At 42.0% G+C, this 72,089-nt stretch overlaps 4 protein-coding genes across 5 annotated transcripts; 3 read left to right on the forward strand and 1 right to left on the reverse strand.

Annotated features, from left to right (window-relative positions):
- Positions 1 to 16,345: 16,345 nt before the first annotated feature.
- On the reverse strand, positions 16,346 to 22,044 carry LOC109886117 (secretory phospholipase A2 receptor-like). Of its 2 annotated transcripts, XM_031831371.1 has the most exons (6): positions 21,994 to 22,044; positions 21,757 to 21,895; positions 21,205 to 21,573; positions 20,649 to 21,005; positions 17,616 to 17,719; positions 16,346 to 17,302 (listed from the first exon to the last, which is right to left on the reverse strand). In XM_031831371.1, the coding sequence occupies exons 2-6, from the start codon at positions 21,791 to 21,793 to the stop codon at positions 17,141 to 17,143; spliced, it is 1,029 nt and encodes a 342-aa protein (XP_031687231.1). In that variant the 5' UTR covers positions 21,794 to 21,895; positions 21,994 to 22,044; the 3' UTR covers positions 16,346 to 17,140. The 2 variants fall into 2 exon arrangements, with proteins under 2 accessions (XP_031687231.1, XP_031687232.1); XM_031831372.1 differs by lacking the exon at positions 17,616 to 17,719.
- On the forward strand, positions 21,816 to 28,266 carry LOC116375235 (putative C-type lectin domain family 20 member A). Its single transcript, XM_031831380.1, has 4 exons — positions 21,816 to 21,882; positions 27,151 to 27,437; positions 27,497 to 27,518; positions 27,718 to 28,266. The coding sequence occupies exons 1-4, from the start codon at positions 21,816 to 21,818 to the stop codon at positions 28,143 to 28,145; spliced, it is 804 nt and encodes a 267-aa protein (XP_031687240.1). The 3' UTR covers positions 28,146 to 28,266.
- An 8,918-nt stretch (positions 28,267 to 37,184) lies between these two features.
- Positions 37,185 to 39,376, forward strand: LOC116375229 (macrophage mannose receptor 1-like). Its single transcript, XM_031831373.1, has 2 exons — positions 37,185 to 37,555; positions 38,969 to 39,376. The coding sequence occupies exons 1-2, from the start codon at positions 37,303 to 37,305 to the stop codon at positions 39,277 to 39,279; spliced, it is 564 nt and encodes a 187-aa protein (XP_031687233.1). The 5' UTR covers positions 37,185 to 37,302; the 3' UTR covers positions 39,280 to 39,376.
- A 339-nt stretch (positions 39,377 to 39,715) lies between these two features.
- Positions 39,716 to 41,086, forward strand: LOC116375236 (histidine-rich glycoprotein-like). Its single transcript, XM_031831381.1, has 2 exons — positions 39,716 to 39,742; positions 39,920 to 41,086. Exons 1-2 carry the CDS (start codon positions 39,716 to 39,718, stop codon positions 41,084 to 41,086), a joined length of 1,194 nt encoding a protein of 397 aa, XP_031687241.1.
- Positions 41,087 to 72,089: the final 31,003 nt, after the last annotated feature.

A 72,089-nucleotide genomic window follows, 5' to 3' on the forward strand; every position in this document is an offset into this window, starting at 1 on the left:
ACAACTACACACCATGCTACTATACAACTACACACCATGCTACTATACTACACACCATGCTACTATACTACTACACACCATGCTACTATACTACTACACACCATGCTAATACTATACTACACACCATTCTACAATACTACTACACACCATGCTACTATACTACTACACACCATGCTACTATACTACTACACACCATGCTACAATACTACTACACACCATGCTACTATACTACTACACACCATGCTACTATACTACTACACACCATGCTACTATACTACTACACACCATGCTACTATACTACTACACACCATGCTACTATACTACTATACACCATGCTACTATACTACACACCGTGCTACAATACTACACACCATGCTACTATACTACTACACACCATGCTACTATACTACTACACACCATGCTAATATACTACTACACACCATGCTACAATACTACTACACACCATGCTACTATACTACTACACACCATGCTAATATACTACTACACACCATGCTACTATATCACTACACACCATGTTACTATACTACTACACACCATGCTAATATACTACTACACACCATATACTATATCACTACACACCATGCTACTATACTACTACACACCATGCTAATATACTACTACACACCATGCTACTATATCACTACACACCATGCTACTATACTACTACACACCATGCTACTATACTACTACACACCATTCTACAATACTACTACACACCATGCTACTATACTACTACAGACCGTGCTACTATACTACTACACATTGTGCTACTATACTACTACACACCATGCTAATATACTACTACACACCATGCTACTATACGACACACCGTGCTACTATACTACTACACACCGTGTTACAATACTACACACCATGCTACTATGCTACTACAGACCATGCTACTATACTACTACACACCATGCTAATATACTACTACACCATGCTACTATACTACTACACACCATGCTACTATACTACTACACACCATGCTACTATACTACTACACACCATGCTACTATACTACTACACACCATTCTACTATACTACTACACACCATTCTACAATACTACTACACACCATGCTACTATACTACTACAGACCATGCTACTATACTACTACACATCGTGCTACTATACTACTACACACCATGCTAATATACTACTACACACCATGCTACTATACTACTACACACCATTCTACAATACTACTACACACCATGCTACTATACTACTACAAACCATGCTACTATACTACTACACCCCCTGCTACTATACAACTACACACCGTGCTACTATACTACTACACACCGTGCTACTATACAACTACACACCATGCTACTATACTACACACCATGCTACTATACTACTACACACTATGCTACTATACTACTACACACCATGTTACTATACTACACGCCATGCTACAATACTACACACCATGCTACTATGCTACTACACACCATGCTACTATTACTACTACACACCATGCTACAATACTACTACACACCATGCTACTTATACTACTACACACCATGCTACTATACTACTACACACCATGCTAATATACTACTACACACCATGCTACTATATGACTACCACACCATGTTACTATCACTACTACGCCCCATGCTATTATACTACTACACACCATTCTACTATATCACTACACACCATGCTACTATACTACTACACACCATGCTACTATACTACTACAACACCATGCTACTATACTACTACACAACATTCTACTATACTACTACACACCATTCTACTATACTACTACAGACCATGCTACTATACTACTACAGACCATGCTACTATACTACTAACATCGTGCTACTATACTACCTTACACACCATGCTAATATACACCTACACACATGCTACTATACTACTACACACCATTCTACAATACTACTACACACCATGCTTACTATACTACTACAAACCATGCTACTATAGATACTACACACCATGCTACTATACAACTACACACAGTGCTACTATACAAATACACACCATGCTACTATATACTACTACACACCATGCTAATATACTACATACACACCATGCTAATATACTACTACACACCATGCAACTATACTACTACACACCATTCTACAATACTACTACACACCATGCTACTATACTACTGCAGACCATGCTACTATACTACTACACATCGTGCTACTATACTACTACACCACAATGCTACTATACAACTACACACCCATGCTACTATACAACTACACACCGTGCTACTATACAACTACACACCATGCTACTATACTACACACCATGCTACTATACTACTACACACCATGCTAATATACTACTACACACCATGCAACTATAATACTACACACCATTCTACAATACTACTACACACCATGCTACTATACTACTACAGACCATGCTACTATACTACTACACATCGTGCTACTATACTACTACACACCATGCTACTATACTACTATACACAATGTTGCTATACTACACGCCATGCTACAATACTACACACCATGCTACTATACTACTACACACCATTCTACTATACTACTACACACCATTCTACAATACTACTACACACCATGCTACTATACTACTACAGACCATGCTACTATACAACTACACACCATGCTACTATACTACTACACATTGTGCTACTATACTACTACACACCATGCTAATATACTACCACACACCATGCTACTATACTACTACACACCATTCTACAATACTACTACACACCATGCTACTATACTACTACAAACCATGCTACTATACTACTACACACCATGTTACTATACAACTACACACCATGCTACTATACAACTACACACCATGCTACTATACTACACACCATGCTACTATACTACTACACACCATTCTACTATACTACTACACACCATTCTACAATACTACTACACACCATGCTACTATACTACTACAAAACATGCTACTATACTACTACACACCGTGCTACTATACAACTACACACCATGCTACTATACAACTACACACCATGCTACTATACTACACACCATGCTACTATACTACTACACACCATTCTACTATACTACTACACACCATTCTACAATACTACTACACACCATGCTACTATACTACTACAGACCGTGCTACTATACTACTACACATCGTGCTACTATACTACTACACACCATGCTAATATACTACTACACACATGCTACTATACTACTACACACCATGCTACTATACTACTACACACCATTCTACAATACTACTACACACCATGCTACTATACTACTACAAACCATGCTACTATACTACTACACACCCTGCTACTATACAACTACACACCGTGCTACTATACAACTACACACCATGCTACTATACTACACACCATGCTACTATGCTACTACAGACCGTGCTAGTATACTACTACACACCATGCTAATATACTACTACACACCATGCTACTATACTACTACACACCATGTTACTATACTACTACACACCATGCTACTATACTACTACACACCATGCTACTATACTACTACACACCATTCTACTATACTACTACACACCATTCTACAATACTACTACACACCATGCTACTATACTACTACAGACCATGCTACTATACAACTACACACCATGCTACTATACTACTACACATTGTGCTACTATACTACTACACACCATGCTAATATACTACCACACACCATGCTACTATACTACTACACACCATTCTACAATACTACTACACACCATGCTACTATACTACTACAACCATGCGACTATACTACTACACACCGTGCTACTATACAACTACACACCATGCTACTATACAACTACACACCATGCTACTATACTACATACCATGCTACTATACTACTACACACCATTCTACTATACTACTACACACCATTCTACAATACTACTACACACCATGCTACTATACTACTACAAAACATGCTACTATACTACTACACACCGTGCTACTATACAAACTACACACCATGCTACTATACAACTACACACCATGCTACTATACTACACACCATGCTACTATACTACTACACACCATTCTACTATACTACTACACACCATTCTACAATACTACTACACACCATGCTACTATACTACTACAGACCGTGCTACTATACTACTACACATCGTGCTACTATACTACTACACACCATGCTAATATACTACTACACACCATGCTACTATACTACTACACACCATGCTACTATACTACTACCACACCATTCTACAATACTACTACACACCATGCTACTATACTACTACAAACCATGCTACTATACTACTACACACCCTGCTACTATACAACTACACACCGTGCTACTATACAACTACACACCATGCTACTATACTACACACCATGCTACTATACTACTACACACCATGCTAATATACTACTACACACCATGCAACTATACTACTACACACCATTCTACAATACTACTACACACCATGCTACTATACTACTACAGACCATGCTACTATACTACTACACATCGTGCTACAATACTACTACACACCATGCTACTATACAACTACACACCATGCTACTATACAACTACACACCATGCTACTATACAACTACACACCATGCTACTATACTACTACACACCATGCTACTATACTACTATACACCATGTTACTATACTACACGCCGTGCTACAATACTACACACCATGCTACTATGCTACTACACACCATGCTACTATACTACTACACACCGTGCTAATATACTACTACACACCATGCTACAATACTACTACACACCATGCTACTATACTACTACACACCATGCTAATATACAACTACACACCATGCTACTATATCACTACACACCATGTTACTATACTACTACACACCATGCTAATATACTACTACACACCATTATACTATATCACTACACACCATGTTACTATACTACTACACACCATGCTAATATACTACTACACACCATTCTACTATATCACTACACACCATGCTACTATACTACTACACACCATGCTACTATACTACTACACACCATTCTACAATACTACTACACACCATGCTACTATACTACTACAGACCGTGCTACTATACTACTACACATTGTGCTACTATACTACTACACACCATGCTAATATACTACCACACACCATGCTACTATACTACTACACACCATTCTACAATACTACTACACACCATGCTACTATACTACTACAAACCATGCTACTATACTACTACAAACCATGCTACTATACTACTACACACCGTGCTACTATACAACTACACACCATGCTACTATACAACTACACACCATGCAACTATACAACTACACACCATGCTACTATACTACACACCATGCTACTATACTACTACACACCATGCTACTATACTACTACACACCATGTTACTATACTACACACCATGCTACAATACTACACACCATGCTCAAATACTACACACCATGCTACTATACTACTACACACCGTGCTACAATAATACTACACACCATGCTACTATACTCCTACACACCATGCTAATATACTACTACAAACCATGCTACTTTACTACTACAAACCATGCTACTTTACTACTACAAACCATGCTACTTTACTACTACACACCGTTCTACTATACTACTACACACCATGCTAATATACTACTACACACCATGCTACTATATGACACACCGTGCTACTATACTACTACACACCATGTTACAATACTACACACCATGCTACTATGCTACTACAGACCGTGCTACTATACTACTACACACCATGCTAATATACTACTACACACCATGCTACTATACTACTACACACCATGTTACTATACTACTACACACCATGCTACTATACTACTACACACCATGCTACTATACTACTACACACCATTCTACTATACTACTACACACCATTCTACAATACTACTACACACCATGCTACTATACTACTACAGACCATGCTACTATACTACTACACATCATGCTACTATACTACTACACACCATGCTAATATACTACTACACACCATGCTACTATACTACTACACACCATTCTACAATACTACTACACACCATGCTACTATACTACTACAAACCATGCTACTATACTACTACACCCCCTGCTACTATACAACTACACATCGTGCTACTATACTACTACAAACCATGCTACTATACTACTACACCCCCTGCTACTATACAACTACACATCGTGCTACTATACTACTACACACCGTGCTACTATACAACTACACACCATGCTACTATACTACACACCATGCTACTATACTACTACACACTATGCTACTATACTACTACACACCATGTTACTATACTACACGCCATGCTACAATACTACACACCATGCTACTATGCTACTACACACCATGCTACTATACTACTACACACCATGCTACAATACTACTACACACCATGCTACTATACTACTACACACCATGCTAATATACTACTACACACCATGCTACTATATGACTACACACCATGTTACTATACTACTACGCACCATGCTATTATACTACTACACACCATTCTACTATATCACTACACACCATGCTACTATACTACTACACACCATGCTACTATACTACTACACACCATGCTACTATACTACTACACACCATTCTACTATACTACTACACACCATTCTACTATACTACTACAGACCATGCTACTATACTACTACAGACCATGCTACTATACTACTACACATCGTGCTACTATACTACTACACACCATGCTAATATACCACTACACACCATGCTACTATACTACTACACACCATTCTACAATACTACTACACACCATGCTACTATACTACTACAAACCATGCTACTATACTACTACACACCCTGCTACTATACAACTACACACAGTGCTACTATACAAATACACACTATGCTACTATACTACTACACACCATGCTAATATACTACTACACACCATGCTAATATACTACTACACACCATGCAACTATACTACTACACACCATTCTACAATACTACTACACACCATGCTACTATACTACTGCAGACCATGCTACTATACTACTACACATCGTGCTACTATACTACTACACACCATGCTACTATACAACTACACACCATGCTACTATACAACTATACACCGTGCTACTATACAACTACACACCATGCTACTATACTACACACCATGCTACTATACTACTACACACCATGCTAATATACTACTACACACCATGCAACTATACTACTACACACCATTCTACAATACTACTACACACCATGCTACTATACTACTACAGACCATGCTACTATACTACTACACATCGTGCTACTATACTACTACACACCATGCTACTATGCTACTACACACCATGCTACTATACTACTACACACCATGCTAATATACTACTACACACCATGCTACAATACTACTACACACCATGCTACTATACTACTACACACCATGCTAATATACTACTACACACCATGCTACTATATAACTACACACCATGTTACTATACTACTACACACCATGCTAATATACTACTACACACCATTATACTATATCACTACACACCATGTTACTATACTACTACACACCATGCTAATATACTACTACACACCATTCTACTATATCACTACACACCATGCTACTATACTACTACACACCATGCTACTATACTACTACACATTGTGCTACTATACTACCACACACCATGCTAATATACTACCACACACCATGCTACTATACTACTACACACCACTCTACAATACTACTACACACCATGCTACTATACTACTACAAACCATGCTACTATACTACTACACACCATGCTACTATACTACTACACACCATTCTACTATACTACTACACACCATTCTACAATACTACTACACACCATGCTACTATACTACTACAGACCATGCTACTATACTACTACACATCGTGCTACTATACTACTACAAACCATGCTACTATACTACTACACACCATGCTACTATACAACTACACACCGTGCTACTATACAACTACACACCATGCTACTATACTACACACCATGCTACTATACTACTACACACCATGCTAATATACTACTACACACCATGCAACTATACTACTACACACCATGCTACTATACTACTACACATCGTGCTACTATACTACTACACACCATGCTACTATACAACTACACACCATGCTACTATACTACACACCATGCTACTATACTACTACACACCATGCTACTATACTACTATACACCATGTTACTATACTACACGCCATGCTACAATACTACACACCATGCTACTATGCTACTACACACCATGCTACTATACTACTACACACCATGCTAATATACTACTACACACCATGCTACAATACTACTACACACCATGCTACTATACTACTACACACCATGCTAATATACTACTACACACCATGCTACTATATCACTACACACCATGTTACTATACTACTACACACCATGCTAATATACTACTACACACCATTATACTATATCACTACACACCATGTTACTATACTACTACACACCATGCTAATATACTACTACACACCATTCTACTATATCACTACACACCATGCTACTATACTACTACACACCATGCTACTATACTACTACACACCATGCTACTATACTACTACACACCATTCTACAATACTACTACACACCATGCTACTATACTACTACAGACCGTGCTACTATACTACTACACATTGTGCTACTATACTACTACACACCATGCTAATATACTACCACACACCATGCTACTATACTACTACACACCATTCTACAATACTACTACACACCATGCTACTATACTACTACAAACCATGCTACTATACTACTACAAACCATGCTACTATACTACTACAAACCATGCTACTATACTACTACACACCGTGCTACTATACAACTACACACCATGCTACTATACAACTACACACCATGCTACTATACAACTACACACCATGCTACTATACAACTACACACCATGCTACTATACTACACACCATGCTACTATACTACTACACACCATGTTACTATACTACACACCATGCTACTATACTACTACACACTATGCTACTATACTACTACACACCATGTTACTATACTACACGCCATGCTACAATACTACACACCATGCTACTATGCTACTACACACCATGCTACTATACTACTACACACCATGCTACAATACTACTACACATCATGCTACTATACTACTACACACCATGCTAATATACTACTACACACCATGCTACTATATGACTACACACCATGTTACTATACTACTGCACACCATGCTATTATACTACTACACACCATTCTACTATATCACTACACACCATGCCACTATACTACTACACACCATGCTACTATACTACTACACACCATGCTACTATACTACTACACACCATTCTACTATACTACCACACACCATTCTACAATACTACTACACACCATGCTACTATACTACTACAGACCATGCTACTATACTACTACAGACCATGCTACTATACTACTACACATCGTGCTACTATACTACTACACACCATGCTAATATACCACTACACACCATGCTACTATACTACTACACACCATTCTACAATACTACTACACACCATGCTACTATACTACTACAAACCATGCTACTATACTACTACACACCCTGCTACTATACAACTACACACAGTGCTACTATACAAATACACACCATGCTACTATACTACTACACACCATGCTAATATACTACTACACACCATGCAACTATACTACTACACACCATTCTACAATACTACTACACACCATGCTAATATACTACTGCAGACCATGCTACTATACTACTACACATTGTGCTACTATACTACTGCACACCATGCTACTATACAACTACACACCATGCTACTATACAACTACACACCATGCTACTATACAACTACACACCATGCTACTATACTACACACCATGCTACTATACTACTACACACCATGCTACTATACTACTACACACCATGTTACTATACTACACGCCATGCTACAATACTACACACCATGCTACTATGCTACTACACACCATGCTACTATGCTACTACACACCATGCTACTATACTACTACACACCATGCTAATATACTACTACACACCATGCTACAATACTACTACACACCATGCTAATATACTACTACACACCATGCTACTATATCACTACACACCATGTTACTATACTACTACACACCATGCTAATATACTACTACACACCATGCTACTATACTACTACACACCATTCTACTATACTACTACACACCATTCTACAATACTACTACACACCATGCGACTATACTACTACAGACCATGCTACTATACTACTACACATCGTGCTACTATGTTACTACACACCATGCTAATATACTACTACACACCATGCTACTATACTACTACACACCATTCTACAATACTACTACACACCATGCTACTATACTACTACAAACCATGCTACTATACTACTACACACCGTGCTACTATACAACTACACACCATGCTACTATACAACTACACACCATGCTACTATACTACACACCATGCTACTATACTACTACACACCATGCTACTATACTACTACACACCATGTTACTATACTACACACCATGCTACAATACTACACACCATGCTAATATACTACTACAAACCATGCTACTTTACTACTACACACCGTTCTACTATACTACTGCACACCATGCTAATATACTACTACACACCATGCTACTATACTACTACACACCATTCTACAATACTACTACACACCATGCTACTATACTACTACAAACCATGCTACTATACTACTACACACTGTGCTACTATACTACTACAAACCATGCTACTATAATACTACACACCCTGCTACTATACAACTACACACCATGCTACTATACAACTACACACCATACTACTATACTACACGCCATGCTACTATACTACTACACACTATGCTACTATACTACTACACACCATGTTACTATACTACACGCCATGTTACAATACTACACACCATGCTACTATGCTACTACACACCATGCTACTATACTACTACACACCATGCTAATATACTACTACACACCATGCTACAATACTACTACACACCATGCTACTATACTACTACACACCATGCTAATATACTACTACACACCATGCTACTATATCACTACACACCATGTTACTATACTACTACACACCGTGCTAATATACTACTACACACCATTCTACTATATCACTACACACCATGCTACTATACTACTACACACCATGTTACTATACTACTACACACCATGCTACTATACTACTACACACCATTCTACTATACTACTACACACCATTCTACAATACTACTACACACCATGCTACTATACTACTACAGACCATGCTACTATACTACTACACATCGTGCTACTATACTACTACACACCATGCTAATATACTACTACACACCATGCTACTATACTACTACACACCATTCTACAATACTACTACACACCATGCTACTATACTACTACAAACCATGCTACTATACAACTACACACCATGCTACTATACAACTACACACCATGCTACTATACAACTACACACCATGCTACTATACTACACACCATGCTACAATACTACTACACACCATGCTACTATACTACTATACACCATGTTGCTATACTACACGCCATGCTACAATACTACACACCATGCTACTATGCTACTACACACCATGCTACTATACTACTACACACCATGCTAATATACTACTACAGACCATGCTACAATACTACTTCACACCATGCTACTATACTACTACACACCATGCTAATATACTACTACACACCATGCTACTATATCACTACACACCATGTTACTATACTACTACACACCATGCTAATATACTACTACACACCATTATACTATATCACTACACACCATGTTACTATACTACTACACACCATGCTAATATACTACTACACACCATTCTACTATATCACTACACACCATGCTACTATACTACTACACACCATGCTACTATACTACTACACACCATGCTACTATACTACTACACACCATTCTACAATACTACTACACACCATGCTACTATACTACTACAGACCGTGCTACTATACTACTACACATTGTGCTACTATACTACTACACACCATGCTAATATACTACCACACACCATGCTACTATACTACTACACACCATTCTACAATACTACTACACACCATGCTACTATACTACTACAAACCATGCTACTATACTACTACACACCGTGCTACTATACAACTACACACCATGCTACTATACAACTACACACCATGCTACTATACTACACACCATGCTACTATACTACTACACACCATGCTACTATACTAAACGCCATGCTACAATACTACACACCATGCTACTATGCTACTACACACCATGCTACTATACTACTACACACCATGCTAATATACTACTACACACCATGCTACAATACTACTACACACCATGCTACTATACTACTACACACCATGCTAATATACTACTACACACCATGCTACTATATCACTACACACCATGTTACTATACTACTACACACCATGCTAATATACTACTACACACCATTATACTATATCACTACACACCATGTTACTATACTACTACACACCATGCTAATATACTACTACACACCATTCTACTATATCACTACACACCATGCTACTATACTACTACACACCATGCTACTATACTACTACACACCATGCTACTATACTACTACACACCATTCTACAATACTACTACACACCATGCTACTATACTACTACAGACCGTGCTACTATACTACTACACATTGTGCTACAATACTACTACACACCATGCTACTATACTACTACAAACCATGCTACTATACTACTACACACCGTGCTACTATACAACTACACACCGTGCTACTATACAACTACACACCATGCTACTATACAACTACACACCATGCTACTATACAACTACACACCATGCTACTATACTACTACACACCATGCTACTATACTACTACACACCATGTTACTATACTACACACCATGTTACTATACTACACACCATGCTACAATACTACACACCATGCTACAATACTACACACCATGCTACTATACTACTACACACCATGCTACAATACTACTACACACCATGCTACTATACTCCTACACACCATGCTAATATACTACTACAAACCATGCTACTTTACTACTACACACCGTTCTACTATACTACTACACACCATGCTAATATACTACTACACACCATGCTACTATACGACACACCGTGCTACTATACTACTACACACCATGTTACAATACTACACACCATGCTACTATGCTACTACACACCGTGCTACTATACTACTACACACCATGCTAATATACTACTACACACCATGCTACTATACTACTACACACCATGTTACTATACTACTACACACCATGCTACTATACTACTACACACCATTCTACTATACTACTACACACCATTCTACAATACTACTACACACCATGCTACTATACTACTACAGACCATGCTACTATACTACTACACATCGTGCTACTATACTACTACACACCGTGCTAATATACTACTACACACCATGCTACTATACTACTACACACCATTCTACAATACTACTACACACCATGCTACTATACTACTACAAACCATGATACTATACTACTACACCCCCTGCTACTATACAACTACACACCATGCTACTATACTACACACCATGCTACTATACTACTACACACCATGCTAATATACTACTACACACCATGCAACTATACTACTACACACCATTCTACAATACTACTACACACCATGCTACTATACTACTACAGACCATGCTACTATACTACTACACATCGTGCTACTATACTACTACACACCATGCTACTATACAACTACACACCATGCTACTATACAACTACACACCATGCTACTATACTACACACCATGCTACTATACTACTACACACCATGCTACTATACTACTATACACCATGTTGCTATACTACACGCCATGCTACAATACTACACACCATGCTACTATGCTACTACACACCATGCTACTATACTACTACACACCATGCTAATATACTACTACACACCATGCTACTATACTACTACACACCATGCTAATATACTACTACACACCATGCTACTATATCACTACACACCATGTTACTATACTACTACACACCATGCTACTATACTACTACAAACCATGCTACTATACAACTACACACCATGCTACTATACTACACACCATGCTACTATACTACTACACACCATGCTACTATACTACTACACACCATGTTACTATACTACACACCATGCTACAATACTACACACCATGCTACAATACTACACACCATGCTACTATACTACTACACACCATGCTACAATAATACTACACACCATGCTACTATACTCCTACACACCATGCTAATATACTACTACAAACCATGCTACTTTACTACTACACACCGTTCTACTATACTACTACACACCATGCTAATATACTACTACACACCATGCTACTATACGACACACCGTGCTACTATACTACTACACACCATGCTAATATACTACTACACACCATGCTACTATACTACTACACACCATGTTACTATACTACACGCCATGCTAATATACTACTACACACCATGCTACAATACTACTACACACCATGCTACTATACTACTACACACCATGCTAATTTACTACTACACACCATGCTACTATATCACTACACATCATGTTACTATACTACTACACACCATGCTAATATACTACTACACACCATTCTACTATATCACTACACACCATGCTACTATACTACTACACACCATGCTACTATACTACTACACACCATGCTACTATACTACTACACACCATTCTACTAAATCACTACACACCATGCTACTATACTACGACACACCATGCTACTATACTACACACCCTGCTACTATATCACTACACACCATGTTACTATACTACTACACACCACACTACTATACTACACACCCTGCTACTATATCACTACACACCATGTTACTATACTACTACACACCACGCTACTATACTACACACCATGCTACTATACTACTACACACCATTCTACTATATCACTACACACCATGCTACTATACTACGACACACCATGCTACTATACTACACACCCTGCTACTATATCACTACACACCATGTTACTATACTACTACACACCACACTACTATACTACACACCCTGCTACTATATCACTACACACCATGTTACTATACTACTACACACCACACTACTATACTACACACCCTGCTACTATATCACTACACACCATGTTACTATACTACTACACACCACGCTACTATACTACACACCATGCTACTATACTACTACACACCATAAGTATAAGTATATTTCAAGGTATAATCCAACATCTAGACAGCCAATACATCTCTGTTGCTAGGCATGTGCCGTCATCATCCCAGTACCAGCCCAGAAACGCTGTACTCTTCCACACATCTTCCAGTCTTCTTATCAGTCAGGAGAAAACTTGAGATTAAGAAGTGCAGATTCTTTCAGCCTGCCGCAGTCCACTAGTTTCAGAAACGGGCCCTCTTTGTACTTTGCCTCTGGCCACACATACATTTGCACATAAATCATTCAATCTATACCATAACACGTTACTTCCCACTGCTAGACCTCTTGACTTTTCCACATTTTGTTACATTTCACCCTTATTCTGAAATATAAATATGTTTTTAATCTAAGCAATCTATGCACTTTATTTTTAATACCCAGAGAGAATATAGAAAATAAAAACTTGAATGAGTAGGTGTGTACAAACTTTTGACTGGTACTGTATGTAAATAAGGTATTTCTGTTTTTAGTTTCTAGTTTCTAAAAACCTGTTTTCACATTGTCATTGTGGGGTATTGTGTGTAGATTGCTGAGAATTAAAAAAAAAATTGAATCCATTTTAGAATAAATCTTTAACATATTTTTTTGTTTGTTGAAAAAGTCAAAAGGTCTGAATACTTTCCAAATGCACTGTTTTAAACATACTAAAAGTTTCAAGTAATTTAGTCCGTTTCCAACAATACTCTTATTCACTTCCTGGTGCTGTAACTTCCTCTCTCTACTGGTATCTTAGTGACACTACCGGACAACAGTGAACACTAGATGCTAGTACACCACAAACCCAACTGGTCCACAACACCACAATTTATTGTCAAAAATAACAACGACAAGGCTCAATAAAGAACCACAGGCCAATGCTACGGTAGGCTACGTGCGTCATTAAAGCACATGTCAGTGAACAGTTGTTTAGCATAGGCAAACAAGAAACAAAGTAGCCTTCCATGGAAGCATTGCTGTGGTGTGATGACCACCGTTGCAATGGCACTTGTACACCTCTTAGCGACTGTGTTTACATGCAAGGATTCACTAAGAGAGATATTTTTTACTGGGTCATAAAAATGAACATTTTGATTAAAATAAAACCTTGTAGATGAATGACAGATGATTTCTTTAAATCTAAATGAATTTCCAGTAAAGAAATACAGAGCTGTTACGATGGTAATCTGACATGAGATCCATGTGCTTGCAAATGGGACTTTCACCTGAATCATTCATTGATGTCAATGCACAGCAATTCCAGTGATCAGATCTCAAGTCTGAATACTGTCTATAATGACTGAGGAGAAAGAGCATCTCTCACCATGTTGTTTATTAATATTCCAAATGAACCATCAAGTCTACAGTTGAAACTAGGTTCTAATATATAAACTAACAAAAGAGATTCAAACAATGAACAATGTTAAAGATTTGTAACTTAAGATCACATACTATTGTAAAACAAAATTAATATATGATAAAGCAATATTCTGTATGATAAAACAATGAACTGTATCTCAGATAAAGACCTGTTTCAGTTAAACTGAGACAATCTGGACCAGTACAGATAATTCATGTAAATAAAAATAGAAATGTAAGGAGAACATTTAACATAATTAGAGTTCTCTCTTTGTCATCATCCTCTTCATCTTCTTCTCCTCCTCTTCTTTCTTGGGAGACCCCTCTTCCTCCTTGTGGAAGACCTTCCCATCAGGCTGCTTTTTCCATGTCACTTTGGTGTCTGCAGGTAACCCCTGCTCCTTCAGCTTGTTCCTTATCTGGAGAAACACACACAAACACAGTATTTTTTATTCTTCAATAGTTATTCTTTCTTGACTTTAATCATTTCACTCTATGAGGAGATGATGCTTATAACGCTCCTGTTTCACACATGTACAAGTGTGTTTTAATATACATGTGTGAATTGGAAATGTTTTTTTGTTGCATATCCCAACTCTCCCTGAGGCACCCACAGAGCGCGGGGTCACGGTCAGGAGAAAAGGTCATCTACAGACTAGGACCCAGACCAGAGAGGTCTGTACAGTTTAAATCATTACTGAGTTGGTTCTTCATGAACAGGGTGAAGCTCACATCTTGTACGATGGCGTCTTGAACAGCAGGATCTCTGAGGTTCAGATGTTGATCCCTTTGTGTCATCTTCACTCTCACCACCTGTCTCTTCAGTTGAAGAGCCTCTTCAAAAAGTCAATATACAGTGAGTGCAAATGAGGTGAGATAAGGGAGTTAAGGCAATACATAGGCCATGGTGGCGAGGTAATTACAATATAGCAATTAAAACACTGGAATAGTAGATGTGCAGAAGATGAATGTGCAAGTAGAGATACTGGGGAGCAAGATAAATAAATAAATACAGTATGGGATGAGGTAGGTAGATAGATGGGCTGTTTACAGGTGCAGTGATCTGTGAGCTGCTCTGACAGCTGGTGCTTAAAGCTAGTGAGTGAGATATGAGTCTCCAGCTTCAGAGATTTTTGCAGTTCGTTCCAGTCATTGGCAGCAGAGAACTGGAAGGAAAGATGACCAAAGGAGGAATTGGCTTTGGGGGTGACCAGTGAGATATACCTGCTGGAGTGCGTGCTACGAGTGGGTGCTGCTATGGTGACCAGTGAGCTGAGATAAGGCGGGGCTTTACCTAGCAGAGACTTGTAGATAACCTGTAGCCAGTGGGTTTGGCGACGAGTATGAAGCGAGTGTTCCAACCAAAGAGAGCGTACAGGTCGCAGTGGTGGGTAGTGTATGGGGCTTTGGTGACAAAACGGATGGCACTGTGATAGACTGCATCCAGTTTGTTGAGTAGAGTGTTGGAGGCAATTTTATAGATGACATCACCGAAGTCGAGGAACGGTAGGATGGTCAGTTTTGCGAGGGTATGTTTGGTATTGGAGATGCTTAATGTGAGTCTGGAAAGAGTTTACAGTCTAACCAGACAGATAGGTACTTGTAGTTGTCCACGTATTCTAAGTCAGAGCCGTCCAGAGTAGTGATGTTGGACGGGCGGGCAGTTATCGGTTGAATAGCATGCATTTAGTTTTACTTGCGTTTAAGAGCAGTTGGAGGCCACGGAAGGAGAGTTGTTTTGCATTGAAGCTCATCTGGAGGTTAGTTAACACCGTGTCCAAAGAGGGGCCAGAAGTACACAGAATGGTGTCGTTTGCATAGAGGTGTATCAGACAATCACCAGCATCAAGAGCAACATCATTGATGTATACAGAGAAGAGAGTCGGCCTGAGGATTGAACCCTGTGGCACCCCCATAGAGACTGCCAGAGGTCCGGACAACAGGCCCTCCGATTTGAAATGCTGAACTCTATCAGAGAAGTAGTTGGTAAACCAGGCGAGGCAATCATTTGAGAAACCAAGGCTGTCGAGTCTGCCAATAAGAATGTGGTGATTGACAGAGTAACAGCAGAGGTGTATTTGGAGGGCGAGTTAGTTAGGATGACTATAAGGGTGCCCGTGTTTACGAATTTTGAGTTGTACCTGGTAGGTTCATTGATAATTTGTGTGGAATTGAGTGCATCAAGCTTGGATTGTAGGATGGTTAAGCATGTCCCAGTTTATGTCACCTAGTAGCATGAGCTCAGAAGATAGATGGGGAGGGCAATCAATTCACATATGGTATCGAGGGCACAGCTGGGGGCAGAGGGAGGTCTATAGCAAGCGGCAACAGTGAGAGACTTGTTTCTGAAAGGTAGGGAATAGGAGTGGAGCTAGGCACTGCAGGGCCTGGATTCACCTCTACATCACCAGAGGAACAGAGTAGGAGTAGATTAAGGGTACGGCTAAATGCTATTAGAACAAAGGAGCAGGTTTCTGGGCACGATAGCATAGATTCAAGGCATAGTGTACAGACAAAGGTATGGTAGGATGCAAATACAGTGGAGGTAAACCTAGGCATTGAGTAATGATGAGAGATATATAGTCTCTAGAGATGCTTAAACCAGGTGATGTCATCGCATATGTAGGAGGTGGAACAATATGGTTGGTTAAGGCATGTTGAGCAGGACTAGAGGCTCTACAGTGAAATAAGACAGTAATCCCTAACCAGGACAGTAATGGACGAGGCATATTGATATTAGAGAGAGGCATGCGTAGCCAAGTCAACATATGGTTCCAGTGAGTTGTTGGGCTGACTGGGGACACGGCGATTCAGACAGTTAGCAGGCTGATGCTAACACGCTAGCAGTTAGCAGACCGGGTTAAAAAGCAAGCAGTTAGCAGGGGCTAGCAGTTAGCAGACCGGGGCAGGCAAGCTAGCAGTTAGTAGACTGGGGCTAGCAAGTTAGCCTTTGGGGGACGTCGCGGTGGGGCTAAGTCTGTTTTTGCCTCTTCTTGTGGTGACGTCAATAGACCACTCATGGAGTTAGTAGGGTTCCAAGTAGCTCTAGGTAGCTAGCATGCCTAGCAGGTTAGCAGAATGGACCTTCAGCGGGCGTAGCGCCTGAGGGGCCTGTTGGAATCCTAGGGCAGATTATGTTGGTATTCCAGTCGTAGAGGATCGGTGGGGTTCCGTGCCCCATACCGGCAGTAGAAAGTGTCCGGATATTGTAGCCCAGGAGTAGTCAAACGTTAGCCAGGAGTAGTCAACCCGGGTTGCGGTTAGCTAGCTGCGATGATCCAGATGAAAAGGTTCAGAGTTTGTGGTAGGAATTCGGGGATATGGAGAGAAAAATAGGTCCGTTATTCTCTGGTTTGAAACGCGTTGTACGAACTGGCGAGAGCTTTCCGAGCTAAAGGTTAGCTGATGACCGCTAGCAGTGGTTAGCTGACTGATAGTTGGTAGCTAGTTAGCCAGCTAGCTTCAGTAGAGGTATTCCAGTCCGGAGGTAAATAGAAATACTTTGGTGGTAAAAAAAACTGATCCACAACACATTGGGTGAGGCGGGTTGCAGGAGAATATTTTGAAGTTGAGGTTTAGGAAATATATTTAAAAGAATGTGAAGAAAAATATATATACACATGGGACGAGACAAGACAAAGACAAAGACGTCTGACTGCTACGCCATCTTGGATTCAAATGACTGAAGTAAATCATAGGGGCAACATTAAAGTTCTCCTGTCATCATTATATCAGGTAGATCAGGTGGAGAATATGGTAACTTACCATAGCAGATGAAAGGATAGTGGTTTTCACAGGGCGTATTTATCCATTTAGAATAATAAGAAGAAGAGGGATAAGAAGACACCGTCATGCAACTGTATCCCTGATCTGTTCTGAACCATCCTGGCCACCAGTTTCTGAATGAGGAGTCATTCTGGTCTGACCATCTCCAGGAGTCTTGAAACAGGCCGATCCACACAGGAAGTCCCGTCAGTGATATCTTCTTCTCTATCTCTGTGTTCTCAGTCTGGTTCCTCACACTGACCAGGTCTGTGTGATGCTGTCTGCAGTAACTCTGAGCATATATCCAGGTCTTGTTCTCCTGAATTAAGACGTATGTTAGGTTGGTGACTTGTTTTCCTGCAAAAGTCAAATGTAATAATCAATACAAATATCCAATGAAATATCATCTACTGATCATCTATAGTACATGTTGTCATTGATTTGATAACAGATCAATAACTGATTAACAACTTAAAGCTATCATGAGTCTATGTTTCATCTCAATGGCAGCCCCAGCACTTAGAACAGGTTTCATCATTAGTATGTAAACACTCACCATCATAACAGATGAAGTGATGCTGGTCATCACAGGAGGCGTTGTTCCACAACCCAGCTGTAGTCATTAAAGCACAGTTACCATTTTGGGGCGTCCCAGTGTCCCAGTTTCTGAACTCCGTCTCCCCCTCTCTGTAGAAACGTCTGTCTGCCAGAGACCAGTTCCACTTCATGGAGTCTCCCTTCTTCAGTCCGATCCAGAACGAATCATGAACACTGACACTGGTCATCAGCCTGTTCTGGTCCTCCATGTCATCTACTGTAGCCAGATCAGTGTAAGTCTCTCTGCAATAACTCTGGGCATCAGTCCAGGTCATATCGTTGGTAATGAGGTGATACTGATGAAGACATGAGGAAGGTGTGTAGAATCCTGTGAACAGAATAATGATTAATGAGGGACATTTTATCCATCAACCTTTCACCCCCAACCACATTATCTTTGCATCTGTTAACATATAGTACAGTACACCTTGGTGTGAAAACACACACGCGTGCGCACGCACACTCACACACGTGTCACACACACACACACAAACTCACATCTTGAACTGACCTGAGATTAGGAGGGTGAGGTACAAAGAAGTTTCCATCAGTGTGAAATTCAAAGGAAATATGGCTAAAGATGTGATCAGAGACTCCTACACTCAGTTTAGAGTTGTGTTCCAAGAGATTTCAAAAGGTACCAATTACATCTGAAATGTAACCAGAATCATTGAAAAAAAACAACTGGGTTACATTCATTTCTCTACATTAATGCTAAAAATATTATACATTTTAAACATGGCCTCACCAGTTGTTTGTAGGAAAGTCTGTCTCGCTCTGTCTATCTTGCTCTCTCCAGATCTCTCTCTCCTTCTGTGTCTGTCTCCCTTGCTTGGTCCTATATACATCTTAAACTGATACTCATTGCTTTGAATATGTTATTCATATTCTGTTTCCAAACAGGGGTATGCAAAATGGAGTAGATATTCTCATAAAGTTATTATCTTAGTCAAACAAACATGTGCCATGTAACATCTATCACTATGGCAACAGGGTTGGACAAAGTTTAGGAACTGTTTTTTGAAGGAGGAATTCATGAAAATAAATTGATTCTAATTAGTCACAGTACCAACTGAACCTGGGTCGTCAGCTCACCTCAAAACTGTATTAGCCTACTGTGCCAAAGCACAAGCTTGGATTTTCACCAGTTACCATAGCCACAGTCAGAAACTCTGACAATTTCTCTATTAATATCTGATGTTAACCCTAACCTTAACCACACTGCCAACCTTATGCCTAACCCTAACCTTAACCACACTGCCAACCTTATGCCTAACCCTAACCTTAAACAAGTCAAAAGTCAACATTTCGTTCCCCACGAATGATGCAGTGCCCCCCATTGGACCAAATGAGATATCACATGACTAACACATTTTAGTTAACACTGGAATGTGAGATGTAATCTACACCTCCATTAGGAACACTGGAATGTGAGATGTAATCTACACCTCCATTAGGAACACTGGAATGTGAGATGTAATCTACACCTCCATTAGGAACACTGGAATGTGAGATGTAATCTACACCTCCATTAGGAACACTGGAATGTGAGATGTAATCTACACCTCCATTAGGAACACTGGAATGTGAGATGTAATCTACATGTGTGGCCTAAATTGAGTTTGACACTCCCAGGTAAAGACACTTGACTGGAACAGGACTGGAGGTACACCACAGAGACGGGCAGGAACCCAGTGGCCCTGGTCTCAGCTCTCACTGGTCTCAGCTCTCACTGGTCTCAGCACCCTGACCAGCACTACTCCCCCTACATCAACAGTAAATATCCTAACCCAACAGTAAATATCCTAACCCAACAGTAAATATCCTAACCCAACAGTAAATATCCTAACCCAACAGTAAATATCCTAACCCAACAGTAAATATCCTAACCCAACAGTAAATATCCTAACCCAACAGTAAATATCCTAACCCAACAGTAAATATCCTAACCCAACAGTAAATATCCTAACCCAACAGTAAATAACATTTACAGCCCTCACTCTATGGGCTGCCCTCACTAGATATGGGCTGCCCTCACTAGATATTGGCTGCCCTCACTCTATGGGCTGCCCTCACTAGATATGGACTGCCCTCACTCTATGGGCTGCCCTCACTAGATATGGGCTGCCCTCACAGGGAAGAGATGGGAAAAACACTTTTCTTAAGTCACTAATGAAATTAACGAGTAAGGAATTCAGACAGCAGATGAAGCCTACTAAACCTGAAAAGGACGGCATTAAAAGATAATGTAACACTTTTGGGTGACCAATTACTGAGGAATTATTTAGAGGAGATCAAAACTAAAAACAAAACACAGGAAGTGATTGAAATTGAATCTGATTAAACAGTGTATTGTCAGATACATGATACACTTATATGGTTTCTTGTTTGGAGGTTTTTTGTCATAACATCCAACATAACAGAGTTTGTTGTGAATAGGTTTATCTGCACGTTACGTGTGTGTGTGTGTGTGTGTGTGTGTCTGAATGAGTGAGTGAGTGAGTGTGTTTGCATCTGCTACTTGTGTGTTGGTGCATTACACATCCAGTGTTTGTGGCTGTCTGATTGGTATTGCCTCTGTTCCTGTTTTTATGTTCCTTCTGTACATGTCATTTCCTGATCTCCAACCACAAAGCAACTCTCAAAGCACTAAGGAATCCCTTTCAAATCCAATAGTGACATCATTTAGGTGATTTAGGGCCCTAAGCATTGACCCCATGAGAACCTGCTCATCTCACTCCCACCTGCCTCTCAACCTCCCCATGTTCAGTAACAGACCTGTAAAAACCACAAACAAAGGGATGGAGAATTTGATGCGATGCTACTGAAATAGCTTTTATACTCATTCTTTACAAAGTAGTAGTTGAACATAGGAAGTAGAACTCTCTCTCTCAATTCAGTTCAATATGCTTTATCGGTACGATGTACACATTGCCGAAGCTTACTTTGGAGATTTACAACATTAACATAATTAATAATAATAATCAAAATTGTCAGCGGGACAACTGTAATCAAGGATCACAATAGACATACACTGAACAATGAGAATAAGCATAGAGGACATGTGCAGGTTGGTTGGTCCGTTAGACACTGTCCTTCATCTTATGGCAGGCAGCAACACAGCTCTCAGCTTCCTCCCCCACTAGGACAGGTACTCTATCATCATCAGACAGGTCTTTGAAACCTTGAATAAGGGTTTCAAATTTGGGGAAATGACACTTAATTGTTTTATATTTTTGACCTTTGTCACGAAATGCAGCTCTGTCTTTGGGTTCTGCTGTTGTGTAGTGGTTGCACAGCCTTTCCTCTACAGGGAGCCAGGTTTTCCTGTGTCTACTCTTCTCAATGGCAAGGCTGTGCTCACTGAGCCTGTACTTTGTAAATTTTCTTCTTAGGTTTTGATCAGTAATCATGGTTAAATAGTTAGCCACAATGTACTGTCGATTTAGGGCCAGATAGAACTGAATATTGTTTTGTGCTTGTGTTTCCCAGTAGGTAATGTAGTTTTGTTTTGACTGTGTTGTAATTTGGTTGATTGGGATGTTCTGATCCTGAGGCTTCAGTGTGTTCGTAGACCAGGTTTGTGAACCAGCTGAATGAGGGGACTCTTATTTGCTCTGTTCTTGGCATTGCAGGGCTTGGTAATGATATGAGATGGGGTCACTGTATTTTAGATGTTTTTTCTAAAACTTAATTTCTCTTTTGAGTTTTTATTATTAGTGGATATTGGCCTAATTCTGCCCTGCGTGTTTGTAGCTTTGATCCGGATCTCTCTCTCTTCACATGCTGTATTGTCCTTCACTATCTTTATGCAAACTATTTCGGCCTCAATGGCAGAGATCATGATAATAGAAACCTGAAAGGTCCTTTTGTACTTTACGAACAGCGATGCTCACCACTAAATGCGATAAGGGACTGTTAACACAACAACAACAACAGCATCAGCAGAGATAGAGATAGAGTATTGGGCTCATGACCTCCATAAGCCTATTTACAAGCTATTTATTATTAAAGAAAAAGATAGACAGAAAATGTTGTATTGCTGTCCTTGTGGGGACCAAATCCAAAATCCCATTTTCCCTAATCCCTAACCCTAAATCCAACCTTAACCTAAACATAACCCTATGCCTAACCTTAACCCTAAAACTAATACCTAACCGTATTTGTACTTATGTGTATTTATTAATAGCTGCTGCTACTCTTCCTGGGGTCCAGCAACATAACCCCAAACCTTAATTATAACCCTAATTGTAACCCTAGACCTAACCCCTAAGCCTAAAATAGCCTTTTTCCACGTGGGGACTGGCAAAATGTCCCCACCTGCCTGAATTTTCCAAGTTTAACTATCCTTGTGAGGACTTCTGGTACACACAAGGATAGTTAAACAAATTAAACAGAACTGGACTGGAAAAAAGAGTGAATGAGTGAAGCACTATTAAAGTGACATAAACAAACACCTGCAAGGTGAGAGAAAGATGTCATGTCTTTCTGAGAGAGATGGAGAGGGAGAAAAAGAGAGGGAGAACGGAGGGGACGTAAATATAGAGGGACCAGATGAGAGAGAAAGAAAGTGAGAGTGTGGGAGCGAGAGAGAATATGGAGAAACGGAGCATATTTCATCAGTACAGATGCAGTGGGTTATGTTATTTACTGCTGATGTAGGGGGAGCAGTGCTGGTCAGGGAGCTGAGACCAGGGCCAATGGGTTATGTTATTTACTGCTGATGTAGGGGGAGCAGTGCTGGTCAGGGAGTGAGAGCTGAGACCAGTGAGAGCTGAGACCAGTGAGAGCTGACACCAGTGAGAGCTGAGACCAGGGCCGCTGGGTTCCCTGCCCGTCTCTGTGGTGTACCTCCAGTCCTGTTCCAGTCAAGTGTCTTTACCTGGGAGTGTCAAACTCAATTTAGGCCACATTCACCCCCCCCCCCCCTTCTATTAACTCTATGCCCCTCCCCCGCCACCACTTTTGGTCAATTTACCTCATATACCCCACTCTCTCTTCCTCCCTCTGTTTTAAAGCCAATTTCCTACAATTCTACACGTTTGGCCAGAGTGGAAATCTGCAGTTTTGTAGCTAATTTCATACAATCCACACATTATATTTTAAAAGCTAATTAAAGCGAAGATAAAGGTACATTGAATGTGAAAAAGACACCGGATCATGTTTCAGTTGATACTGTGACTAATTAAAATCAATTGATTTTCATGAATTCTTCCTTCAAAAAACTGTTTCTAAACTTTGACAAAACGCTCAGCTGGTTTCCCTGGCTTTGTCCAACCCTGTTGCCAAACAGTGCCATCTGTTTGTTTGAGTAAGATAATAACTTTATGAGAATGTCTACTCCTTTTTGCATACCCCTGTTTGGAAACAGAATATGAAAAACAAATTCAAATCAATGAGAATCAGTTTAAGATGTATATAGGACCAAGCAAGGGAGACAGACACAGAAGGAGAGAGAGATCTGGAGAGAGCAAGATAGACGGAGCGAGACAGAGTTTCCTACAAACAACAGGTGAGGCCATGTTTAAAATGTATAATATTTTTAGCATTAATGTAGAGAAATGAATGTAACCCAGTTTTTTTTCCCAATCATTCTGGTACCATTTTAGATGTAATTGGTACCTTTTGAAATCTCTTGGAACACAACTCTAAACTGAGTGTAGGAGTCTCTGATCACATCTTTAGCCATATTTCCTTTGAATTTCACACTGATGGAAACTTCTTTGTACCTCACCCTCCTAATCTCAGGTCATTTCAAGATGTGAGTTTGTGTGTGTGTGTGTGACACGTGTGTGTTTGCTTGCACAATTGCTTGTACCATGTGCAAAGATGCATAGATGAGTGTGGTTGGGGGTGAACGGTTGCTGGAGAAAATGTCTGTCATGAATCATTATTCTCTTCGCAGGGTTCTACACACCTTCCTCGTGTCTTATTTGTCAGTATCACGTCATAAACATAGAAAAGACCTGGACTGATGCCCAGAGTTACTGCAGAGAGAAATACACTGATCTGGCTGCAGTAGATGACATGGAGGACCTGAACAGGCTGATTACCAGTGTTAGTAGTTATAATTACTGGTTCTGGATCGGACTGAAGAAGGGAGACTCCATGAAGTGGTCTCTGGCAGACAGACGTTTCTATAGAAAGGGGAGACTGAGTTCAGAAACTGGGACACTAGGACACTCCAAAACGGCAACTGTGCTTTAATGAGTACATCTGGGCTGTGGAACAACGCCTCCTGTGATGACCAGCATCACTTCATCTGTTATGATGGTGAGTGTTTACATACTAATGATGAAGCCTGTTCTAAGTGCTGGGGCTGCCATTGAGTTGAAACATAGACTCATGAGAGTTTTAAGTTGTTAATCAGTTATTGATCTGTTATCAAATCAATGACAATATGTACTATAAATGATCAGTAGATGATATTTCACTGGATATTTATATTGATCATTAAATTTGACTTTTGCAGGAAAACAAGACACCAACATAACATACATCTTAATTCAGGAGAAAAAGACCTGGATAGATGCTCAGAGTTACTGCAGACAGCATCACACAGACCTGGTCAGTGTGAGGAACCAGACTGAGAACACAGAGATAGAGAAGAAGATATCACTGAGGGGACTTCCTGTGTGGATTGGTCTGTTTCATGACTCCTGGAGATGGTCAGACCAGAGTGACTCCTCATTCAGAAACTGGTGGCCAGGATGGCTTTCAACAGAACAGAGATACAACTGCACTCTGGTGCATTCTAATCCTTCTTCTCCTTATCCTGCTAAATTGAGAAATTATCCCTCTGATGACACCTTTCCTTTCATCTGCTATGTTAAGTTACCATATTCTCCACCTGATCTACCTGATACTATGATGACAGGAGAACTAATGTTGCACCCATGATTCACTACTGTCATTGTGGGATTTTTTTCTCTTCTTGGCATAGCTGTGGAGACCACAACGACTACCCCCCTGCCCACGACCACGACTACCCCCCTGCCCACGACCACGACTACCCCCCTGCCCACGACCATCCCCCTGCCCACAACCACGACTTCCCCCCTGCCCACAACCACAACCTCCTCTCTGGTCTGGGTCCTAGTCTGTTGTGGATGACCTCCTCTCTGGTCTGGGTCCTAGTCTGTTGTGGATGACCTCCTCTCTGGTCTGGGTCCTAGTCTGTTGTGGATTACCTCCTCTTTAGTCTGGGTCCTAGTCTGTTGTGGATGACCTCCTCTCTGGTCTGGGTCCTAGTCTGTTGTGGATGGCATCCTCTCTGTTCTAGGTCCTAGTCTGTTGTGGATGACCTCCTCTCTGGTCTGGGTCCTAGTCTGTTGTGGATGACCTCCTCTCAGTATCAAGCTGAAGGAGCAGGGGTTACCTGCAGACATCAAAGTGACATGGAAAAAGCAGCCTGATGGGAAGGTCTTCCACAAGGAGGAAGAGGGGTCTCCCAAGAAAGAAGAGGAGGAGAAGAAGATGAAGAGGATGATGACAAAGTGAGAACTCTAGTTATGTAAAACGTTCTCCTTTAATTTATCTTTTTTAGTTATATTAATTATCTGTACTGGGATGTATTTTCTGAACCTAATTAAATGTGTTTTATTAGACTTAAATTGTTTAAGTATAAACATCAATAGTGTTTTATCATGAGATGTTGTTATTGATAATTTTCTTGACTTGGTTGTTTTATTACAGGGTTTGTTCTCAAGACAGACATTTCACACATCATGTCTGTAAATGAGTTATTTGTAGTTATGTTGATATACAGGGCTGAGAAAGAGTATTTGTCTCCTTTCTAATGTTCTCAACTTTTACAGATTTAAGATGAAGAAAGAGATCTTCAAAGAAAACAGAATATTAGATAAAGGGAACCTGAGTGAACAAATAACACAACAATTACATACTTATTTAATTTATTTCATAAACAAAGTTATGTAACATCCAATGTTCATGTGTGAAAAATTAATTGCCCCATTACACTCAATAACTGGTTGTCACACCTTTAGCTGCAATGACTCCAACCAAGCGCTTCCTGAAGTTGTTGATCAGTATTTCACGTCGCTGTGGAGCATTTTTGGCCCACTCTTCCACCTAGAACTGCTTAAACTCAGCGAGTTTTCAAGGATGAACTTTGAAGTCCTGCCACAACATCTCAATTGGGATCATTAGGTCTGGAGATTGACTAGGTCATTCCAAAACTTCAAATGTGTTGCTTTTGAACCATTTTCATGTAGACTTGATTGTGTGTTTTGGATCAATGTCTTGCTGCATGACTCTCTTCAGCTCACAGATGGATGGCCTGACATTCTCCTGTAGAATTCTCTTATACTGAGCAGATCTCATGGTTCCTTCTATTAAGGCAAGTCGTCCAGGTTCTGAGGCAGCAATGCATCCCCTTTACTGATGAATGCAGTGTTTGGTTTTTGCCAGGCGAAATCGGACCCATGTCGTCTAAAAACAAATGTTGTTATTGAATTTTTACCCCTTTTTCTCCCCAATTTCGTGGTATCCAATTTGTTTTAGTAATTACGATCTTGTCTCATCGCTACTACTCCCGTACGGGCTCCGGAGAGACGAATGTTGAAAGTCATGCGTCCTCCGATACACAACCCAACCAAGCCGCACTGCTTCTTAACACAGCGCGCATCCAACCCGGAAGCCAGCCGCACCAATGTGTCGGAGGAAAAAGCCGCACCAATGTGTCGGAGGAAACACAGTGCACCTGGCATCCTTGGTTAGCGTGCACTGCGACCGCCACAGGAGTCGCTGGTGCGCGATGAGTCAAGGATATCCCTACCGGCCAAGCCCTCCCTAACCCGGATGGTGCTGGGCCAATTGTGCGTCGCCCCACGGACCTCCTGGTCGCGGCCGGTTGCGACAGAGCCTGGGAGCGAACCCAGAGTCTCTGGTGGCACAGCGGGCGCTGCAGCGCCCTTCACCACTTCACCACAAAAAATAAATAAAAAAATTATACATCTGTCGATAAAACCTTCTTCCAAGAGTCTTGATGTGTAATGCAATGCGTACAGGCGGCAGAGAAGTCAGGCACAGGAGAGTGTTTAATAAACATAAACCTCCGTCAACAGAACAATACAATAAATGGGTCAAACAAAACCTGGTCAACACCAGCATACCGTACATAGGCACTACAAGAAACAATTACCGACAAGGACATGAGGGGGAACAGAGAGTTAAATACACAACAAGTATTTGATGGAATTGGAACCAGGTGTGATGGAAGACAAGACAAAACCAATGGAAAATGAAAAGTGGATCGGCGATGGCTGGAAGGTCGGTGACGTCGACTGCCGAACGCCGCCCAAACAACGAGAGGGACCAACTCCGGCGGAAGTCGTGACATGATGATCATCCAGTTGCTTCCAGGTGCTTTTTCGGAAACTTTAGTCAACTTTTTGGACTAGATGGGTCCCATTGTGTTTGTTGAAAACCAAACACTGCATTCCACAGTAAAACACTTCATATCAATCGTCAAGCATGGTGGTGGCAGTGTGATGGTTTGAGGATGCTTTGCTGAGTTACAGCAGTTCTGCGTGGAAGAGTGGGCCAAAATTCCTCCACAGCAATGTGAGAGACTGATCAACAACTACAGGAAGTGTTTGGTTGCAGTCATTAGATCTAAAGGTGGAACAACCAATTATTGAGTGTAAAGGGGCAATTACTTTTTCACACAGGGGACTTGGATGTTGCATAACTTTGTTAATTAAATAGACAAAATAAGTATAAATATGGTTTGTTATTTTGCAAACTCAGATTCCCTTTATCTCATTTTAGGTTTTGGTTGAAGATCTAATAACATTCAGTATAACATTTTTGCAAAAATAGAGAATATCAGAAAGGGGGTAAATACTTTTTCACAGCACTGTGAGTATCAATGTGTTTTTCTGATTGGAATGTAACTTTCTTTAATTGAAATGTATTTAGACCACAGTTTACATACTGCATAGTAAATGTATTCTCAGCATGTTTTTTATTGGTTAATGAAGATGTCTTTACTGATGATCAAGTAAATACCTGTTGCAGATTGACAGTATCAGTCTAGAGTTGTGATTCTTCAAGTTTCAACCTAATATAATTTTAATGTTTATTTGACACATTTCACCTTGATGATAAAGACATCTAGACATAATGTGTAATCAACTCCTCTCTTCAGGACTCTGATACACTGGTACCAGTTAGAACCATGTCCTGCTGACCAGAGCTTTAGTTACATTTTACCTTGATGATAAAGACATCTAGACATAATGTGTAATCAACTCCTCTCTTCAGGACTCTGATACACTGGTACCAGTTAGAACCATGTCCTGCTGACCAGAGCTTTAGTTACATTTTGCATAACTTCCTCAAATTAGACAGAGGGGAACTTTACCACATCAACCAGACCCAGGATATTTCCTGGAACACACAATGATGTGACATCAGTAATGAACCTGGTCTCAGATCTGTTTGTGGCCTCTTGCCAACTCTCATGTGTGTTGTGGTGCTGTGTGGCTCAGTTTGTAGAGCATCGTGCTTTTGTCACGGCAGACGAAAGAAGTAGACCAAGGTGCAGCTTGGTGAGCGTACATTTTCCTTTTATTTAAATGTCGCCAACAAAACACTTCACTTCGGCTATACAGCCTCTAACAAAGTTAACTTCCCACACTGAAAGGAGGGAAAAAGTTCTACCTAAGTATGATTCCCAATCAGAGACAACAATAGACAGTTGTCCCTGATTGAGAACCATACCTGGCCAAAACATAGAATGCCCACCCCACATCACACTCTCACCTAAACAAATAGAGAAATAAAACGTCTCTCTAAGGTCAGGGCGTGATAGTACCCCCCCCCCCAAAGGTGCGAATTCCGGCCACAAAAACTGAACCTATAGGGGGTAGTCTGGGTGGGATTCTATCCACGGTGGCGGCTATGGTGCGGGACGTAGACCCCTCTCCACCTCTGGCTCACCCCGCTTTGGTGGCGCCTCTGGTGTGGGTAACCTCACTGCCGACCCCGGACTGGGGACCCTCTCTGCGGGCCCCGGAATGGGGACCCTCGTTGCTGGCCCTGGACTGGGGACCCTCGTTGTGGGCTCCGGACTGGGCACCCTCGCTGCGGGCCCTGGACTGCGCACCCTCGCTGCGGGCCTCGGACTGGGCACCCTCGTTGAGGACCCCGGACTGGGCACCCTCGTTGCGGGCCCCGGAATGGGGACCCTCGTTGCTGGCCCCGGACTGGGGACCCTCGTTGCAGGCTCCGGACGGGCACCCTCGTTGCGGGCCCTGGACTGGGCACCCTCGTTGCGGGCCCCGGACTGGAGGGCGTTGCTGGAGGGAGGAGACCTACAGGAGGCCTGGTCCTTAGGGGAGGCAGAGGATGAACCGGGCTGTGGGGGAGCACTGGAGATCTCGTGCGCAGCCGTGGCACCACTCCTCCAGGCTGAATGCCCACTTTAGCCCCAGCACCTCCAGAGGGCAGGCACAGGTCGAACCAGGCTGTGGGGGAACACTGGAGATCTAGTGCTTGACACTTGCACCTCTCCACTTGGCTGAATGCCCACTTTAGCCCAGCACGGGCGGCGCGCAGGCATAGGACGCACTGAACAGTCCCAGCGGACCGGAAACACAGTGCGCAGAGCCGGCGCAGGATACCCTGGGCCAAAACGGCACACCGTAGACCAAGCACGCTGAGCTGCTACAATCTGCCCTGGCTGGATGCCCACTCTCGTGTGGCACTTGCGGAGGGCTGGCATATAGCGCACCGGGCTATGAGCGCGCCCTGGAGACACTGGGCGCTTTACCGCATAACACCTGACCAGTCCCACGCTGCTTCCGGTAAGCACAGGGTGTTGCCTCAGGTCTATAGCCTGACTCCGCCAATCTCCCCCACATTTTTTTGGGGGGGCTGCCTCTTGTGCCTGCTTTGCTGACTTGCTTCATATCGCAGCCTCTCAGCTTTAGCTGCCTCCAGTTCCTCTTTCGGACAGCGATATTACCTAGCCTGCCTCCAGGGTCCCGTCCAGGATTTCCTCCCAAGTCCACGAATCCTGAACCCTCTGTTCCTCCATACCACGCTGCTTGGTCCGCTTGTGGTGGGTAGTTCTGTAACAGTCGTCTGATGAAGAAGGATTGGACCAAAGCACAGCGTGGTAAGTTCTACTTGTGTGATGGTGGCAAACACATCTGATTAGCTGTCTGATTGGTATTGCCTCTGTTCCTGTTTTTATGTTCCTTCTGTACATGTCATTTCCTGATCTCCAACCACAAAGCAACTCTCAAAGCACTAAGGAATCCCTTTCAATTCCAATAGTGACATCATTTAGGTGATTTAGGGCCCTAAGCATTGACCCCATGAGAACCTGCTCATCTCACTCCCACCTGCCTCTCAACCTCCCCATGTTCAGTAACAGACCTGTAAAAACCACAAACAAAGGGATGGAGAATTTGATGCGATGCTACTGAAATAGCTTTTATAGTCATTCTTTACAACATAGTCGTTTTTTCCAAAAGGAATTGAACGTAGAAAGTAGAACTCTCTCTCTCTCTCTCTCTCTCTCTCTCTCTCTCTCTCTCTCTCTCTCTCTCTCTCTCTCTCTCTCTCTCTCCATATACTTTATTGTCCTTCAATCTTTATGCAAACTATTTTGACCTCAATGGAAGAGATCATGGTAATAGAAACCTGACAGGACCTATTTTACATCACGGACAGCGACGCTCACCACTAAAGGGACTGTTAGCCTAACAACAACAACATAGACAGAGTTCAGGCTTTTTGTTATGCTTTGCAAAAGAGGCACACGGACACACACACGCACACACACGCAGTTTTGTATTGCTATCCTTGTGGGGACCAAACAATTGATTCCCATCCAAAATCCTATTCTCCCTAAATCTAACCCTACATATGAACAGTAACCCTAAACCTAATAATAACCTCTAAACTGTACCCCAAACACATAACCCTAAACCTGTACCTAACCGTAACTCCTATCCCTAAACCTACCGTAACCCCTAACCCTAACCTTAATCTCAACCCTAACTCCTAAACCTAACTGTAACCCCTAACCTTATCCTAACCCTAACCCTAACTCCTAACCTTATCCTAACCCTAACCCTAACCCTAACCCCTATCCCTAAACCTAACCGTAACCCCTAACCCTAACCTTATCCTAACCCTAACCCCTATCCCTATCCCTAAACCTAACCGTAACCCCTAACCCTAACCTTATCATAACCCTAACCTTAACCCTAACTCCTAACCCTAACCTTATCCTAACCCTAACCATAACCCCTAACCCTAACCTTATCCTAACCGTAACCCCTAACCCTAACCTTATCCTAACCCTAACCCTAACCCCTAACCCTAACCTTAATCCTAACCCTAATCCTAACCGTAACCCCTAACCCTAATCCTAACCCTAACCCTAACCCTAACCCTAACCCCTAAACCTAACTGTAACCCCTAGCCCTAACCTTAATCCTAACCCTAACTCCTAATCCTAACCGTAACCCCTAACCCTAACCCTAATCCTAACCCTAACCCTAACTCCTAATCCTAACCGTAACCCCTAAACCTAACTGTAACCCCTAACCCTAACCTTAAACCTAACCCTAACTCCTAATCCTAACCGTAACCCCTAACCCTAACCTTAATCCTAAACCTAACTGTAATCCCTAACCTTAATCCTAACCATAATTGTAACCCTTACCCCATATCTTACCCCGATACCTAAAATAGCATTTTTCCTTGTGGGGATGGGCAAAATGTCCGCAATTGTCCGAATGATCCATGTTTAGCTATCCTTGTGAGAGATTCCCTACAAGGATAGTTTAGCAAAAAAAACAAACACACACACTGAAACAAAATGAATGAGTGATAGAGTGTAGCACTGGTAAAGTGACAGAAACAAACACGGACAAGGTGAGAGAAAGATGTCATGTCTTTCTGAGAGAGATGGAGAGGGAGAAAAAGAGAGAGGGGGAGAACACAGATAGAGGAACAGATGAAGAGAGTGTGAAAGGGAAGGAGAGGGTCCTAAATAAAGAGGGACCAGATGAGAGAGGAGGGAGAGAGAGAGAGAGAGAGAGAGATGTGGTCACTTCTCAGAGGCTCTTTGTCTTTTGCTGTGTGAACAGGTTACTCATTGGTGCTGCGGTCATCCCCCTCTTCAAAAGGGGGGACGCTCTTGACCCAAACTGCTACAGACCAATATATATCCTACCCTGCCTTTCTAAGGTCTTTGAAAGCCAGGTCAACAAACAGATTACCGATCATTTCGAATCCCACCATACCTACTCCGCTATGCAATCTGGTTTCAGAGCTGGTCATTGGTGCACCTCAGCCACGCACAAGGTCTTAAACGATATCTTAACCGACATCAATAAGAAACAATACTGTGCAGCCGTATTCATTGACCTGACCAAGGCTTTCGACTCTGTCAATCACCACATCCTCATCGGCAGACTCGACAGCCTTGGTTTCTCAAATTACTGCCTCGCCTGGTTCACCAACTACTTCTCAGATAGAGTTCAGTGTGTCAAATCGTAGGGTCTGTTGTCCGGGCCACTGGCAGTCTCTATGGGGGTGCCACAGGGTTCAATTTTTGGACCAAATCTCTTCTCTGTACACATCAATGATGTCGCTCTTGCTGCTGGTGAGTCTCTGATCCACCTCTACGCAGACGACACCATTCTGTATACTTCTGGCCCTTCTTTGGACACTGTGTTAACAACCCTTCAGGCGAACTTCAATGCCATACAACTCTCCTTCCGTGGCCTAAATACAAATAAAACTAAATGCATGCTCTTCAACCGATCGCTGCTGTCACGATCGTCGTAAGGAGCAGACCAAAATGCAGCCTGGTATGTGTTCATGATGATTTTTTAATTAAAGAAAGCACTGAACACTGAATACAAACTATACAAAACAATAAAGGAATAACGACCGTGAAGCTATAATGAGAACTGTGCTGAACACAAGCAACGAACATAGACAATCACCCACAACCCACAATGACAAAACAGGCTACCTAAATATGGCTACCAATCAGAGACAATGACTAACACCTGCCTCTGATTGAGAACCATATCAGGCCAAACACAGAAACAGACAAACTAGACATCCAACATAGAATGCCCACTCAGATCACACCCTGACCAAACAAAACATAGAAACATACAAAGCAAACTATGGTCAGGGTGTGACAGCTGCCTGCACCTGCCCGCCTGTCCAACATCACTACTGTGGACAACTACAAATACCTGTTTCTGAACTTTGACAAAACGCTCAGCTGGTTTCCCTGGCTATGTCCAACCCTGTTGCCATAGTGATAGATGTTACGTGCCATCTGTTTGTTTGAGTAAGATAATAACTTTATGAGAATGTCTACTCCTTTTTGCATACCCCTGTTTGGAAACAGAATATGAAAAACAAATTCAAATCAATGAGAATCAGTTTAAGATGTATATAGGACCAAGCAAGGGAGACAGACACAGAAGGAGAGAGAGATCTGGAGAGAGCAAGATAGACGGAGCGAGACAGAGTTTCCTACAAACAACAGGTGAGGCCATGTTTAAAATGTATAATATTTTTAGCATTAATGTAGAGAAATGAATGTAACCCAGTTTTTTTTCAATTATTCTGGTTACATTTCAGATGTAATTGGTACCTTTTGAAATCTCTTGGAACACAACTCTAAACTGAGTGTAGGAGTCTCTGATCACATCTTTAGCCATATTTCCATTGAATTTCACACTGATGGAAACTTCTTTGTACCTCACCCTCCTAATCTCAGGTCAGTTAGATGTGATTGTGTTTGTACGTGTGTGTGACACGTGTGTGTGTTTGCTTGCACAATTTGGTGTACCACGTGCAAAGATGCATAGATGATTGTGGTTGCTGGATAAAATGTCTGTCATGAATCATTATTCTCTTCGCAGGGTTCTACACACCTTCCTCGTGTCTTATTTGTCAGTATCACGTCATAAACATAGAGAAGACCTGGACTGATGCCCAGAGTTACTGCAGAGCACATTACACTGATCTGGCTACAGTAGATGACATGGAGGACCTGAACAGGCTGATTACCAGTGTCAGTAGTTCTAATTACTGGTTCTGGATCGGACTGAAGAAGGGAGACTCCATGAAGTGGAACTGGTCTCTGGCAGACAGACGTTTCTACAGAGAGGGGGAGACTGAGTTCAGAAACTGGGACACTGGGACACCCCAAAATGGCAACTGTGTTTTTATGAGGACAGCTGGGTCGTGGAACAACGCCTCCTGTGATGACCAGCATCACTTCATCTGTTATGATGGTGAGTGTTTACATTTTATTTTTTTTATTTTTTATTTCACCTTTATTTAACCAGGTAGGCTAGTTGAGAACAAGTTCTCATTTGCAACTGCGACCTGGCCAAGATAAAGCATAGCAGTGTGAGCATACAACAAAGAGTTACACATGGAGTAAACAATTAACAAGTCAATAACACAGTAGAAAACAAAGGGGGGGGTCTATATACAATGTGTGCAAAAGGCATGAGGAGGTAGGCAAATAATTACAATTTTGCAGAATAACACTGGAGTGATAAAAGAACAGATGGTCATGTACAGGTAGAGATATTGGTGTGCAGAAGAGCAGAAAAGTAAATAAATAAAAACAGTATGGGGATGAGGTAGGTGAAAAGGGTGGGCTATTTACCAATAGACTATGTACAGCTGCAGCGATCGGTTAGCTGCTCAGATAGCTGATGTTTGAAGTTGGTGAGGGAGATAAAAGTCTCCAACTTCAGCGATTTTTGCAATTCGTTCCAGTCACAGGCAGCAGAGTACTGGAACGAAAGGCGGCCAAATGAGGTGTTGGCTTTAGGGATGATCAGTGAGATACACCTGCTGGAGCGCGTGCTACGGATGGGTGTTGCCATCGTGACCAGTGAGCTGAGATAAGGCGGAGCTTTACCTAGCATAGACTTGTAGATGACCTGGAGCCAGTGGGTCTGGCGACGAATATGTAGCGAGGGCCAGCCGACTAGAGCATACAAGTCGCAGTGGTGGGTGGTATAAGGTGCTTTAGTGACAAAACGGATGGCACTGTGATAGACTGCATCCAGTTTGCTGAGTAGAGTGTTGGAAGCCATTTTGTAGATGACATCGCCGAAGTCGAGGATCGGTAGGATAGTCAGTTTTACTAGGGTAAGCTTGGCGGCTTGAGTGAAGGAGGCTTTGTTGCGGAATAGAAAGCCGACTCTTGATTTGATTTTCGATTGGAGATGTTTGATATGAGTCTGGAAGGAGAGTTTGCAGTCTAGCCAGACACCTAGGTACTTATAGACGTCCACATATTCTAGGTCGGAACCATCCAGGGTGGTGATGTTAGTCGGGCATGCAGGTGCAGGCAGCGACCGGTTGAAAAGCATGCATTTGGTTTTACTAGCGTTTAAGAGCAGTTGGAGGCCACGGAAGGAGTGTTGTATGGCATTGAAGCTTGTTTGGAGGTTAGATAGCACAGTGTCCAAAGACGGGCCGAAAGTATATAGAATGGTGTCTACTAATGATGAAGCCTGTTCTAAGTGCTGGGGCTGCCATTGAGTTGAAACATAGACTCATGATAGCTTTAAGTTGTTAATCAGTTATTGATCTGTTATCAAATCAATGACACCATGTACTATAGATGATCATTAGATGATGTTTCACTGGATATTTGTATTGATTATTACATTTGACTTTTGCAGGAAAACAAGTCACCAACCAAACATACGTCTTAATTCAGGAGAACAAGACCTGGATAGATGCTCAGAGTTACTGCAGACAGTATCACACAGACCTGGTCAGTGTGAGAAACCAGACTGAGAACACAGAGATAAATAAGAAGATATCACTGAGGGGACTTCCTGTGTGGATCGGTCTGTTTCTAGACTCCTGGAGATGGTCAGACCAGAGTGACTCCTCATTCAGAAACTGGTTGCCAGGATGGCTTTCAACAGAACAGAGATACAACTGCACTCTCGTGCATTCTAATCCTTCTTCTTCAAATCATGTGTGACGATCCTCCCACTCTGTCTGCCGTATTCTGTCTTTGTTCTTGTTTCCTTATTAGGATGCCGATGGGTGGAGTTGGGAGGGTCGTCAGCTTCATGGGAAACACCTAGGCCATGTGTCTCCCAGGATAAATATACCTCTTCCACATTCATGGAAGAGACTCTCTCCATGCAGACACCTTTGTAGATTGTGTTGTGGTTCTTGGTGGCCTTTTGTTTGTTTGCTTTGGCACCTTTCAACACCCTGCATTATCACATTCATGCATGCAAAACATTCACTTACACTACTGATTACTGATTACACACACCATTGTATATTTTCCTTAGTTGCTTTAGTTAATAAATATATATTTTGTTACTCCTTATCTCCACGTTGTCTCCCTTTGTTACGGGCTTTGAGCCGGTTCGTGACACATGCGAGAATGAGAAATCATCCCTCTGATGACACCTTTCCTTTCATCTGCTCCGGTAAGTTACCGTTTTCTCCACCTGATCTACCTGATACTATGATGACAGGAGAACTCTAATGTTGCCCCCGTGATTCACTACTGTCATTGTGGGATTTTATTCTCTTCTTGGCATAGCTGTGGAGACCACAATGACTACAACGACCACGACTACCCCCCTGCCCACGACCACGACTAGCCCCCTGCTCACGACCACGACTACCCCCATGCCCACCACCACGACTACCCCCCTGCCCACCACCACGACTACCCCCCTGCTCACGACCATGACTATCCCCCTGCCCCTGACCACGACTACCCCCCTGCCCACAACCACGACTACCCCCCTGCCCACGACCACGACTACTCCCCTGTCCACCACCATAACTACCCCCCTGCCCACCACCATAACTACCCCCCTGCCCACCACCATAACTACCCCCATGCCCACAACCATGACTACCCCCCTGCCCACGACCACGACTACCCCCCTGCCCACCACCATAACTACCCCCATGCCCACGACCACGACTACCCCCCTGCCCACCACCATAACTACCCCCATGCCCACGACCACGACTACCCCCCTTCCCACGACCACGACTACCCTCCTGCCCACCACCATAACTACCCCCATGCCCACGACCATGACTACCCCCCTGCCCACGACCACGACTACCCCCCTGCTCATGACCACGACTACCCCCATGCCCACCACCACGACTACCCCCCTGCCCACCACCACGACTACCCCCCTGCTCACGACCACGACTATCCCCCTGCCCACGACCACGACTACCCCCCTGCCCACAACCACGACTACCCCCCTGCCCACAACCACGACTACCCCCCTGCCCACAACCACGACTACCCCCCTGCCCACCACCATAACTACCCCCCTGCCCACCACCATGACTACCCCCCTGCTCACGACCATGACTATCCCCCTGCCCACGACCATGACTACCCCCCTGCCCACGACCATGACTACCCCCCTGCCCACGACCACGACTACCCCCCTGCCCACGACCACGACTACCCCCCTGCCCACGACAACGACTACCCCCCTGCCCAAGACCACGACTACCCCCCTGCCCACGACCACGACTACCCCCCTGCCCATGACCACGACTACCCCCCTGCCCACGACCACGACTACCCCCCTGCCCATGACCACAACTACCCCCCTGCCCACGACCATGACTACCCCCATGCCCACAACCAAGAAAGCTCAACTGAAGAGACAGGTGGTGAGAGTGAAGATGACCCCAAAGGATCAAAATCTGAACCTCAGAGATCCTGCTGTTCAGGACGCCATCTTACAAGAGGTCAGTTTCCCCCTGTTCATGAAGAACCAACTCAGTAATGATGCAAACTCTACAGATCACCTCTCTGGTCTGGATCCTAGTCTGTTGTAGATGACCTCTTCTCTGGTCTGGGTCCTAGTCTGTTGGTGGATGACCTCCTTTCTGATCTGGGTCCTAGTCTGTTGTGAATGACCTCCTCTCTGATTTGGGTCTTAGTCTGGTGTGGATGATGTTTTATCCTGGCTGTGACCCCACTCTCCGAAGGTGTCTCAGGGAGAGTGGAATTAGCAAAAACACATTTCCAATTCACACACTCGTACATGTGTGAAATTGTCACGCCTGCTCCTGCTCTTCCCCTCTGGCGCTTGAGGGTCGCCAGTATCCCCAGCATTACTCACACCTGCCTTCCCCCGTCACGAGCAATCAGCGATTATTGGACTCACCTGGACTTAATCACCTCTGTCATCTCCCCTATATCTGTCTGTTCCCCTGCTCTGTTCCCTGCTTCAGCATTGATTGTCGTCTGTCTTTGTATACCAGTGTGCTCACGCTGTTCCTGTCTTGTTCCATGTTTACTCAAATCAAATCACATTTATTTATATAGCCCTTCGTACATCAGCTGATATCTCAAAGTGCTGTACAGAAACCCAGCCTAAAACCCCAAACAGCAAGCAATGCAGGTGTAGAAACACGGTGGCTCGGAAAAAATCCCTAGAAAGGCCAAAACCTAGGAAGAAACCTAGAGAGGAACCAGGCTATGTGGGGTGGCCAGTCCTCTTCTGGCTGTGCCGGGTGGAGATTATAACAGACCATGGCCAAGATGTTCAAATGTTCATAAATGACCAGCATGGTCGTATAATAATAAGGCAGAACAGTTGAAACTGGAGCAACTGGAGCAGAAAGAGGAACCAGGCTATGTGGGGTGGCCAGTCCTCTTCTGGCTGTGCCGGGTGGAGATTATAACAGACCATGGCCAAGATGTTCAAATGTTCATAAATGACCAGCATGGTCGTATAATAATAAGGCAGAACAGTTGAAACTGGAGCAGCAGCACAATCAGATGGACTGGGGACAGCAAGGAGTCATCATGTCAGGTAGTCCTGGGGCATGGTCCTAGGGCTCAGGTCCTCCGAGAGAGAGAAAAAAAAGAGAATTAGAGAGAGCATATGTGGGGTGGCCAATCCTCTTCTGGCTGTGCCGGGTGGAGATTATAACAGGACATGGCCAAGATGTTCAAATGTTCATAAATGATCAGCATGTTCGAATAATAAGAAGGCAGAACAGTTGAAACTGGAGCAGCAGCACGGCCAGGTGGACTGGGGACAGCAAGGAGTCATCATGTCAGGTAATCCTGGGGCATGGTCCTAGGGCTCAGGTCCTCCTCCGAGAGAAGGAGAGAATTAGAGAACGCACACTTAGATTCACATAGGACACCGAATAGGACAGGAGAAGTACTCCAGATATAACACACTGACCCTAGCCCCCCGACACATAAACTACTGCAGCATAAATACTGGAGGCTGAGACAGGAGGGGTCAGGAGACACTGTGGACCCATCCGAGGACACCCCCGGACAGGGCCAAACAGGAAGGATATAACCCCACCCACTTTGCCAAAGAACAGCCCCCACACCACTAGAGGGATATCTTCAACCACCAACTTACCATCCTGAGACAGGGCCGAGTATAGCCCACAAAGATCTCCGCCATGGCACAACCCAAGGGGGGGCGCCAACCCAGACAGGATGACCACATCAGTGAATCAACCCACTCAGGTGACGCACCCCTTCCAGGGACGGCATGAGAGGGCCCCAGTAAGCCAGTGACTCAGCCCCTATAATAGGGTTAGAGGCAGAGAATCCCAGTGGAAAGAGGGGAACCGGCCAGGCAGAGACAGCAAGGGCGGTTCGTTTCTCCAGAGCCTTTCCGTTCACCTTCCCACTCCTGGGCCAGACTACACTCAATCATATGACCCACTGAAGAGATGAGTCTTCAGTAAAGACTTAAAGGTTGAGACCGAGTTTGCGTCTCTGACATGGGTAGGCAGACCATTCCATAAAAATTGAGCTCTATAGGAGAAAGCCCTGCCTCCAGCTGTTTGCTTAGAAATTCTAGGGACAATTAGGAGGCCTGCGTCTTGTGACCGCAGCGTACGTGTAGGTATGTACGGCAGGACCAAATCAGAGAGATAGGTAGGAGCAAGCCCATGTAATGCTTTGTAGGTTAGCAGTAAAACCTTGAAATCAGCCCTTGCTTTGACAGGAAGCCAGTGTAGAGAGGCTAGCACTGGAGTAATATGGTCAAATTTTTGGGTTCTAGTCAGGATTCTAGCAGCCGTATTTAGCACCAACTGAAGTTTATTTAGTGCTTTATCCGGGTAGCCGGAAAGTAGAGCATTGCAGTAGTCTAACCTAGAAGTGACAAAAGCATGGATTAATTTTTCTGCATCATTTTTGGACAGAAAGTTTCTGATTTTTGCAATGTTACGTAGATGGAAAAAAGCTGTCCTTGAAATGGTCTTGATATGTTCTTCAAAAGAGAGATCAGGGTCCAGAGTTATGCCGAGGTCCTTCACAGTTTTATTTGAGACGACTGTACAACCATTAAGATTAATTGTCAGATTCAACAGAAGATCTCTTTGTTTCTTGGGACCTAGAACAAGCATCTCTGTTTTGTCCGAGTTTAAAAGTAGAAAGTTTGCAGCCATCCACTTCCTTATGTCTGAAACACATGCTTCTAGCAAGGGCAATTTTGGGGCTTCACCATGTTTCATTGAAATGTACAGCTGTGTGTCATCCGCATAGCAGTGAAAGTTAACATTATGTTTTCGAATAACATCCCCAAGAGGTAAAATATATAGTGAAAACAATAGTGGTCCTAAAACGGAACCTTGAGGAACACCGAAATGTACAGTTGATTTGTCAGAGGACAAACCATTCACAGAGACAAACTGATATCTTTCCGACAGATAAGATCTAAACCAGGCCAGAACTTGTCCGTGTAGACCAATTTGGGTTTCCAATCTCTCCAAAAGAATGTGGTGATCGATGGTATCAAAAGCAGCACTAAGGTCTAAGCACTAAGCACTACTCCTAATTAAATGTTGACTCCCGGTACCTGCTTCTCGATTCCAGCGTTGGACTTTACAGAATGCTGAAACCCCCAAATGAAGCATCTCTGGGTGCTGGCTTTCTGGTTAGTGGTGGCGTCGTGTCCGGGGGCCGCCACCGATGGAACCGGAGGTGCCTAAGCCAGTTCGTCTGGCTGTCACGACGAAGCTGGCTCGAGCAGTTCCTTGCCCCGGTTGGCTCGGAAGGCGCCAATCCCACGTCAGGCCTCAGTCGGATCGTCAGGTTTTTCACCCAGCCGGCTCTTCAGGCTGGTACGCCTTCTCCGGATCATTGACTTCCCACACCTCAGCGGTATCGACAGGCCTTCCTGCCTCAGCCAGATTGTCAGGCTCCTATGCCTCAGCCGGCTCACCAGACTCTCATGCCTCTGCCGGTTCGTCGGGATATCACACCCAGCCGGCTTGTACCGTGCCCGTGCCTCGGCCAGCCCGTCAGGCTCGCCCAGGCACTGTCATGCCTTCTCCCACTCTTACCCCCTGGCGCTCGAGGGCGCCAGGCTCCCCAGCATTACGCACTCCTGCTATCGTCATTACGCACACCTGCCTTTCCTCGTCAGGCGCATCAGCAATTATTGGACTCAACTGGACTTATGTCAACACTGTCATTACCTCCCCTATACAGAGGGGCAAAAAAGTATTTAGTCAGCCACCAATTGTGCAAGTTCTCCCACTTAAAAAGATGAGAGAGGCCTGTAATTTCCATCATAGGTACACTTCAAATATGACAGATTTTTTATGAATTTATTTGCAAATTATGGTGGAAAATAAGTATTTGGTCAATAACAAAAGTTTATATACCCTTTGTTGGCAATGACAGAGGTCAAATGTAAGTCTTCACAAGGTTTTCACACACTATTGCTGGTATTTTGGCCCATTCCTCCATGCAGATCTCCTCTACTAGAGCAGTGATGTTTTGGGGCTGTTGCTGGGCAACACAGACTTTCAACTCCCTCCAAAGAGTTTCTATGGGGTTGAGATCTGGAGATTGGCTAGGCCACTCCAGGACCTTGAAATGCTTCTTATGAAGCCCCTCCTTCGTTGCCCAGGCGGTGTGTTTGGGATCATTGTCATGCTGAAAGACCCAGCCACGTTTCATCTTCAATGCCCTTGCTGATGGAAGGAGGTTTTCACTCAAAATCTCACGATACATGGCCAAAATCTCACGATATGGATCAGTCGTCATGGTCCCTTTGCAGAAAAACATTTCCTCATAATTGCTCCCACAGTCGATTTCTTCAAACCAAGCTGCTTACCTATTGCAGATTCAGTCTTCCCAGCCTGGTGCAGGTCTACAGTTTTGTTTCTGGTGTCCTTTGATAGCTCTTTGGTCTTGGCCATAGTGGAGTTTGGAGTGTGACTGTTTGAGGTTGTGGACAGGTGTCTTTTATACTGATAACAAGTTCAAACAGGTGCCATTAATACAGGTAACGAGTGGTGGACAGAGGAGCCTCTTAAAGAAGAAGTTACAGGTCTGTGAGAGCCAGAAATCTTGATTGTTTGTAGGTGACCAAATACTTATTTTCCACCATAATTTGCAAATAAATTCATAAAAAATCCTACAATGTGATTTTCTGGATTTCTTTTCTAATTTTGTCTGTCATAGTTGAAGTGTACCTATGATGAAAATTACAGGCCTCTCTCATCTTTTTAAGTGAGAGAACTTGCACAATTGGTGGCTGACTAAATACTTTTTTGCCCCACTGTATCTGTCTGTTCCCCTGCTCTGTTCCCTGCTTCAGCATTGATTTTCATCTGTCTTTGTGTACCAGTGTGTTGACTCTGTTCCTGTCTTGTTCCATGTTTGTTCCTAATTAAATGTTGACTCCCGGTACCTGCTTCTCAACTCCAGCGTCGGTCCTTACAGAAATAGGACAAATATGAGCCTTATCTCCTCATAGAGTCAAAGGGTTAAAGTGAAGAACATCTCAATATAGCAGGAAGGATTGGTAGTTGTAGATCTTTACAATGAGTAATACAAAGTGAAATATTGTGGGTCTCTGTATGAGTGTGTTTCTCCAGATAAGAGACAAGCTGAAGGAGCAGGGGTTACCTGCAGACATCAAAGTGACATGGAAAAAGCAGCCTGATGGGAAGGTCTTCCACAAGGAGGAAGAGGGGTCTCCCAAGAAAGAAGAGGAGGAGAAGAAGATGAAGAGGATGATGACAAAGAGAGAACTCTAATTATGTCAAATGTTCTCCTAACTTTTCTCTTTTTTTAAATTTAGATTAATTATTTGTACTGGGATGTATTTTCTGAACCTAATTCAATGTGTTTAATTAAATAAATTGTTTAAGTATAAACATTAATAGTTTATCTTGAGATGTTTTTCTTGATAATTTTCTTGACTTGGTTGTTTTATTACAGGGTTTGTTCTCAAGACAGACATTTCACACATCATGTCTGTAAATGAGTTATTTGTAGTTATGTTGATATTCAGGGCTGTGAAAAAGTATTTGCCTCCTTTCTAATGTTCTCAACTTTTACAGATTTAAGATGAAGAAAGAGATCTTCAAAGAAAACAGAATATTAGATGAAGGGAACCTGAGTGAACAAATAACACAACAATTACCTACTTATTTCATTTATTTCATAAACAAAGTTATGTAACACCCAATGTTCATGTGTGAAAAATTAATTGCCCCATTACACTCAATAACTGGTTCCTGAAGATGTTGATCAGTATTTCACGTCGCTGTGGAGCATTTTTGGCCCACTCTTCCACCTAGAACTGCTTAAACTCGAGTTTTCAAGGATGAACTTTGAAGTCCTGCCACAACATCTCCATTGGGATCATTAGGTCTGGACATTGACTAGGTCATTCCAAAACTTCAAATGTGTTTCTTTGAACCATTTTCATGTAGACTTGATTGTGTGTTTTGGATCAATGTCTTGCTGCATGACTCTCTTCAGCTCACAGACGGATGGCCTGACATTCTCCTGTAGAATTCTCTGATACTGAGCAGAATTCATGGTTCCTTCTATTAAGGCAAGTCGTCCAGGTTCTGAGGCAGCAATGCATCCCCTTTACTGATGAATGCAGTGGTTTTTGCCAGGCGAAATGGGACCCATGTCGTCGAATTTTTTTGGGTTTGTTGAATTTTTACCCCTTTTTCTCCCCAATTCCGTGGTATCCACTTTGTTTTAGTAATTACTATCTTGTCTCATCGCTACAACTCCCGTACGGGCTCCGGAGAGACGAAGGTTGAAAGTCATGCGTCCTCCGATACACAACCCAACCAAGCCGCACTGCTTCTTAACACAAGGCGCATCCAACCCGGAAGCCAGCCGCACCAATGCGTCGGAGGAAACACCATGCACCTGGCAACCTTGGTTAGTGTGCACTGTGCCCGGCCCGCCACAGGAGTCGCTGGTGCGCGATGAGCCAAGGATATCCCTACCGGCCAAGCTCTCCCTAACCCGGATGATGCTGGGCCAATTGTTCATCGCCCCACGGACCTCGGTCGCGGCCGGTTGCGACAGAGCCTGGGAGCGAACCCAAAGTCTCTGGTGGCACAGCTGGCGCTGCAGCGCCCTTCACCACTTCACCACAAAAAAAACAAAAAAATTATACATCTGTCGATAAAACCTTCTTCCAAGAGTCTTGATGTGTAATGCAATGCGTACAGGCGGCAGAGAAGTCAGGCACAGGAGAGTGTTTACTAAACACAAACCTCCGTCAACAGAACAATACAATAAATGGGTCAAACAAAACCTGGTCGATACCAGCATACCGTGCATAGGTACTACAAGAAACAATTACCCACAAGGACATGAGGGGGAACAGAGGGTTAAATACACAACAAGTATTTGATGGAATTGGAACCAGGTGTGATGGAAGACAAGACAAAACCAATGGAAAATGAAAAGTGGCTCAGGGATGGCTAGAAGGTCGGTGACGTCGACCGCCCAAACAACGAGAGGGAACAACTCCGGCGGAAGTCGTGACATGATGATCATCCAGTTGCTTCCAGGTGGTTTTTCGGAAACTTTAGTCAACTTTTTGGGCTAGATGGGTCCCATTATGTTTGTTGAAAACCAAACACTGCATTCCACAGTTAAAAGGCCCTGCCCCGCTCTACTTTCGGAAAGCTGACCACAACTCCATTTTGTTGCTCCCTGCGTACAGATAGAAACTAAAACAAGAAGCGCCCGTGCTGAGGTCTGTTCAACGCTGGTCCAACCAATCTGATTCAACACTCCAAGACTGCTTCCATCACGTGGACTGGGATATGTTTCGTATTGCGTCAAATAACAACATTGACGAATACGCTGATTCGGTGTGCGAGTTCATTAGAACGTGCGTTGAAGATGACGTTCCCATAGCAACGATTAAAACATTCCCAAACCAGAAACCGTGGATTGATGGCAGCATTCGCGTGAAACTGAAAGCGCGAACCACTGCTTTTAATCAGGGCAAGGTGACCGGAAACATGACCGAATACAAACAGTGTAGCTATTCCCTCTGCAAGGCAATTAAAAAAGCTAAGCGTCAGTATAGAGACAAAGTAGAATCTCAATTCAACGGCTCAGACACAAGAGGTATGTGGCAGGGTCTACAGTCAATCACGGATTACAAAAAGAAAACCAGCCCCGTCACGGACCAGGATGTCTTGCTCCCAGGCAGACTAAATAAAATTTTTGCCCGCTTTGAGGACAATACAGTGCCACTGACACGGCCCGCAACCAAAACATGCGGACTCTCCTTCACTGCAGCCGACGTGAGGAAAACATTTAAACGTGTTAACCCTCGCAAGGCTGCAGGCCCAGACGGCATCCCCAGCCGAGCCCTCAGAGCATGCGCAGACCAGCTGGCTGGTGTGTTTACGGACATATTCAATCAATCCCTATCCCAGTCTGCTGTTCCCACATGCTTCAAGAGGGCCACAATTGTTCCTGTTCCCAAGAAAGCTAAGGTAACTGAGCTAAATGACTACCGCCCCGTAGCACTCACTTCCGTCATCATGAAGTGCTTTGAGAGACTAGTCAAGGACCATATCACCTCCACCCTACCTGACACCCTAGACTCACTCCAATTTGCTTACCGCCCAAATAGGTCCACAGACGATGCAATCTCAACCACACTGCACACTGCCCTAACCCATCTGGACAAGAGGAATACCTATGTGAGAATGCTGTTCATCAACTACAGCTCGGCATTTAACACCATAGTACCCTCCAAGCTCATCATCAAGCTCGAGACCCTGGATCTCGACCCCGCCCTGTGCAACTGGGTACTGGACTTCCTGACGGGCCACCCCCAGGTGGTGAGGGTAGGCAACAACATCTCCACCCCGCTGATCCTCAACACTTTGGCCCCACAAGGGTGCGTTCTGAGCCCTCTCCTGTACTCCCTGTTCACCCACGACTGCGTGGCCACGCACGCCTCCAACTCAATCATCAACTTTGCGGACGACACAACAGTGGTAGGCTTGATTACCAACAACGACGAGACGGCCTACAGGGAGGAGGTGAGGGCCCTCGGAGTGTGGTGTCAGGAAAATAACCTCACACTCAACGTCAACAAAACTAAGGAGATGATTGTGGACTTCAGGAAACCCCTATCCACATCGATGGAACAGTAGTGGAGAGGGTAGTAAGTTTTAAGTTCCTCGGCGTACACATCACAGACAAACTGAATTGGTCCACCCACACAGACAGCATCGTGAAGAAGGCGCAGCAGCGCCTCTTCAACCTCAGGAGGCTGAAGAAATTCGGCTTGTCACCAAAAGCACTAGATGCACAATCGAGAGCATCCTGTCAGGCTGTATCACCGCCTGGTACGGCAACTGCTCCGCCCACAACCGTAAGGCTCTCCAGAGGGTAGTGAGGTCTGCACAACGCATCACCGGGGGCAAACTACCTGCCCTCCAGGACACCTAACACCACCCGATGTCACAGGAAGGCCATAAAGATCATCAAGGACAACAACCACCCGAGCCACTGCCTGTTCACCCCGCTATCATCCAGAAGGCGAGGTCAGTACAGGTGCATCAAAGCTGGGACCGAGAGACTGAAAAACAGCTTCTATCTCAAGGCCATCAGACTGTTAAACAGCCACCACTAACATTGAGTGGCTGCTGCCAACACACTGACTCAACTCCAGCCACTTTAATAATGGGAATTGATGGGAAATAATGTAAAATATATCACTAGCCACTTTAAACAATGCTACCTAATATAACGTTTACATACTCTACATCATTCATCTCATATGTATACGTATATACTGTAGTCTATATCATCTACTGCATCTTTATGTAATACATGTATCACTAGCCACTTTAACTATGCCACTTTGTTTTGTCGTGGAAATTTCCTCTATTTACCAAATCATGAGCGCAAACCACACACAAGTCAGAGTTAGTTATCAAAGTCCATCTTTAATTATATGAGCTCTATCACAACCCTGTGACTCTCAGATCAATTCAGCGTCTATCAATGAATTCTCTGAGAGCCCCCTTACACATTGCAACTGAGATCCTTTAATAGCAAAGAACACACATAGTCAGACAGCATAGACATAATAAATCGTTCAGCTTTGTCTCCTTACTCAAACCCAGAACCATAAACCAATCCTCCATATCAACAGGCATATATCAAATTGTCATTTAGATACAACCAATTCTAAATACAACCAATAATGGACAAGCTCACGGAGAGCATAGAATGATTCCAGACACTGCCATCCTCCTCTCCCCAATGGGAAAAGTAGGGAGTGACTTGCACACAGACACAGTGGAACAAAATATATGTTTACACATGATGACACCTTGACCTCTCCCCTCTCTGCGGCCCATGCAACTTAGTATTGACATAGAACAGATAACTACCAATGGCCACCACTATTATACAAAAATAACATTCTTGATGAGAAGTAACTTACAAACATATGATGAATATACAGTGCCTTGCGAAAGTATTCGGCCCCCTTGAACTTTGCGACCTTTTGCCACATTTCAGGCTTCAAACGTATTTTTTTGTGAAGAATCAACAACAAGTGGGACACAATCATGAAGTGGAACGACATTTATTGGATATTTCAAACTTTTTTAATAAATCAAAAACTGAAAAATTGGGCGTGCAAAATTATTCAGCCCCCTTAAGTTAATACTTTGTAGCGCCACCTTTTGCTGCGATTACAGCTATAAGTCGCTTGGGGTATGTCTCTATCAGTTTTGCACATTGAGAGACTGACATTTTTTCCCATTCCTCCTTGCAAAACAGCTCGAGCTCAGTGAGGTTGGATGGAGAGCATTTGTGAACAGCAGTTTTCAGTTCTTTCCACAGATTCTCGATTGGATTCAGGTCTGGACTTTGACTTGGCCATTCTAACACCTGGATATGTTTATTTTTGAACCATTCCATTGTAGATTTTGCTTTATGTTTTGGATCATTGTCTTGTTAGAAGACAAATCTCCGTCCCAGTCTCAGGTCAGACTCCATCAGGTTTTCTTCCAGAATGGTCCTGTATTTGGCTCCATCCATCTTCCCATCAATTTTAACCATCTTCCCTGTCCCTGCTGAAAAAAAGCAGGCCCAAACCATGATGCTGCCACCACCATGTTTGACAGTGGGGATGGTGTGTTCAGGGTGATGAGCTGTGTTGCTTTTACGCCAAATATAACGTTTTGCATTGTTGCCAAAAAGTTCAATTTTGGTTTCATCTGACCAGAGCACCTTCTTCCACATGTTTGGTGTGTCTCCCAGGTGGCTTGTGTCAAACTTTAAATGACACTTTTTATGGATATCTTTAAGAAATGGCTTTCTTCTTGCCACTCTTCCATAAAGGCCAGATTTGTGCAATATACGACTGATTGTTGTCCTATGGACAGAGTCTCCCACCTCAGCTGTAGATCTCTGCAGTTCATCCAGAGTGATTATGGGCCTCTTGGCTAAAACTCTGAACAGTCTTCTCCTTGTATGAGCTGAAAGTTTAGAGGGACGGCCAGGTCTTGGTAGATTTGCAGTTGTCTGATACTCCTTCCATTTCAATATTATCACTTGCACAGTGCTCCTTGGGATGTTTAAAGCTTGGGAAATCTTTTTGTATCCAAATCCGGCTTTAAACTTCTTCACAACAGTATCTCGGACCTGCCTGGTGTGTTCCTTGTTCTTCATGATGCTCTCTGCGCTTTTAACGGACCTCTGAGACTATCACAGTGCAGGTGCATTTAATGGAGACTTGATTACACACAGGTGGATTGTATTTATCATCATTAGTCATTTAGGTCAACATTGGATCATTCAGAGATCCTCACTGAACTTCTGGAGAGAGTTTGCTGCACTGAAAGTAAACGGGCTGAATAATTTTGCACGCCCAATTTTTCAGTTTTTGATTTGTTAAAATAAATTGAAATATCCAATAAATGTCGTTCCACTTCATGATTGTGTCCCACTTGTTGTTGATTCTTCACAAAAAAATACAGTTTTATATCTTTATGCTTGAAGCCTGAAATGTGGCAAAAGGTCACAAAGTTCAAGGGGGCCGAATACTTTCGTAAGGCACTGTAAAACATCTTACCTATGTTACCAACCAATTCTGATTATTCCCCAACAGTTTACATACTCATCTCATATGTATATACTGAACTCGATACCATCTACTGTATCTTGCCTATGCCGCTCTGTACCATCACTCATTCATATATCTTTATGTACATATTATTTATCCCCGTACACTTGTGTCTATAAGGTAGTAGTTTTGGAATCGTTAGCTAGATTACTTGTTGGTTATTACTGCATTGTCGGAACTATAAGCACAAGCATTTCGCTACGCTCGCATTAACATCTGCTAACCATGTGTATGTGACAAATAAATTGGATTTGATTTGATTTGATTTTGATTTTTTAAAAACACTTCATATCAATCGTCAAGCATGGTGGTGGCAGTGTGATGGTTTGAGGATGCTTTGCTGAGTTACAGCAGTTCTGCATGGAAGAGTGGGCCAAAATTCCTCCACAGCAATGTGAGAGACTGATCAACAACTACAGGAAGTGTTTGGTTGCAGTCATTAGATCTAAAGGTGGAACAACCAATTATTGAGTGTAAAGGGGCAATTACTTTTTCACACAGGGGACTTGGATGTTGCATAACTTTGTTAATTAAATAGACAAAATAAGTATAAATATGTTTTGTTATTTTGCAAACTCAGGTTCACTTTATCTCATTTTAGGTTTTGGTTGAAGATCTAACATTCAGTATTAAAATTTTGCAAAAATAGAGAATATCAGAAAGGGGGTAAATACTTTTTCACAGCACTGTGAGTATCAATGTGTTTTTCTGATTGGAATGTAACTTTCTTTAATTGAAATGTATTTAGACCACAGTTTACATACTGCATAGTAAATGTATTCTCAGCATGTTTTTTATTGGTTAATGAAGATGTATTTTCTGATGATCAAGTAAATACCAGTTGCAGATTGACAGTATCAGTCTAGAGTTGTGATTCTTCAAGTTTCAACTTAATATAATTTTAATGTTTATTTGACACATTTTACCTTGATGATAAAGACATCTAGACATAATGTGTAATCAACTCCTCTCTTCAGGACTCTGATACACTGGTACCAGTTAGAACCATGTCCTGCTGACCAGAGCTTTAGTTACATTTTACCTTGATGATAAAGACATCTAGACATAATGTGTAATCAACTCCTCTCTTCAGGACTCTGATACACTGGTACCAGTTAGAACCATGTCCTGCTGACCAGAGCTTTAGTTACATTTTACCTTGATGATAAAGACATCTAGACATAATGTGTAATCAACTCCTCTCTTCAGGACTCTGATACACTGGTACCAGTTAGAACCATGTCCTGCTGACCAGAGCTTTAGTTACATTTTACCTTGATGATAAAGACATCTAGACATAATGTGTAATCAACTCCTCTCTTCAGGACTCTGATACACTGGTACCAGTTAGAACCATGTCCTGCTGACCAGAGCTTTAGTTACATTTTACCTTGATGATAAAGACATCTAGACATAATGTGTAATCAACTCCTCTCTTCAGGACTCTGATACACTGGTACCAGTTAGAACCATGTCCTGCTGACCAGAGCTTTAGTTACATTTTACCTTGATGATAAAGACATCTAGACATAATGTGTAATCAACTCCTCTCTTCAGGACTCTGATACACTGGTACCAGTTAGAACCATGTCCTGCTGACCAGAGCTTTAGTTACATTTTACCTTGATGATAAAGACATCTAGACATAATGTGTAATCAACTCCTCTCTTCAGGACTCTGATACACTGGTACCAGTTAGAACCATGTCCTGCTGACCAGAGCTTTAGTTACATTTTACCTTGATGATAAAGACATCTAGACATAATGTGTAATCAACTCCTCTCTTCAGGACTCTGATACACTGGTACCAGTTAGAACCATGTCCTGCTGACCAGAGCTTTAGTTACATTTTACCTTGATGATAAAGACATCTAGACATAATGTGTAATCAACTCCTCTCTTCAGGACTCTGATACACTGGTACCAGTTAGAACCATGTCCTGCTGACCAGAGCTTTAGTTACATTTTACCTTGATGATAAAGACATCTAGACATAATGTGTAATCAACTCCTCTCTTCAGGACTCTGATACACTGGTACCAGTTAGAACCATGTCCTGCTGACCAGAGCTTTAGATACATTTTACCTTGATGATAAAGACATCTAGACATAATGTGTAATCAACTCCTCTCTTCAGGACTCTGATACACTGGTACCAGTTAGAACCATGTCCTGCTGACCAGAGCTTTAGTTACATTTTACCTTGATGATAAAGACATCTAGACATAATGTGTAATCAACTCCTCTCTTCAGGACTCTGATACACTGGTACCAGTTAGAACCATGTCCTGCTGACCAGAGCTTTAGTTACATTTTACCTTGATGATAAAGACATCTAGACATAATGTGTAATCAACTCCTCTCTTCAGGACTCTGATACACTGGTACCAGTTAGAACCATGTCCTGCTGACCAGAGCTTTAGTTACATTTTACCTTGATGATAAAGACATCTAGACATAATGTGTAATCAACTCCTCTCTTCAGGACTCTGATACACTGGTACCAGTTAGAACCATGTCCTGCTGACCAGAGCTTTAGTTACATTTTACCTTGATGATAAAGACATCTAGACATAATGTGTAATCAACTCCTCTCTTCAGGACTCTGATACACTGGTACCAGTTAGAACCATGTCCTGCTGACCAGAGCTTTAGTTACATTTTACCTTGATGATAAAGACATCTAGACATAATGTGTAATCAAGGCCTCTCTTCAGGACTCTGATACACTGGTACCAGTTAGAACCATGTCCTGCTGACCAGAGCTTTAGTTACATTTTACCTTGATGATAAAGACATCTAGACATAATGTGTAATCAACTCCTCTCTTCAGGACTCTGATACACTGGTACCAGTTAGAACCATGTCCTGCTGACCAGAGCTTTAGTTACATTTTACCTTGATGATAAAGACATCTAGACATAATGTGTAATCAACTCCTCTCTTCAGGACTCTGATACACTGGTACCAGTTAGAACCATGTCCTGCTGACCAGAGCTTTAGTTACATTTTACCTTGATGATAAAGACATCTAGACATAATGTGTAATCAACTCCTCTCTTCAGGACTCTGATACACTGGTACCAGTTAGAACCATGTCCTGCTGACCAGAGCTTTAGTTACATTTTACCTTGATGATAAAGACATAATGTGTAATCAACTCCTCTCTTCAGGACTCTGATACACTGGTACCAGTTAGAACCATGTCCTGCTGACCAGAGCTTTAGTTACATTTTACCTTGATGATAAAGACATCTAGACATAATGTGTAATCAACTCCTCTCTTCAGGACTCTGATACACTGGTACCAGTTAGAACCATGTCCTGCTGACCAGAGCTTTAGTTACATTTTACCTTGATGATAAAGACATCTAGACATAATGTGTAATCAACTCCTCTCTTCAGGACTCTGATACACTGGTACCAGTTAGAACCATGTCCTGCTGACCAGAGCTTTAGTTACATTTTACCTTGATGATAAAGACATCTAGACATAATGTGTAATCAACTCCTCTCTTCAGGACTCTGATACACTGGTACCAGTTAGAACCATGTCCTGCTGACCAGAGCTTTAGTTACATTTTACCTTGATGATAAAGACATCTAGACATAATGTGTAATCAACTCCTCTCTTCAGGACTCTGATACACTGGTACCAGTTAGAACCATGTCCTGCTGACCAGAGCTTTAGTTACATTTTACCTTGATGATAAAGACATCTAGACATAATGTGTAATCAACTCCTCTCTTCAGGACTCTGATACACTGGTACCAGTTAGAACCATGTCCTGCTGACCAGAGCTTTAGTTACATTTTACCTTGATGATAAAGACATCTAGACATAATGTGTAATCAACTCCTCTCTTCAGGACTCTGATACACTGGTACCAGTTAGAACCATGTCCTGCTGACCAGAGCTTTAGTTACATTTTACCTTGATGATAAAGACATCTAGACATAATGTGTAATCAACTCCTCTCTTCAGGACTCTGATACACTGGTACCAGTTAGAACCATGTCCTGCTGACCAGAGCTTTAGTTACATTTTACCTTGATGATAAAGACATCTAGACATAATGTGTAATCAACTCCTCTCTTCAGGACTCTGATACACTGGTACCAGTTAGAACCATGTCCTGCTGACCAGAGCTTTAGTTACATTTTACCTTGATGATAAAGACATCTAGACATAATGTGTAATCAACTCCTCTCTTCAGGACTCTGATACACTGGTACCAGTTAGAACCATGTCCTGCTGACCAGAGCTTTAGTTACATTTTACCTTGATGATAAAGACATCTAGACATAATGTGTAATCAACTCCTCTCTTCAGGACTCTGATACACTGGTACCAGTTAGAACCATGTCCTGCTGACCAGAGCTTTAGTTACATTTTACCTTGATGATAAAGACATCTAGACATAATGTGTAATCAAGGCCTCTCTTCAGGACTCTGATACACTGGTACCAGTTAGAACCATGTCCTGCTGACCAGAGCTTTAGTTACATTTTACCTTGATGATAAAGACATCTAGACATAATGTGTAATCAACTCCTCTCTTCAGGACTCTGATACACTGGTACCAGTTAGAACCATGTCCTGCTGACCAGAGCTTTAGTTACATTTTACCTTGATGATAAAGACATCTAGACATAATGTGTAATCAACTCCTCTCTTCAGGACTCTGATACACTGGTACCAGTTAGAACCATGTCCTGCTGACCAGAGCTTTAGTTACATTTTACCTTGATGATAAAGACATCTAGACATAATGTGTAATCAACTCCTCTCTTCAGGACTCTGATACACTGGTACCAGTTAGAACCATGTCCTGCTGACCAGAGCTTTAGTTACATTTTACCTTGATGATAAAGACATCTAGACATAATGTGTAATCAACTCCTCTCTTCAGGACTCTGATACACTGGTACCAGTTAGAACCATGTCCTGCTGACCAGAGCTTTAGTTACATTTTACCTTGATGATAAAGACATCTAGACATAATGTGTAATCAAGGCCTCTCTTCAGGACTCTGATACACTGGTACCAGTTAGAACCATGTCCTGCTGACCAGAGCTTTAGTTACATTTTACCTTGATGATAAAGACATCTAGACATAATGTGTAATCAACTCCTCTCTTCAGGACTCTGATACACTGGTACCAGTTAGAACCATGTCCTGCTGACCAGAGCTTTAGTTACATTTTACCTTGATGATAAAGACATCTAGACATAATGTGTAATCAACTCCTCTCTTCAGGACTCTGATACACTGGTACCAGTTAGAACCATGTCCTGCTGACCAGAGCTTTAGTTACATTTGACCTTGATGATAAAGACATCTAGACATAATGTGTAATCAACTCCTCTCTTCAGGACTCTGATACACTGGTACCAGTTAGAACCATGTCCTGCTGACCAGAGCTTTAGTTACATTTTACCTTGATGATAAAGACATCTAGACATAATGTGTAATCAACTCCTCTCTTCAGGACTCTGATACACTGGTACCAGTTAGAACCATGTCCTGCTGACCAGAGCTTTAGTTACATTTTACCTTGATGATAAAGACATCTAGACATAATGTGTAATCAACTCCTCTCTTCAGGACTCTGATACACTGGTACCAGTTAGAACCATGTCCTGCTGACCAGAGCTTTAGTTACATTTTACCTTGATGATAAAGACATCTAGACATAATGTGTAATCAAGGCCTCTCTTCAGGACTCTGATACACTGGTACCAGTTAGAACCATGTCCTGCTGACCAGAGCTTTAGTTACATTTTACCTTGATGATAAAGACATCTAGACATAATGTGTAATCAACTCCTCTCTTCAGGACTCTGATACACTGGTACCAGTTAGAACCATGTCCTGCTGACCAGAGCTTTAGTTACATTTTACCTTGATGATAAAGACATCTAGACATAATGTGTAATCAACTCCTCTCTTCAGGACTCTGATACACTGGTACCAGTTAGAACCATGTCCTGCTGACCAGAGCTTTAGTTACATTTTACCTTGATGATAAAGACATCTAGACATAATGTGTAATCAAGGCCTCTCTTCAGGACTCTGATACACTGGTACCAGTTAGAACCATGTCCTGCTGACCAGAGCTTTAGTTACATTTTACCTTGATGATAAAGACATCTAGACATAATGTGTAATCAACTCCTCTCTTCAGGACTCTGATACACTGGTACCAGTTAGAACCATGTCCTGCTGACCAGAGCTTTAGTTACATTTTACCTTGATGATAAAGACATCTAGACATAATGTGTAATCAACTCCTCTCTTCAGGACTCTGATACACTGGTACCAGTTAGAACCATGTCCTGCTGACCAGAGCTTTAGTTACATTTTACCTTGATGATAAAGACATCTAGACATAATGTGTAATCAACTCCTCTCTTCAGGACTCTGATACACTGGTACCAGTTAGAACCATGTCCTGCTGACCAGAGCTTTAGTTACATTTTACCTTGATGATAAAGACATCTAGACATAATGTGTAATCAACTCCTCTCTTCAGGACTCTGATACACTGGTACCAGTTAGAACCATGTCCTGCTGACCAGAGCTTTAGTTACATTTTACCTTGATGATAAAGACATCTAGACATAATGTGTAATCAACTCCTCTCTTCAGGACTCTGATACACTGGTACCAGTTAGAACCATGTCCTGCTGACCAGAGCTTTAGTTACATTTTACCTTGATGATAAAGACATCTAGACATAATGTGTAATCAACTCCTCTCTTCAGGACTCTGATACACTGGTACCAGTTAGAACCATGTCCTGCTGACCAGAGCTTTAGATACATTTTACCTTGATGATAAAGACATCTAGACATAATGTGTAATCAACTCCTCTCTTCAGGACTCTGATACACTGGTACCAGTTAGAACCATGTCCTGCTGACCAGAGCTTTAGTTACATTTTACCTTGATGATAAAGACATCTAGACATAATGTGTAATCAACTCCTCTCTTCAGGACTCTGATACACTGGTACCAGTTAGAACCATGTCCTGCTGACCAGAGCTTTAGTTACATTTTACCTTGATGATAAAGACATCTAGACATAATGTGTAATCAACTCCTCTCTTCAGGACTCTGATACACTGGTACCAGTTAGAACCATGTCCTGCTGACCAGAGCTTTAGTTACATTTTACCTTGATGATAAAGACATCTAGACATAATGTGTAATCAACTCCTCTCTTCAGGACTCTGATACACTGGTACCAGTTAGAACCATGTCCTGCTGACCAGAGCTTTAGTTACATTTTACCTTGATGATAAAGACATCTAGACATAATGTGTAATCAACTCCTCTCTTCAGGACTCTGATACACTGGTACCAGTTAGAACCATGTCCTGCTGACCAGAGCTTTAGTTACATTTTACCTTGATGATAAAGACATCTAGACATAATGTGTAATCAAGGCCTCTCTTCAGGACTCTGATACACTGGTACCAGTTAGAACCATGTCCTGCTGACCAGAGCTTTAGTTACATTTTACCTTGATGATAAAGACATCTAGACATAATGTGTAATCAACTCCTCTCTTCAGGACTCTGATACACTGGTACCAGTTAGAACCATGTCCTGCTGACCAGAGCTTTAGTTACATTTTACCTTGATGATAAAGACATCTAGACATAATGTGTAATCAACTCCTCTCTTCAGGACTCTGATACACTGGTACCAGTTAGAACCATGTCCTGCTGACCAGAGCTTTAGTTACATTTTACCTTGATGATAAAGACATCTAGACATAATGTGTAATCAACTCCTCTCTTCAGGACTCTGATACACTGGTACCAGTTAGAACCATGTCCTGCTGACCAGAGCTTTAGTTACATTTTACCTTGATGATAAAGACATAATGTGTAATCAACTCCTCTCTTCAGGACTCTGATACACTGGTACCAGTTAGAACCATGTCCTGCTGACCAGAGCTTTAGTTACATTTTACCTTGATGATAAAGACATCTAGACATAATGTGTAATCAACTCCTCTCTTCAGGACTCTGATACACTGGTACCAGTTAGAACCATGTCCTGCTGACCAGAGCTTTAGTTACATTTTACCTTGATGATAAAGACATCTAGACATAATGTGTAATCAACTCCTCTCTTCAGGACTCTGATACACTGGTACCAGTTAGAACCATGTCCTGCTGACCAGAGCTTTAGTTACATTTTACCTTGATGATAAAGACATCTAGACATAATGTGTAATCAACTCCTCTCTTCAGGACTCTGATACACTGGTACCAGTTAGAACCATGTCCTGCTGACCAGAGCTTTAGTTACATTTTACCTTGATGATAAAGACATCTAGACATAATGTGTAATCAACTCCTCTCTTCAGGACTCTGATACACTGGTACCAGTTAGAACCATGTCCTGCTGACCAGAGCTTTAGTTACATTTTACCTTGATGATAAAGACATCTAGACATAATGTGTAATCAACTCCTCTCTTCAGGACTCTGATACACTGGTACCAGTTAGAACCATGTCCTGCTGACCAGAGCTTTAGTTACATTTTACCTTGATGATAAAGACATCTAGACATAATGTGTAATCAACTCCTCTCTTCAGGACTCTGATACACTGGTACCAGTTAGAACCATGTCCTGCTGACCAGAGCTTTAGTTACATTTTACCTTGATGATAAAGACATCTAGACATAATGTGTAATCAACTCCTCTCTTCAGGACTCTGATACACTGGTACCAGTTAGAACCATGTCCTGCTGACCAGAGCTTTAGTTACATTTTACCTTGATGATAAAGACATCTAGACATAATGTGTAATCAACTCCTCTCTTCAGGACTCTGATACACTGGTACCAGTTAGAACCATGTCCTGCTGACCAGAGCTTTAGTTACATTTTACCTTGATGATAAAGACATCTAGACATAATGTGTAATCAACTCCTCTCTTCAGGACTCTGATACACTGGTACCAGTTAGAACCATGTCCTGCTGACCAGAGCTTTAGTTACATTTTACCTTGATGATAAAGACATCTAGACATAATGTGTAATCAACTCCTCTCTTCAGGACTCTGATACACTGGTACCAGTTAGAACCATGTCCTGCTGACCAGAGCTTTAGTTACATTTTACCTTGATGATAAAGACATCTAGACATAATGTGTAATCAAGGCCTCTCTTCAGGACTCTGATACACTGGTACCAGTTAGAACCATGTCCTGCTGACCAGAGCTTTAGTTACATTTTACCTTGATGATAAAGACATCTAGACATAATGTGTAATCAACTCCTCTCTTCAGGACTCTGATACACTGGTACCAGTTAGAACCATGTCCTGCTGACCAGAGCTTTAGTTACATTTTACCTTGATGATAAAGACATCTAGACATAATGTGTAATCAACTCCTCTCTTCAGGACTCTGATACACTGGTACCAGTTAGAACCATGTCCTGCTGACCAGAGCTTTAGTTACATTTTACCTTGATGATAAAGACATCTAGACATAATGTGTAATCAACTCCTCTCTTCAGGACTCTGATACACTGGTACCAGTTAGAACCATGTCCTGCTGACCAGAGCTTTAGTTACATTTTACCTTGATGATAAAGACATCTAGACATAATGTGTAATCAACTCCTCTCTTCAGGACTCTGATACACTGGTACCAGTTAGAACCATGTCCTGCTGACCAGAGCTTTAGTTACATTTTACCTTGATGATAAAGACATCTAGACATAATGTGTAATCAAGGCCTCTCTTCAGGACTCTGATACACTGGTACCAGTTAGAACCATGTCCTGCTGACCAGAGCTTTAGTTACATTTTACCTTGATGATAAAGACATCTAGACATAATGTGTAATCAACTCCTCTCTTCAGGACTCTGATACACTGGTACCAGTTAGAACCATGTCCTGCTGACCAGAGCTTTAGTTACATTTTACCTTGATGATAAAGACATCTAGACATAATGTGTAATCAACTCCTCTCTTCAGGACTCTGATACACTGGTACCAGTTAGAACCATGTCCTGCTGACCAGAGCTTTAGTTACATTTGACCTTGATGATAAAGACATCTAGACATAATGTGTAATCAACTCCTCTCTTCAGGACTCTGATACACTGGTACCAGTTAGAACCATGTCCTGCTGACCAGAGCTTTAGTTACATTTTACCTTGATGATAAAGACATCTAGACATAATGTGTAATCAACTCCTCTCTTCAGGACTCTGATACACTGGTACCAGTTAGAACCATGTCCTGCTGACCAGAGCTTTAGTTACATTTTACCTTGATGATAAAGACATCTAGACATAATGTGTAATCAACTCCTCTCTTCAGGACTCTGATACACTGGTACCAGTTAGAACCATGTCCTGCTGACCAGAGCTTTAGTTACATTTTACCTTGATGATAAAGACATCTAGACATAATGTGTAATCAAGGCCTCTCTTCAGGACTCTGATACACTGGTACCAGTTAGAACCATGTCCTGCTGACCAGAGCTTTAGTTACATTTTACCTTGATGATAAAGACATCTAGACATAATGTGTAATCAACTCCTCTCTTCAGGACTCTGATACACTGGTACCAGTTAGAACCATGTCCTGCTGACCAGAGCTTTAGTTACATTTTACCTTGATGATAAAGACATCTAGACATAATGTGTAATCAACTCCTCTCTTCAGGACTCTGATACACTGGTACCAGTTAGAACCATGTCCTGCTGACCAGAGCTTTAGTTACATTTTACCTTGATGATAAAGACATCTAGACATAATGTGTAATCAAGGCCTCTCTTCAGGACTCTGATACACTGGTACCAGTTAGAACCATGTCCTGCTGACCAGAGCTTTAGTTACATTTTACCTTGATGATAAAGACATCTAGACATAATGTGTAATCAACTCCTCTCTTCAGGACTCTGATACACTGGTACCAGTTAGAACCATGTCCTGCTGACCAGAGCTTTAGTTACATTTTACCTTGATGATAAAGACATCTAGACATAATGTGTATTCAACTCCTCTCTTCAGGACTCTGATACACTGGTACCAGTTAGAACCATGTCCTGCTGACCAGAGCTTTAGTTACATTTTACCTTGATGATAAAGACATCTAGACATAATGTGTAATCAACTCCTCTCTTCAGGACTCTGATACACTGGTACCAGTTAGAACCATGTCCTGCTGACCAGAGCTTTAGTTACATTTTACCTTGATGATAAAGACATCTAGACATAATGTGTAATCAACTCCTCTCTTCAGGACTCTGATACACTGGTACCAGTTAGAACCATGTCCTGCTGACCAGAGCTTTAGTTACATTTTACCTTGATGATAAAGACATAATGTGTAATCAACTCCTCTCTTCAGGACTCTGATACACTGGTACCAGTTAGAACCATGTCCTGCTGACCAGAGCTTTAGTTACATTTTACCTTGATGATAAAGACATCTAGACATAATGTGTAATCAACTCCTCTCTTCAGGACTCTGATACACTGGTACCAGTTAGAACCATGTCCTGCTGACCAGAGCTTTAGTTACATTTTACCTTGATGATAAAGACATCTAGACATAATGTGTAATCAACTCCTCTCTTCAGGACTCTGATACACTGGTACCAGTTAGAACCATGTCCTGCTGACCAGAGCTTTAGTTACATTTTACCTTGATGATAAAGACATAATGTGTAATCAACTCCTCTCTTCAGGACTCTGATACACTGGTACCAGTTAGAACCATGTCCTGCTGACCAGAGCTTTAGTTACATTTTACCTTGATGATAAAGACATCTAGACATAATGTGTAATCAACTCCTCTCTTCAGGACTCTGATACACTGGTACCAGTTAGAACCATGTCCTGCTGACCAGAGCTTTAGTTACATTTTACCTTGATGATAAAGACATCTAGACATAATGTGTAATCAACTCCTCTCTTCAGGACTCTGATACACTGGTACCAGTTAGAACCATGTCCTGCTGACCAGAGCTTTAGTTACATTTTACCTTGATGATAAAGACATAATGTGTAATCAACTCCTCTCTTCAGGACTCTGATACACTGGTACCAGTTAGAACCATGTCCTGCTGACCAGAGCTTTAGTTACATTTTACCTTGATGATAAAGACATCTAGACATAATGTGTAATCAACTCCTCTCTTCAGGACTCTGATACACTGGTACCAGTTAGAACCATGTCCTGCTGACCAGAGCTTTAGTTACATTTTACCTTGATGATAAAGACATCTAGACATAATGTGTAATCAACTCCTCTCTTCAGGACTCTGATACACTGGTACCAGTTAGAACCATGTCCTGCTGACCAGAGCTTTAGTTACATTTTACCTTGATGATAAAGACATCTAGACATAATGTGTAATCAACTCCTCTCTTCAGGACTCTGATACACTGGTACCAGTTAGAACCATGTCCTGCTGACCAGAGCTTTAGTTACATTTTACCTTGATGATAAAGACATCTAGACATAATGTGTAATCAACTCCTCTCTTCAGGACTCTGATACACTGGTACCAGTTAGAACCATGTCCTGCTGACCAGAGCTTTAGTTACATTTTACCTTGATGATAAAGACATCTAGACATAATGTGTAATCAACTCCTCTCTTCAGGACTCTGATACACTGGTACCAGTTAGAACCATGTCCTGCTGACCAGAGCTTTAGTTACATTTTACCTTGATGATAAAGACATCTAGACATAATGTGTAATCAACTCCTCTCTTCAGGACTCTGATACACTGGTACCAGTTAGAACCATGTCCTGCTGACCAGAGCTTTAGTTACATTTTACCTTGATGATAAAGACATCTAGACATAATGTGTAATCAACTCCTCTCTTCAGGACTCTGATACACTGGTACCAGTTAGAACCATGTCCTGCTGACCAGAGCTTTAGTTACATTTTACCTTGATGATAAAGACATCTAGACATAATGTGTAATCAACTCCTCTCTTCAGGACTCTGATACACTGGTACCAGTTAGAACCATGTCCTGCTGACCAGAGCTTTAGTTACATTTTACCTTGATGATAAAGACATCTAGACATAATGTGTAATCAAGGCCTCTCTTCAGGACTCTGATACACTGGTACCAGTTAGAACCATGTCCTGCTGACCAGAGCTTTAGTTACATTTTACCTTGATGATAAAGACATCTAGACATAATGTGTAATCAACTCCTCTCTTCAGGACTCTGATACACTGGTACCAGTTAGAACCATGTCCTGCTGACCAGAGCTTTAGTTACATTTTACCTTGATGATAAAGACATCTAGACATAATGTGTAATCAACTCCTCTCTTCAGGACTCTGATACACTGGTACCAGTTAGAACCATGTCCTGCTGACCAGAGCTTTAGTTACATTTGACCTTGATGATAAAGACATCTAGACATAATGTGTAATCAAGGCCTCTCTTCAGGACTCTGATACACTGGTACCAGTTAGAACCATGTCCTGCTGACCAGAGCTTTAGTTACATTTTACCTTGATGATAAAGACATCTAGACATAATGTGTAATCAACTCCTCTCTTCAGGACTCTGATACACTGGTACCAGTTAGAACCATGTCCTGCTGACCAGAGCTTTAGTTACATTTTACCTTGATGATAAAGACATCTAGACATAATGTGTAATCAACTCCTCTCTTCAGGACTCTGATACACTGGTACCAGTTAGAACCATGTCCTGCTGACCAGAGCTTTAGTTACATTTTACCTTGATGATAAAGACATCTAGACATAATGTGTAATCAAGGCCTCTCTTCAGGACTCTGATACACTGGTACCAGTTAGAACCATGTCCTGCTGACCAGAGCTTTAGTTACATTTTACCTTGATGATAAAGACATCTAGACATAATGTGTAATCAACTCCTCTCTTCAGGACTCTGATACACTGGTACCAGTTAGAACCATGTCCTGCTGACCAGAGCTTTAGTTACATTTTACCTTGATGATAAAGACATCTAGACATAATGTGTAATCAACTCCTCTCTTCAGGACTCTGATACACTGGTACCAGTTAGAACCATGTCCTGCTGACCAGAGCTTTAGTTACATTTTACCTTGATGATAAAGACATCTAGACATAATGTGTAATCAACTCCTCTCTTCAGGACTCTGATACACTGGTACCAGTTAGAACCATGTCCTGCTGACCAGAGCTTTAGTTACATTTTACCTTGATGATAAAGACATCTAGACATAATGTGTAATCAACTCCTCTCTTCAGGACTCTGATACACTGGTACCAGTTAGAACCATGTCCTGCTGACCAGAGCTTTAGTTACATTTTACCTTGATGATAAAGACATCTAGACATAATGTGTAATCAAGGCCTCTCTTCAGGACTCTGATACACTGGTACCAGTTAGAACCATGTCCTGCTGACCAGAGCTTTAGTTACATTTTACCTTGATGATAAAGACATCTAGACATAATGTGTAATCAACTCCTCTCTTCAGGACTCTGATACACTGGTACCAGTTAGAACCATGTCCTGCTGACCAGAGCTTTAGTTACATTTTACCTTGATGATAAAGACATCTAGACATAATGTGTAATCAACTCCTCTCTTCAGGACTCTGATACACTGGTACCAGTTAGAACCATGTCCTGCTGACCAGAGCTTTAGTTACATTTGACCTTGATGATAAAGACATCTAGACATAATGTGTAATCAACTCCTCTCTTCAGGACTCTGATACACTGGTACCAGTTAGAACCATGTCCTGCTGACCAGAGCTTTAGTTACATTTTACCTTGATGATAAAGACATCTAGACATAATGTGTAATCAACTCCTCTCTTCAGGACTCTGATACACTGGTACCAGTTAGAACCATGTCCTGCTGACCAGAGCTTTAGTTACATTTTACCTTGATGATAAAGACATCTAGACATAATGTGTAATCAACTCCTCTCTTCAGGACTCTGATACACTGGTACCAGTTAGAACCATGTCCTGCTGACCAGAGCTTTAGTTACATTTTACCTTGATGATAAAGACATCTAGACATAATGTGTAATCAAGGCCTCTCTTCAGGACTCTGATACACTGGTACCAGTTAGAACCATGTCCTGCTGACCAGAGCTTTAGTTACATTTTACCTTGATGATAAAGACATCTAGACATAATGTGTAATCAACTCCTCTCTTCAGGACTCTGATACACTGGTACCAGTTAGAACCATGTCCTGCTGACCAGAGCTTTAGTTACATTTTACCTTGATGATAAAGACATCTAGACATAATGTGTAATCAACTCCTCTCTTCAGGACTCTGATACACTGGTACCAGTTAGAACCATGTCCTGCTGACCAGAGCTTTAGTTACATTTTACCTTGATGATAAAGACATCTAGACATAATGTGTAATCAAGGCCTCTCTTCAGGACTCTGATACACTGGTACCAGTTAGAACCATGTCCTGCTGACCAGAGCTTTAGTTACATTTTACCTTGATGATAAAGACATCTAGACATAATGTGTAATCAACTCCTCTCTTCAGGACTCTGATACACTGGTACCAGTTAGAACCATGTCCTGCTGACCAGAGCTTTAGTTACATTTTACCTTGATGATAAAGACATCTAGACATAATGTGTATTCAACTCCTCTCTTCAGGACTCTGATACACTGGTACCAGTTAGAACCATTTCCTGCTGACCAGAGCTTTAGTTACATTTTACCTTGATGATAAAGACATCTAGACATAATGTGTAATCAACTCCTCTCTTCAGGACTCTGATACACTGGTACCAGTTAGAACCATGTCCTGCTGACCAGAGCTTTAGTTACATTTTACCTTGATGATAAAGACATCTAGACATAATGTGTAATCAACTCCTCTCTTCAGGACTCTGATACACTGGTACCAGTTAGAACCATGTCCTGCTGACCAGAGCTTTAGTTACATTTGACCTTGATGATAAAGACATCTAGACATAATGTGTAATCAACTCCTCTCTTCAGGACTCTGATACACTGGTACCAGTTAGAACCATGTCCTGCTGACCAGAGCTTTAGTTACATTTTACCTTGATGATAAAGACATCTAGACATAATGTGTAATCAACTCCTCTCTTCAGGACTCTGATACACTGGTACCAGTTAGAACCATGTCCTGCTGACCAGAGCTTTAGTTACATTTTACCTTGATGATAAAGACATCTAGACATAATGTGTAATCAACTCCTCTCTTCAGGACTCTGATACACTGGTACCAGTTAGAACCATGTCCTGCTGACCAGAGCTTTAGTTACATTTTACCTTGATGATAAAGACATCTAGACATAATGTGTAATCAAGGCCTCTCTTCAGGACTCTGATACACTGGTACCAGTTAGAACCATGTCCTGCTGACCAGAGCTTTAGTTACATTTTACCTTGATGATAAAGACATCTAGACATAATGTGTAATCAACTCCTCTCTTCAGGACTCTGATACACTGGTACCAGTTAGAACCATGTCCTGCTGACCAGAGCTTTAGTTACATTTTACCTTGATGATAAAGACATCTAGACATAATGTGTAATCAACTCCTCTCTTCAGGACTCTGATACACTGGTACCAGTTAGAACCATGTCCTGCTGACCAGAGCTTTAGTTACATTTTACCTTGATGATAAAGACATCTAGACATAATGTGTAATCAAGGCCTCTCTTCAGGACTCTGATACACTGGTACCAGTTAGAACCATGTCCTGCTGACCAGAGCTTTAGTTACATTTTACCTTGATGATAAAGACATCTAGACATAATGTGTAATCAACTCCTCTCTTCAGGACTCTGATACACTGGTACCAGTTAGAACCATGTCCTGCTGACCAGAGCTTTAGTTACATTTTACCTTGATGATAAAGACATCTAGACATAATGTGTATTCAACTCCTCTCTTCAGGACTCTGATACACTGGTACCAGTTAGAACCATTTCCTGCTGACCAGAGCTTTAGTTACATTTTACCTTGATGATAAAGACATCTAGACATAATGTGTAATCAACTCCTCTCTTCAGGACTCTGATACACTGGTACCAGTTAGAACCATGTCCTGCTGACCAGAGCTTTAGTTACATTTTACCTTGATGATAAAGACATCTAGACATAATGTGTAATCAACTCCTCTCTTCAGGACTCTGATACACTGGTACCAGTTAGAACCATGTCCTGCTGACCAGAGCTTTAGTTACATTTTACCTTGATGATTTAGACATCTAGACATAATGTGTAATCAACTCCTCTCTTCAGGACTCTGATACACTGGTACCAGTTAGAACCATGTCCTGCTGACCAGAGCTTTAGTTACATTTTACCTTGATGATAAAGACATCTAGACATAATGTGTAATCAACTCCTCTCTTCAGGACTCTGATACACTGGTACCAGTTAGAACCATGTCCTGCTGACCAGAGCTTTAGTTACATTTTACCTTGATGATAAAGACATCTAGACATAATGTGTAATCAACTCCTCTCTTCAGGACTCTGATACACTGGTACCAGTTAGAACCATGTCCTGCTGACCAGAGCTTTAGTTACATTTTACCTTGATGATAAAGACATCTAGACATAATGTGTAATCAACTCCTCTCTTCAGGACTCTGATACACTGGTACCAGTTAGAACCATGTCCTGCTGACCAGAGCTTTAGTTACATTTTACCTTGATGATAAAGACATCTAGACATAATGTGTAATCAACTCCTCTCTTCAGGACTCTGATACACTGGTACCAGTTAGAACCATGTCCTGCTGACCAGAGCTTTAGTTACATTTTACCTTGATGATAAAGACATCTAGACATAATGTGTAATCAACTCCTCTCTTCAGGACTCTGATACACTGGTACCAGTTAGAACCATGTCCTGCTGACCAGAGCTTTAGTTACATTTTACCTTGATGATAAAGACATCTAGACATAATGTGTAATCAAGGCCTCTCTTCAGGACTCTGATACACTGGTACCAGTTAGAACCATGTCCTGCTGACCAGAGCTTTAGTTACATTTTACCTTGATGATAAAGACATCTAGACATAATGTGTAATCAACTCCTCTCTTCAGGACTCTGATACACTGGTACCAGTTAGAACCATGTCCTGCTGACCAGAGCTTTAGTTACATTTTACCTTGATGATAAAGACATCTAGACATAATGTGTATTCAACTCCTCTCTTCAGGACTCTGATACACTGGTACCAGTTAGAACCATTTCCTGCTGACCAGAGCTTTAGTTACATTTTACCTTGATGATAAAGACATCTAGACATAATGTGTAATCAACTCCTCTCTTCAGGACTCTGATACACTGGTACCAGTTAGAACCATGTCCTGCTGACCAGAGCTTTAGTTACATTTTACCTTGATGATAAAGACATCTAGACATAATGTGTAATCAACTCCTCTCTTCAGGACTCTGATACACTGGTACCAGTTAGAACCATGTCCTGCTGACCAGAGCTTTAGTTACATTTTACCTTGATGATTTAGACATCTAGACATAATGTGTAATCAACTCCTCTCTTCAGGACTCTGATACACTGGTACCAGTTAGAACCATGTCCTGCTGACCAGAGCTTTAGTTACATTTTACCTTGATGATAAAGACATCTAGACATAATGTGTAATCAACTCCTCTCTTCAGGACTCTGATACACTGGTACCAGTTAGAACCATGTCCTGCTGACCAGAGCTTTAGTTACATTTTACCTTGATGATAAAGACATCTAGACATAATGTGTAATCAACTCCTCTCTTCAGGACTCTGATACACTGGTACCAGTTAGAACCATGTCCTGCTGACCAGAGCTTTAGTTACATTTTACCTTGATGATAAAGACATCTAGACATAATGTGTAATCAACTCCTCTCTTCAGGACTCTGATACACTGGTACCAGTTAGAACCATGTCCTGCTGACCAGAGCTTTAGTTACATTTTACCTTGATGATAAAGACATCTAGACATAATGTGTAATCAACTCCTCTCTTCAGGACTCTGATACACTGGTACCAGTTAGAACCATGTCCTGCTGACCAGAGCTTTAGTTACATTTTACCTTGATGATAAAGACATCTAGACATAATGTGTAATCAACTCCTCTCTTCAGGACTCTGATACACTGGTACCAGTTAGAACCATGTCCTGCTGACCAGAGCTTTAGTTACATTTTGCATAACTTCCTCAAATTAGACAGAGGGGAACTTTCCACATCAACCAGACCCAGGATATTTCCTGGAACACACAATGATGTGACATCAGTAATGAACCTGGTCTCAGATCTGTTTGTGGCCTCTTGCCAACCCTCATGTGTGTTGTGG

This window comes from Oncorhynchus kisutch, linkage group LG9, assembly GCF_002021735.2.
Source record: "Oncorhynchus kisutch isolate 150728-3 linkage group LG9, Okis_V2, whole genome shotgun sequence".
Taxonomy (NCBI): Eukaryota; Metazoa; Chordata; class Actinopteri; order Salmoniformes; family Salmonidae; genus Oncorhynchus; species Oncorhynchus kisutch.

Bases quoted from the DNA above. Each gene is read 5' to 3' on its own strand.
- LOC109886117 (XM_031831371.1), bottom strand. From the start codon at position 21,793: ATGGAAACTTCTTTGTACCTCACCCTCCTAATCTCAG. The intron at 21,006-21,204 runs GTGAGTGTTTAC...TGACTTTTGCAG, and splicing joins TCACTTCATCTGTTATGATG to GAAAACAAGTCACCAACCTA. The intron at 17,303-17,615 runs GTGAGCTTCACC...GTGTTTCTCCAG, and splicing joins AAGACGCCATCGTACAAGAT to ATAAGGAACAAGCTGAAGGA.
- LOC116375235 (XM_031831380.1), top strand. From the start codon at position 21,816: ATGGCTAAAGATGTGATCAGAGACTCCTACACTCAGTTTAGAGTTGTG. The intron at 21,883-27,150 runs GTACCAATTACA...TTCTCTTCGCAG, and splicing joins GTTCCAAGAGATTTCAAAAG to GGTTCTACACACCTTCCTCG. The intron at 27,519-27,717 runs GTGAGTGTTTAC...TGACTTTTGCAG, and splicing joins TCACTTCATCTGTTATGATG to GAAAACAAGACACCAACATA.
- LOC116375229 (XM_031831373.1), top strand. From the start codon at position 37,303: ATGGAGGACCTGAACAGGCTGATTACCAGTGTCAGTAGTTCTAATTAC. The intron at 37,556-38,968 runs GTGAGTGTTTAC...TGACTTTTGCAG, and splicing joins TCACTTCATCTGTTATGATG to GAAAACAAGTCACCAACCAA.
- LOC116375236 (XM_031831381.1), top strand. From the start codon at position 39,716: ATGACACCTTTCCTTTCATCTGCTCCG. The intron at 39,743-39,919 runs GTAAGTTACCGT...GACCACGACTAG, and splicing joins CTTTCCTTTCATCTGCTCCG to CCCCCTGCTCACGACCACGA.